At 41.8% G+C, this 72,089-nt stretch overlaps 1 protein-coding gene and 1 pseudogene across 1 annotated transcript; both read right to left on the reverse strand.

The window, feature by feature from the left end:
- Positions 1 to 4,166: 4,166 nt before the first annotated feature.
- On the reverse strand, positions 4,167 to 5,030 carry LOC145400503 (uncharacterized). The gene has a single exon (XM_080273027.1). The coding sequence runs from the start codon at positions 5,028 to 5,030 to the stop codon at positions 4,167 to 4,169; it is 864 nt and encodes a 287-aa protein (XP_080129153.1).
- Positions 5,031 to 52,695: 47,665 nt separating this feature from the next.
- LOC145400604 (5S ribosomal RNA) lies at positions 52,696 to 52,814 on the reverse strand (annotated as a pseudogene).
- Between the last annotated feature and the right edge of the window lie 19,275 nt (positions 52,815 to 72,089).

A 72,089-nucleotide genomic window follows, 5' to 3' on the forward strand; every position in this document is an offset into this window, starting at 1 on the left:
ACTGTCCCGTGTCTTAAACCATATTTATCGTACATATCCTTAAATTTGTGAATTATTTGGCACACACTATTTCATTCGGTAGTGCATTCCACTGATCAGTTGCCTTATTTGGGGAACTAAATTTCCTTACGTCTTTATCATCTCTCTTCTTATGCAGTTTTTTGCAGTGTCCTCTTGCTGATGCTTCCCCATACATTAAGTAATCATTTATGTCTATTCTCCTTCCCTGATATGCATTTATATAGCATAATCATGTAACCTCTTTTCCTTCTCTCCTGTAGTGTTGGTAGACTCAATTTATTTAGTCTTTCTTCGTAGCTTAGATCCTTTAAGCTTGGTGCCCATCTTGTAGCGGCCCTTTGAACTTTTTCAATCTTGTCTATGTGTTTTTTGAGATGAGGACTCCAGTCTACTGATACATACTCCAGGGTTGGTCTGATGAATGATGTTATTATCCTTTTTAGCATGTCTTCATTTATGTATGTGAATGCTATTCTCATATTTGCAAGCAGTGTATACATGTTCCGTACCTTCTCACTGATGTGGTTAGCCGGAGATAAGCTGTTATTGATAATCACATCTAGGTCCTTCTCTCTTTCTGATGTGTGTATTGTTTTATTTCCTAACGTATAATTCCAATCATGTCTTTTTCCACTTTTACCAAACTTGATTACATGACACTTGTGACACTGATTTCCATTTGTCATGTATTACTCCATTCATGAAGTTTATTTAATTCTTCTTGTAGCTCTTTACAAGAGTCTGTGTTAGTAATTCTCCTTTGTATTTTTTCATCATCTGCAAACATATTTAGATAGCTTTCATTTCCAGTGTTACTGTCTATATCATTTATATACACTAAAAATATGATTGGTGCCAGCAGTGAGCCCTGTGGTACTCCACTAGTCACTTCTTTCCATGATGAGTAATTTCCCCTTAGTACTTCTCATTTTTCTTTTCATGTGAAAATCTTGCATCCAACAATACAGTTTGCCTCGAATTCCTCCTTGATGGTACAGTTTCCATAAAAGTCTTTGGTGTGGTACTGTGTCAAATGCTTTCTTGAAATCTAAATAGATACTGTCCACCCATCCTTCTCTTTCCTGTAATGTGTCTGTTACTTTGTCATAGTAGCTCAACAGATTAGTAACACATGATTTTCCTTTTCTGAAACCAAACTGTCTTTCTGTTATCATACCGTGTTCTTCTAGGTAATTTACCCAAACTTTTCTTATAAGCTTTTCTAATACCTTGCTTACAACACTGGTTGGTGATATTGGTCGGTAGTTAAGTGGATTTTGTCTATTCCCTTACTTGAATAAGGGAACAATGTTTGCTTTCTTCCAAATATCAGGTAGTTCACCTTGACTGAAGGATTTCTTGAAAATTAAAAATAATGGTTTACTTAACTCCTTTGCACATTCACGTAGCACCCAACATGAAATTTCATCAGGACCATTTGCTTTTCCTTTGTTTAACTTACTTAGCTCCTCCTGTATTTCTTTTTCTGATGTTTGTATATCTGGTAGTATGTGTGGGCATGAATGTTCTACATAATCCCTCTCAATTTTTTTTTCCTTTGTAAAAACTGATTGGAAATTTTTGTTTAGTGCTTCACAAATATCCTTCTCTTGTGTATAGGTGATTCCATCGTCCGTAATGGATTGTATTTTATCTTTTACTTTGGTTTTGCTTCTGATGTAGCTGTAAAATAGCTTTGGTTGATCACTACTTTTATTTGTGATATCCTCCTCAAACTGTTTTTGGGCTTCCCTCCTTATTCATGTATAATCGTTCCTTGCCTGTTTGTAATTATTATATGCCCTTTCACTATTGTGTCTTCTGTATCTATTCCACAACAAATCTCTTTTTTCTTTTGATTTTTTACATTCAGTTTTGAACCATTTCTTTATCTTCATTTCTGCTTCTTTGTGCTGTGGGATGTATTTCTGGACTCCTATTTCATAAAGTTCACAGAATTTTTCATATATAGCATTTAAATCTTGTCCTCTAAGCTCCTTTTCCCAAGCAATTTCTAAGAAGTACCTCTTTAGGTCATGATACTTTCCCTTTTTATAGTTTAGGCTCTTTTTGTAACTTTCATTGCTGTTATCTATGTCATATGCAATCCTGAAATTGCAATTTAGTACTGCATGGTCGCTTTTTCTGAATGGAGGGTGATATATTAAACTGTCAATATCGTTTTCTTGCCTAGTAAATATGAGATCTAGCATTGAGGGCACATCGAGTCCTCTTTTTCTGGTGCTTTCCCTTACATGTTGCGTTAGGAAAAACTCTTGCACAAGGTCCAGAAGCTTTTGGTCACAACAGCTTTCTTGGCTTATTATATCTAGAGTATTCCGATTTATATTTGTATTAAAATCTCCAGTTAGTATAATTCTTTCCGATTTCTCTTCCATTTTATATAGCAATGCTCTTAAACTCTGAATTGTACTCTCCGCCAGGTCCTCATATTCGTCTCTTTCCCATGTGATTGATCTGGGTGGCATGTACAAATTGGCTACAGTTACTTTCCCTTCAGTTGTATTTATCTCTACAGCAATCAGTCTACTTGTGAGGGTATATCTAATTCTGTTTCTTTGACTTTTAGATTTTTCTTAGTTAATATAATTCCTCCTCCTTTTTTTAAGTTCCTATCTCTTCTCCATATATTATATACCTCTAAGTTTAGGATGTCATTCGGTATCCTTGGTGTTAATTTTGTTTCAGTTAGGCATATTATATGTGGTTCATTTTCTCTAACATAATCATTCATCTCTAATAATTGAGATACCATTACATCCACATTTGAGTACATCAACTTAATCATCCTGTTTATACACTTATCATGATTTGGTTCTACTACCTTCCTCATTTTTATTCCCTACTGTTTATGTACCACTTTCATACCTGCAATCCAATTACTTTGTAAAAAAATGTATTCTCCTCTGATCTTCCCTCATTTTTGTTTTTGCTTCCTCCCTCTTCTCTTTCAGTAATTCCAGTTCCTCTTGTGTTAGGCATCTTTTTATCCATACATTTTTTAACTCCTCTTTTTCCATAAGATTCTTTGCATTTTTTAGTATCTCCTCCACGGTGTTTACACTCTGGAAGGTTACCTTTAGGGGTCTTGACTTGCTTTTCTCGTATTTCCCTAACCATTTGTGTTCCTCTATGTCTTTACTACAGATTTCCTCTGATACTTCTTTCAATATGTCCATTGCGTTTGCCATCTCCTTTTTGTCTCTTGACATCTTGTTTTTTACTTGTTGCTCTTCTATACCAGTGATTACTATAGATTTGTTAATATCTACTGAATCTCTGACAAACTTAGGATTGTTTTGGATTATTCTTTTCATTTCCTTTTTAATGCTTTTATCTTCCACCCCTGTTTCCAAGTCTTTCTTTACTTTCACCGTTTCAGCATAAGTGATTTCCACATCATTTTTGCCATCCTATGGAGAATATGCCAGGTGCTAGGGCAGAGCTGGAATGTAATCTCAGACGATGAGCTGGCTGACCGTATAGCCGCATCTGCAAGTTCATTGCCTAAGATCTCGACATGCCTGGGGACCCAGTGAAAAGTCACCGAACCACCCTGCTGCTTGATGAGAGAAGCCACTGTGTATATACCGGTGAGTAAATATGCATGGCCTGCAAGGAAAAGCGTTTGCAGGCATTGAAGTGAGGAGAGGGAGTCAGTGTGGATAGCCACCTGCTGATGTTGCTGGCGATGGACATGGCACAATGCACCGAGAAGCGCCACCAGCTTTGCTTGAAAAGCAGAGACTCCCGGGGAGAGGCGCCAGGACTGTGTATGATTTCCAAAGACAAATGCTGCCCCCATGGAGCCATCAGAGCAGACCAATCGATCTGTGTAATACACCACAGAAACAATGGAATTTAAGGCAGCAACCCGACTGAACCCCTCCTGCCGGAGGATGGCAGGAATGGAGTGTCGAGGTTTCGCCACAGTAGAATGCAAAATGTCAAAAGGTGTCCAGGGAGACAGGGCAACATAATCTGGACAAGGCAAGTCGGGATCTTGACATACCCAATCTGTAGATAACAGCAGCCATGGCATGAGCCCATTCTCACTGGGGGAGTGGGTCAGGGGGCCTGCTTAACAGCCGTCACAGCAAATCAGAAATAGGTAGATGAGGCTGTCATTGCAACAGCCTGAGTGTCATTGCTGCCACACACAATACTATTCTGTGATCAAGGAAGGGAACACCACTCTCCACATATAAATTAAGCTGACGAGTCCAGCAGGGAGCACCCAGCATAACCCACAGTGCGTCATTTTGAAACACGTCCAGAGACCAAGTGGAAGGCAGGGCAAGATTGGTGAGGCAGACTGCACTGTAATCCACATGAGATCGAATAGCATTCATGTAGCAAGTTCTCAGGACAGCATAGGATGTCCCGAGACTGCGTTTAGAGAGGTAGCGGAGGGCAGCAGTGTGAGTGGCTGCCTGTTCACAGAGATATTTGACATGCCTAGCAAAGGTAAGCCCACTGTCACACCAGACCCTTAGGTATTGGTATAGGGTGACAAGTGACAGACCGTGGCCACAGAACATCAGTGGGAAGTCTGGATGGCAGAGACTGAATGGGAGATACCTGGTTTTCTCGAGGTTGACCTTCAGCCCCAGTTCACTGCACTTGGCGTGCAGCCAGGAATGAGCAGTAGAGGCTTGGGTGAAGCAGTCCCTCCTTGAGAAAACAAGTGCCAGATCATCTGCATAACAAAGCAGTGTGGTGCCTGGCCCATAACCCACAGCGAGCAAACCTTCCACTAGGACACTGAAAAGCTGGAGGCTTAACACATTCCCCTGGGAGGTATCATTATCATGTCTGTAAAAAGGAGAGAGCCGCCCCTGAAACCTGACCCCTGCAGTCTGATCATGAAAAAGGTCCCCCACCCATGACAAAAGCCTCCCTCCTACTCCCCGTGCCACAAGGACAGCCTGTATAGCCAGCAGGTTAGCCAATTCAAAGGCTTTTTCAAGGTCATGGAAGACAGCCATCCCCCACCCACCTCGAAACTCACAGAGGAAGGACACAAGGCAGTGGGTAGCACTTCTGCCTGTGTTATAGGCAAATATCCTTGGGTGAAGCAGTTCCAATCTCCAGGATAGTCGGGCGTGAATTACCTACTCAGCTGTCTTAGCAATGACACTGAGGAGGGAGACTGGGCACATGGTGGTTCCTATCGTGAGGTTTTGGAATCGGGTGAATAACAGCTGTCTTCCACGACCTCAGGAGCTGGCCCCACAGACCACGAGAGGTTGAGCAGGTTGAGAAGGTGCTCCCTACCACAACCTCCAGCTTGAGATAGGATAGAGTATGTGAGCCCATCAAGTCCCGGAACAGTGTCCTTTCTGTGGCGAAGCACTTTTTGAAGCTCCCAGCTGGTGATGGGGTAATCAGTGGGGTCAGGCCTTTCATAAGGCAGCCTGATTCGCTGCGACATGGAAGGCTGACAGCTGCACTTGTAGGACTTGTACAGGCTGCAGGAGATTGTGAGAGGCGGAACAGTCCGCAAAATGCTCTGCAAGCCAGCTGGCCTCAGCAGCAGGGTCAGGACGAGAGGGCTGTCGAGGAGGACGTGGGTCAGAAATGGACCGTACTCTCCTCCACCACTCACTGAGAGTGGAGTGAGAGTCCAAGGTATGACACCATCTGATCAAAGCCTCCTCCTAAATGCAATGCTTCTCAAAATTCACATGGCGCGTGATGGCAGCCGGGTACAGATGGTGTGGAGATGTGTGACGCTGCCGGTATTGCCTACGTGCCACATTAAGCCCGTAGTTCAGTTCTCTGACCCTGTCGCAATAGATCCAGCCATCCCAATAGCACTTCGTGGATCATCGCCTTGGTGGGATAGCTAGGGGCGCAAGGCTGTGTGAAAACACGGACAAGCTGATCTGCTTGGCCCTCGAGGTCTGGGACAGAAGGAGATGCTGCAAAAGCCGAGGCTAAAGTCTGGTCAAAATCCACCCAGTCTGCTCTGCGGAGATCCCATCATGGTGGTGAGAGAGGTGGAGGTGGAAGTGGAGCCACAGGCAGAGCGACCTCTATGGCAAAGTGGTCACTCACAAGGTAAGAGTGCAGTGACTGCCTTGCCAAGCCCTCAAGGGGAAAGGAGATGAAGGCTAAATCAAGCTGACCCCAAGCAATGTGTGTGGCATAGGTGGTGTTGTTTAACCCCTCAAGACCGATGCCGCACGATCGTGCTTTTGTGTAATTTGACATGCCAGCCTATCCTGCACAATCGATAAAGACACACAAAAAACTGGGGGAGGGTAAATCCACCTCTTTGCTGACATATATGGGATCAGACCAATAAGAGCTAGAGTGTCTGGGGTGGTATTGCGTGATTGGCCCCCTAAGGTGGGGGAGAAGGAACCCCCCCACCACTGTCACTTTACCTCCCTCAGCCCCACTGTGTCATCTCCACATTGTCCCCTCCCAACCAACCATACCCCAACATATCCCCTACAGCGGTGTGTGTGCATAGCAGCCCTTCTCCCCTCTCTCTCCTCCCCTATCCCTCCCTCCTCCTCCCCCCTCCAGCCAGACACACTGCACCTCCACTTTTCGCCTGGCTTGTTTTGTTGCTATGGGCGTATGCCACACTGACAGATTGTCCTACACATTGACGTTAGTTATGTGTATATAATTATTTACCATAAATAATGCATTTTCTGTACATTTTCTATTTTCGCTCATGGGGGATCGGTAACTTTTTTGCATTTATGATGGGCAATTGTGCGATAACTATTTGGTCAATCTGGCTAAGTCATACATTTTCAGGTGTGTAAATTCAGTCTCTTGAAATGTGGAAGAAAAATTTTTATCTTCGTGAAAATCGAGAAATCGACCCTATTTTGCGACTGGAGGGACAGACCTGCTGAGTGAATTGCGTACTGTAAGGGTTAAGAGGGAGACACCACCCATCTCCTCTAGAACTAAGGTGATGTGCCACCCTGCTTCATTAGACTGAAGGGGCAAGGAGAGAAGGGTGTGGTGGGCGTTGAAATTACCCCCAGTGTACACAGGGTCCGTTGTAGCCTGGGTGAACAGGTCTCCCACCTCCAGGGTGCCCCTGCAACTTCAGCATATGTTGTACACCATCAGGGACGACGTCGCCAGGTGGAGGACCACGCCCTGTACCTCCACATCAAACCCACAGAAAGGAGGGGGATCACAATCTGTGGTCGCAATGTGGTCCTGAACCAGGATGGCGCATCCCCGTGTGACGCCACAAACACATGGGAGGAGATGGGTGGTGTATCCAGGGAGATGGAAAGCCACCCACTGTGGCAGTAGTGTCTCCTGATGTAGGAAGACATGAGGAAGATCTCTCATAGCTGCCCCCTGTAAGAGCGGGAACTTACTCTTAGCTCCTAAACAGTTCCACTGGAGGATGCGGAGGTGGGTGGCGGTATCTTGCAGGGAGGTAGCATCAGCTGGAAGGCATCTTCCATCTGAAATGTGGCCATGTCCTCTGTCACGACCACTGCCAGGGTCAGCTTGGGCTCCAGGGGGGTAGGAAGGGGGTGAGACACCCGATTGGCTGGTGGCTGGCCAGAGGGAGGTCGAGACATGGCCTTCTGCGCTTGGTGTGGTGTCCTGCAAGGGAGAGGAGGGGCAATGGGATAGAGCTGCCGCTTCTCCTCAAGCACCTTGTCGAGGATCTACTTGACCACAGTTACAGCAGGTTCTATGATCACGGGCATCCCCATGACGGCTGCAATGGCCGGCACCACAGCCACTGCAATCGGTGTCCCCAGCATCTTGAGCTCATCCATGGAGAGAGGGCCAACTGGGTGAGAGCTGGGGGGAGTGGAGGTCTGACCTGGATGGGGGACCTTGGGACAACTGTTGTGCTGAGTGATGGAACTCAACAGACGTTTGGCCTTGGATGAAAGCTCAGGGCAGAGGTAGGAAGTCTGCCATGTTGAGGGGTGGTGGCAATGGTGCAACAGGGCGGCATTGTTGTCCCCAGAAGAAAGTGTCTGGAGGAGCGGGAGCTGGAGTTGCACTGGTGGCCTGCTGGTTCAGCACCCAGGCAACCTGCCTTTCCCGACCCTGAATCACCCTCTTCACCCTCGCAGAACAGCTGGGATGCCACACATGATGAGACCCTGCGCAGCTGGGGCATCAGGAGGTTACCGGCTCCTTCGCTTTGAACTGTGCCAGACACCACTCAATGTCGTGTGTGCCACTGCAGATCCCATACACCAAAGGGCAATTGCAGGTGGCGTGATGGTGACCATATCGCTGGCAGCAGTAACACCGTACCACCTCTGGCGTGTAAGGGCAGAGATAGTATACTCCCCAATTCCCCAGGTCAAGATGTGACACTAGTGGGCATCGGAGGGTCACACACACCTGCTGCGTCTCCTCCCACGTGCACCAGTTTTGGCGCCTCATGGCCTCCTCCACCAGATCATGTTGCAGCAGAATTGCCACCAGCATACACCGAGGGTACCCCATCACCGTGGTTTTTGTCAGTTGGCCTCCCCGAGTTAGCTCGATGACCTTCACTAGCAGGGCCTCGTCCTCTGTCAGCACCTTCAGTCTCTGATATGCCTCCTCCTCAGTCATACTAGCATGCAGCTCTCGTTGTGGCCAAAGCATTTGGTGACAGGAATCCCTGGCAGGTGCCGTTCTAGGGCTGTGACTGCGTCATAGCCGGTACTGAATCCCTCCTGAAGAGGTATGCGGAAGGCCGGGAAGGTGGAGTGGGGTAGTGGAGGTGCCCTGACTGAGACTGTGGGGCATGGAGCAGGTGGAGGCCCCCATGGAGCCACTGAGCATGAAGCCAGATGTGGGGCGTTTCCCTGTGTCACAACACAGGGGTCCAGCCAACATCATCAGGAGACGCAGTAAAGGCAGCAGGGGTGGCGATCTGTGTGGGAGGAGCAGCAGCTAGGGGCTCCCTGTCAGCTGGAACAGACGAGTCCGTGCCAGAACGGGGAGTAGAGCGGGGAGTAGAGGGAGACAGTTTGGAGGTGGCAGATGCCAGGCAGGGTGGCATTCTCTGCTGTGTGGCGGGGCGAGTAGCAGCATGGGTGGAATCTGTGGTGCTGGAGGTGGCGGAGGGAGAGGGTGGAGCAGGGGGGGGCCACCTCCTCCATCGCCTCATAGAGACGGGCTACCTTGGCAGAGCAGGTCGAAGCAGCACCATGCAGGCGAGCAACATCTCCCATAGGCCTAGGCAGGGGAAAAGAGACAGGGGAATTCCCATGCTCCTACAAGTGGGCGCTGGTGTCAGAGAGATGCCGCTCCTGCTTCGTGCCAGCAATATGAGTCGGGAGGGAGGGCCTTGACTAAGGGAGCGAGAGTCGGGTAGGCTCCTGGGGCCTAGGGATGCTGGATCCCTTCATCAATAGACAGGTAGACAGGTGGTCACAGACAACATACACAGACTTAACACACACAGACATTCAGACTTTCACTTAAAAAAAAAAAGGCCAAAGTCCCTACGATGACGGGCAGCCTATGCTGCCCTCCTGCTAAAGGGCGATGTAGGAGGCCCTGCCACTGCCCCATGAGGTCTTCCCTAATCTACCAAAGCCACCTGCAGCGTTTCCTATGACCAGGCCCTAATGGCCCCCCCTCATGGAAATGCCCTAACAGCACTCCTTCAGGGTTCGGCGTCATACCATGCTGAGGGACACTAACAGCAGGCCATTAAAAAAAAAAAAATCCCATACATGCTCACACCCACCCACCCACACTAACACACAGTCAGACAGATGTCTGTTAGCCGGAGACAGAGTCTCAGCAAACGTAGGCAAAACCACAGAAAATCCTCCATAATGTCAGAGGCAAAGTCACTTGACGAGAAAAAGCTAGAAAAACGCCAGAAATTCCTTCCTCATTAAATGAGACAGAATCCAAGGCAAGAGAGAGACTGGCTGGAGGTCTGCATTCCAAGGAAAGGCCAGCAGGTAGAGGAAGGCGCCCCGTGTATACGAACCGATAATCACGTGCGAAAATTGAAAAATGTGCAAATGACGGACTTTGCAATTGCAAAACGTATGGGTACATAGCGTGGGTACATGAGCATGACAAAACGTTGTAACGTACCCATATGTTACTGGGACGTGGCAGGTTAAATGATCAACATGAATTTGCATCTCTTAATTACCCTGTATGGGCCTTCAAATTTCAGTGATAGTTTATTGTCTCTAGTGTGCATGATGTCATAGACAATGTCTCCTATGCTGATAGTTGAAGCTTTTGCCTTTTTATTATATGACTCCATCATTTCTTCCATGGACATCGATAATTGTTTCTTCACCATTTTGTGTATCTCTTGGAATTCGCGCAAACGGACTTTATTATAATAGTCATAATTGTATACAGGCAAATTTTCACCTTCCAGTATCTAGTACGGTAACAGTTTGTCCCGTAGATAGTGAAATGGGGTGTCACCTACAGACTTGTTTATTGCACAGTTAATTGATGCTTCCACTCTGGGAATACAATCTTCACAGCTTGCATAATTTTCACTGAGAATGTATCGTAGCACATCCAACACTTTTTTTACTTTGTCTCTCTACCAGACCATTGGATGCTGAGTGGCAGGCTAAGATATTGACTTTTATGCTGTACTGTTTATATATTTCTTGTAAGATTTCCTAATTAAATTCACTCCATTATTGCTTATTAATACCTCTGGTGTGGTGAATCTACAGATAAGATGATCAATGACCTCCCTTGCCACTACTTCGGTCGTCTTATCCTTAACTGGGACAAAAATCACATATCTTGAGAAATGATCTGTAGCAAATAAAAGATATTGATTGTAACCTTATTTAGATGAGATGAGGTAAAGTTACCTGATAAGAGTGAATTGGTTAGTTAGGATGATGACTATTAATATTTACCAATTTCAATCAAGCACTCAGATATGTGCATAGCTGTGTTGGTTCTAATACAATATTTGTTAGTAAAAGAATGCACGTTATTTCATGAGATTCACAAAAGAACAAGAAAATATAAAACATCCTGAAGCACAATTTGACCCTTAGAGCTTTTCTTGCCGATAAAGCGCTTACAGACTTAAGGAAATGCCATGTACTTTATACTCATGATTACCAGTCTCTGACCAGATACACGTGGCTGGCAGAGTTATGACCACACACGGGCCACGCATTCGAACATAGCCTTTGCACTAATGGGCGGGGCAAAAAACCTTAACCAGGTGATCTGAACCAATCTACTCCTCATATCGTCCGATATAACCATATTTTTATGGTTTCTCTTCCATAACATAGTAATCTGCGTTTATTGACAGGGGCCGACATTTCTTCAATCAGTCTGCAATTGGGCAATTTCCAAGAAGTAAATAAACATGTGTCACTAAATGTGGGTATTTGCATTATATATACCGTTATAATCATTGATGAATTACCGGCATTAATTGGCTCACGTTTTGACCAGAGACTTAGACGTTGCGCCGGAATAGCGCAACCATTCCCACTGGATGGTAACGGGGCCTGTTATCACTAGAAAAAAAAAATCAGTTCAAAGTATATAATGGTAATTTTTTGTCAGTGGTATAAACATTAGAAAGCATACTTAGAATATGTCGTGTGTTTTCCGCCTGCTGTGGTAGTCGTGGATATTTCTCCGCTATCACCTATCAACAGCTCGTTTAAAGGCTCGCCTCAAGAAATAGATTAGTGAAAAAATTAACAGATTAATAAAAAACGGTATCAGTGTTGCACATCATCACACTCATTGCATACTAAAAATAAGAGCTATGACCAACTTACATGCGTATTTCTTAAAATGAATGTATATTACTTGAAAAAGAAATATAATAAGTGACGCAAAAATGTTTCAGTGATGCTAAGAAAATTGTTCAATGAAGCACTAAACCTTTCTGGAACGATGGCTGAGTATGTTGATTGTGTTACCTATGCGTGGCTACGACTTTGACAAGTTTCTGGTCAGAGATTAGTAAGCATGAGCGTACCATGCATATATAATACAGAAAAATAGTCATCACAACCCAGCGTGGTAAATGATTTTCTGAATTATACAAAAGTGTTTGGCTTGCACCTCAGTTAAGAGTCATTTGAAGGTAGCACTATAGTGAGTGCGTGGATGGTAGCCACCTTTACCTGTTGATATGAATATAAAGAAGCAAGGTAACGCATTGTTTCACGGCACGGAATTTCACAAAAACATTCAATATCCAGCATGTAATTGCATTGCAAATAAACTTTATGCTAGTAACACTTCTTCCCTAAACTTCCAAGGGAGAAAGTTATAATTACACGAGTATTTAGCGAAGAACGTGTGAGTGCTATTCTCTCTCTCTCTCTCTCTCTCTCTCTCTCTCTCTCTCTCTCTCTCTCTCTCTCTCTCTCTCTCATATCCCTTATCTGAACTTTCATCACATCCAGCATCATCCTGTTATCTGTGGTCATTGTGCTTCTAAAGTCATTATGAAACACATTTATTGGTCTTCACTATCCTCTTGTAACAGTAATCTTCCTCTGTCTCCTTATTAACAGTCATACAGCCTTCTTATCAGCCACTTTCAGTCCCTATACTCGTGTTGTCATCAGCTTCCACACACTACTCGTAACCCCTTCCCTACCGATGATTTTTTCCTAAACTGGATATAATCGTCCGAGACCAGGCAAATAAGTTACCAGTCATAGGAGACTTTCCAACTTTAGGGTACGAGTTTCATCAGAGCAGCCTTCACCAATATTTTACAACACCCACTGTCTTGTCATAAAATTACATCAGCTTAAACCATCACACAACTCCTCAAAAGGAAAACCCAGCATACTTCCATACAGACATATCGGTTACAGTGTCCTCTTATGACCACACACAACCATTTACCTTTTCAGCATACACAGCCTTTTCAGCATACACAGCCCTATTACCAGTACCGAAAACCGTGTTATCACCACACAAGAGAGAGAGAGAGAGAGAGAGAGAGAGAGAGAGGTGATGTTTGTAACCATCGTTCGCGTGTGTGTGAAAGGTAAGGCATTATTCAGTAGTTGTAACAAATAATAGTGCTGATTAAGAAAAAATAAAATATTCTACATTGCTGATCATGTTGTTCCTGATTACTCTGCTACTCACCAGGGCTCATAAAAAAAAATGCTAGGAACGTGTGTAATCAAGCTGAACCTAGCCAGTGTGATGAGAGTAGGCGTACTGTATGTGCGATTGGTATGCATACTGGCGATACTGGGCGTCCTTGGAGTTAACGTACTAACTTCATTTCGTTATTCCTCGGGTCATTTGAGACATTAATAATTCATTAACATGTCCTACTCGTAACGGTTATGAAGAAAAAGGGATATTAAATTTGAAAAGGGTTAAGGAAAAAATATCAATTTCCTCTCTATATTGCCATCCTCTACAATGTCTCTTTTTTTCCCACTAAGGATATCCTTACGAAAGGGACAATTAATACACAGTCAGTTGTCTAACCAGAAAAAAAAACGGGAAATAAAAAGATGAGAGGATAGCAGCAAGCGGTAGAAAAACATAATCACCATTCGAAATTAAGTGTCCTTTACACCATAACTGCTTCGAGTCGGACATGTATTCAATGAACATTTGTCTAAGAATGACCTCAGGAATGACCCCCTGAAGTACGTAGGTCATCTCCCTGGACAACTATATAAACGAACTAAACTACCGTACATAACGACTTATCTTGCTCTCGTGTTCCTGAACTTGATTCTTCTGAATTCTCTACTCTCTGGCTTCGGCTTTCCTGTCATTCTCTGACTGAATATATCTCTGCGGTTTACTTATCCCCTAATTCTACTGGCTATGAAAAATTCTTCAACTATCTTACTTCTACGATGGAACACATCCTTTTCATTTCTCTTCTCCTGAATCTCCATTCTAGATTTCAATATTCACCACCACCTTTGGCTCTCCTGTCCTTTCACTGATCCACCTGGTGAACAAGCCTACGTCATTTCTATCCTTAATGACCTAGTGCACTTGTACAACACCCTTCCCGTATCACTAACCGCCTTGGATAGTGCTCCAACATATTTGACCTCTTCCCTACAACTAATCCCTCTGCTTACACTGTTAATCTTTCCTCGCGGCTGGGCTCCTCCGATCACAACCCTATTACCTTAACATGTCCTATTGTTCCTGTACAGCCTGTGGACCTCCAAAGAAACGTCTACTGTGGCATTTTGGAGCTGCTGATTGGGAAGCCCTCAGGCAGTACTTCTTTGATTTTCCCTGGAATGATTATTGTTTCCATGGCCGGGAGCCATCTGAGTGTGCTTTGCACATTACGGAGGTTATTCTTTTATGCATGGAAACATACATTCCCTTCTCATATCCTTTGACTAATGCAAGAAAGCATTGGTTTAATCACGCTTGTTCTAGTGCTGTCCACAACAAGGAGATGGCCTTTAAACTCACCCCAATATCACATTTTGTTTATGTTTCTGCAAAGGAATCGAACTAAGTCTGTTCTTCACTTTGCTAAAAATAATTTCATCCATACTAAATGCTCTCAACTCTCCAACTTGAATTCTTCCCACTCCTTCTGGCACCTTGCCAAAAACCTTTCTAACAATTTTACCTCATCATCCTTCCCTCCTCTTTTCTACTCTGATAGCTCTGTAGCTATTTCTTCTACTGATAAAGCAAATCTCTTCACTCAGACTTTCTCCTCCAATTCAACTTTAGACGATTCCGGTGCTGTTCCTCCATCACTTCCCTTTCTGACTTCCTCATGGCTGACATTAAAATTTCTTCAGCTAATGTATTTTCTGCCATCACTGGCCTCAATATTAACAATGCATATGGGCCTGACAGGGTCCCTCCTGTTGTCCTCAAGAACTGTGCTTCTGTGCTTACGCCCTGCATAGGTAAACTCTTTCGCCTTTGTCCATCAACTTGTTTCTTGCTGGTAGTTTGCTCTCATTCAGCCAGTCCCAAAGAAGGGTGACCGTTCCCAACCCTCGAACTATCGCCCAATTGCTTTAACATCCTGTGTCTCAAATGTTTTCGAGTCTATTCTTAACAGAAAACTTTTAAAGCATCATCCATATCATAACCGTCTTTCTGATCGTCAGTATGGCTTCCATCAGGGACGCTCCACTGGAGATCTTCTCACATACCTTTCAGACTCCTAATCATCCTCCTTTCGGGACTTTGGCGAAAGCTAGCTTTGCCATTGCACTTGACATCTCAAAGGCTTTCGATTGAGTCAGGCATAAATCTTTAATTTCCAAATCGCCCTTTTACGGTTTCTGTCCTTCTATCTGTACCTTCATCTTTAGCTTCCTATCTGGTCGTTCTATAGCTACTGTTGTAGACGGCCATTGTTCTTCTCCTAGATCTATCAATAGTGGTGTTCCTCAGGGCTCTGTCCTATCACCAACTCTCTTCCTTTTATTCATCAATGACCTTCTAATCTGTACACTCGCACCAGAAAGTATTGGTGCACTGTGGGTCAGATGCCATCCGGAATGATTCGATCATGTGGCAGTGACAACCCTTTAATACCTGTATATATTATAACAATTACTGCCATTCCCTACTCATTATGAAGGACACAAGAGGTATATGAAATAGCATTCATCTGTCGTCTGGGATGCGTGCGTGTAGGAGGACAGACCCGCAATTTCCAGTTCCCACTGTTCCGTGTGTCATCATATATAATATATATTCTGCACTAATACTTTCTGGTGCGAGTGTACATCTCGCCCTATCCACTCACACTCTGATGATTCCACCCTGCACCCTTCCATTCGATTCTGGCAGCGTCCATCTCAGCAGTTACTTCAACAAAAAAGGGATGAGGCTATGGCACACCTAATGTCTAACTTGGCTAGTATCTCTGACTGGGGTAAAAATAATATTGTTTTTAATGCATCAAAGACTCAGTTCTTACACCTATCAACCCGACAAAATCTTCCACAAGAGTACCCACTAATGTTTAATAATATCGAGCTTAATTCTGCACCATCCTTAAACATACTTGGTGTTTCATTCCCTCGGGACTTATCTTGGAAAGGTCATAGTACATCTCATAAAATCTGCTTCCAAGAGATTAGGTGTGCTAAGCCGACTCCGTGCCTTCTTTACCCCTGCACAGCTGTTGACTTTATACACGGGTTTTATTCGCCCTTGTGTAGGGTACAACTCTCATGTGTGGGGAGGCTCCCCACATACACCTCTTCTCAATAGGGTGGAGTCAAAGGCTTTTCCTCTCATTAACTCTCCTCCTCTTACTGGCTCCCTACAACCTCTGACTCTTCGCTGCACTGTTGCATCTTTATTTCTTTTCTATTGCTACTTCAATGGTAACAGCTCTTCTGAACTGTTTGCTTGCATCCCTCCACCTTTACGATGGGCGCGTAGCACCCGTCTAGCAACAAACTCTCATCCCTTTTCTGTCCAGCTCTCTAATGCAAGAGTTAACTGTTGTTCCCAGTCCTTCATTTATGCAACAGGTCATCTCTGGTAACGTCTGTCTCTGTTTATATTTACACCTTCCTATGATTTCCAGTCTTTCAAACGCAATGTGTCCAGTCATCTCGAAATGAACGGATCTTGAATTTGGCTCTCTTTTCTTTTTTTTTCTTTTTTTTTTTTGAAGGAACGGTTTGCGTGCTTCTAGCCTTTGGTTCCTTCTTTCTTGCATTAAAAAAAAAACATAATTCCCCTCACCCATTCTCTCTTCGTTTCCTGTCCACCTGTCTTTTGAGAGAGCTAATCAATGATCGTAGCTCTTCATATTCACAAATGACTAACTCGATAATTTCTCTCAGAGAAAATGACAAGTTACGTTGGCGTTTTGACCTCTGATTACATGTTTTGGATTTTCAAGCACCCATCCCCCGTTAAAGTGTTTTTGTTAATTAAAGTGTTTCTGAAGACCAAAAATAATTCAACTGAGTCAGTAATGGTATGCCATTCTACAGTAAGTATTTTGTCTGCTCCAAGATTCATTCCATCCCATTGGTCATCTTCGAAAGCCCTTTGTCGATGAAAGCCTACTCAGCCAAACTGCCACTACTTCTGTATAATATTACAGTCGATAACATGCCTTCCTCACTCTGTGGTCGAATTAGACACAGAAGTGAGAACTTAAATGGAAAACTGTGGCATAGTCAGTGGAGGGAGCACTGTAAATATGCAAGCAGCCGTACGTTCAGCAGAAGCCACAGGTAAAGAACTTGGGCATTTTGTGCATGGGCCCACTCACTCACTTTTTTATGATTATACAAGGCACCCTATCATCTGGCGAATCATTTCCCTCATTGCTTTTCAATACTGTTTTTTTATGTCTGAGTAGGCGGTCAGAGCATTAATCCAGCGCAGGAAAGATGAATGCCCCTGCCCTCCGTAGTCCTCAGTCACCCTTGGGTGAAATGTGGTACTAGCCAGCCAACCAATAACTAGCAGATGGGAGATTACTATCATCCAGGGTGGCACTTCCATGGGAGTGATTTAGGGTTAATGCCTGGTAGTTAGCCTTGCGCAAAACTCCCAGGTGAGGAACTTATACACATTTACCAAATAGTCAAAGTCAGGGCTGAGACAACTTATCATACGTATCTCCTATATACAGTTCATCCACTTAGGAATTATGCCTCCTCCACAATCCCTCCCTCTCGTGGTGTGGAAAGATCCTATTTCAACACTGGCAAGACGCTGTCTGCCACAAGAAAGAGGTCGCATGGGTGTGGTCAATGTGCCTGCTGTGCCAGATATACCAGAGAAGAAGAACAACAACAACTGTTTTGTATATTAATCCATATCCCCACTAGGGACAAACTTTGCACTGATAACATACAAGAGGATAATGAAATGCAAGCAAGAAAAAATCAGTAAGGACCACATACTTCTAAGTCTCTCATGCCGACATGATTACAGCCCCCTTGCCTCCACGTGTTCATCTCTCATTTTATATCAACCTCAGCTTCTCTCAGTTACCTTAGGCTGTGGATGTTTGATGTAACCCGAGTCCGTGGTGCGGCAAATATAGACAAAAATATGGTGTTTTCACTAGCTGTTTTGACTCATACCTACCCATTCACCTATAAAATTTAGTTAAACAAAGGTCAATCTTTCCACTAACATTCCGAACAAACTGAAGGCCCGTAGGTGGTCTAGGGACGAAAGGAGAGCTATTTGAAATTAAGGTGTTTTTTGCGGTCAGAGAGTGTAAAACGCCCAGGAGGGCATAAGGAAATGTTGCAAGTGGCCTCTTCAAGTGGGGAAAATATGTATGGGAAATTTTTTACGTGCTTGATAACGCCGAAAACCAAATTATTCACGAATTTTCAGTGACAAAGACACATGTTGCATTGCCGTGTGACTACGGATGTAGCCTAGAAATGCAAATCACAAGCACTACATGCCACATGAGCGTAATTTAAATCGAGGAGATAACTGACAATACATCGATATTCCTTAGTTTTCTACCATTTATTACTAGTCCAACACCCCCAAGGTTATTATCGGCAGGGTAGGGAAGGGAAAGGCAAAGTATGGCAGGGAAGGCAGGGTGGGGCAAGGAGAGGCAAGGCATGGCAACCCTACACTTACCACTATATATGCCACGTGAGCATAATTGTAATCAAGGTGCCAACACATCATATGTCATCCAGTCAAGGATAGGAGTCAACCATTCACGCAGATGATCCAGCCAATCTTATAAAAAAGCCAGCCAATCAAATACAAAGAAATACAGAGGAAAGCAAATAGCAGCAGATCTGTTGGTTCTTTGGTAGCTTTTTGGTAAAGGGAAGGATATAACTAGCAAAACTATATCGTCAGCTAAAGACCAGGGCAGAAACGTTGGAAGGCTTGAAGTACGCTAGAACAAGCCAACCAGTCAGAGACAGGAGTCTGCCATTCACGTACAAGGGTTGGATAATCCCCTATCAGTGCCGGTGAATGACGGCATCTGTGAGAAGGGAATGTATAAACTATTTTCACTATCGTGTCTGGTGAGGGTAGCTGGTTCATGGCCTAAGTTCTGGTCCGTATTTTCCCGTCTGTAGGCCAATCCAGTGTTTTCAGTTGCGTTGCCTTGCCTCACACCGTTGTCATCTGTCGCGAGGATAAGGGCATGAGAGAGAGAGAGAGAGAGAGAGAGAGAGAGAGAGAGAGAGAGATGGGGGTAGGGAAGGAAGAAGCATAAGGAGAGAGGAAGAGGTTGAAAACAGTATCCTGGAAAGTAGGATACTACAGTATGGCGAGCAAATGGGAGCAACAGTAGATAAGGAGAGAATGCGATATAGGAAGTAAGAATATAGAGCAAAACGTGTAGAGAAGACTGGAGGATGTAAAATGGGGGTCAAGAGAATCAGAGAGTAAAATGATGAAGGGGAGGAAGGAACAAGAAGTTTATAGAAAAGGAGGATGAAAGTCTAAAAGAAGAGGGAGAGAGGATGATGACAAGCTGGAAATGAAAAATGTGAAGGAAAAATAAGGAGGTCGAATAAAAAATAACATAGGAAAATGGACACTAATTAGAAAGGAGCTGGGGGATGAAAATACCAATAAAAATAAACTATTGTAAATGTGAAAAAATATATATATATTACTAACAATAATCTGAGGGTTCAGGAGAAGGGGAAACTTTGTTGGGGGGGGGGGAGGAAAGACATGTAGCAAAAAATGAGAGACGGCAAGAGTTCATGTGAAAAGAAAAAAAAATAGAAGACTCGAACAAAGAACGCTGGAATAACGTAGACGAATGTAGCATACAGTGCATCAAAATGGGGAAGGTGAAAAAGGAAAATTAGGTAATTAGAATACGAGAGAGAAGAGGGTATAGTGACACCGTGTTTTGTAGTAGTAACGGGAATAGAAGATTATTAATGAATAAGAGGTTGACATTTATACCAGCATCATCAAGACTTTACTTTGTATTAGCTACTCTTTTTACGTTTTTAATTCCCAAGTGGCCTCGTACTGCATCCTACAATACGCCGTCCAACAAACGATGTGTTTAATAAACCATGAAGTTTCATGGAACTGTCACTTACCAGCCATGATCGCCCTTTTGCGGAGGAGAATCTCCCACAGACAGACAAACACAATCACGACCACCGCCACTAAACCCAGCACAGCTGTCATAACTTTCAGCACGTGATTTTCTTCTCTCAGCTCTAGAATTTCTTGCTCAAGGTCTAGAAAACCTGAAAGTAAAGGTGAATTAAACTGATGAGAGGACAGTGATGTAAGAATAAAAGCTGAATTAAGGAAAGCGAATGTGGAAAAGAACATAGGAGAAGATACATGGAGTAAAGGAGGAGGTAACTGAAGAGAAGAGCGTGGAAGGAGTCGGCATAAGAGAGAGAGAGAGAGGTGGGGGGGGGGGGCAGGGAAAGCAGAATAACGTGAATGTCAAGGTACGGTGAAGGAAGAATGGGAAATGACGAAAAGTGATGGTAGATGATATATAAATGAAATATGAGGATGCATATTCTTGTCCTATAATACTGTGATAATACTGCACGTGAATACAATAGCAACAATTTTATATCTACCGTCTGGGGATAGCAACGATTAAAGGAATTAGACATCGCGGTACTGAAGGGCTTGGTGAAGGTTGCTTGTAATCCCTCCACTATGACAAACTTCTTACGCTGAAAGAGTTTGTTTTTAGCACGACAGGAGCAAAAAATCATGCGCCACTTTCTCCCACATTAAACAATGGTTATCCAGTGTACCCTCTCCCTCTTTCCTTCCCGTCGTACAATCCTAAATGCACTCTTGGAAATGTGCAGACAGGTAAAGGTTGTCTTCATGATTCAACCATTTAGTACGTACGATTCTCTCAGCTGAATAATCTTTAAATGACAGAAACAAAAAATGACGTAATTTCCACCTTCGTAGTGAAAGTACAATTGAGATTATTTACATTTTTCATTATAGTGTCCTTTTTTCTTAAGTTATTGCTACTGCTACCGGACGGTTTATTCAACGTTGAAGAGGTTCCTGGTATTCAGGCCGTTATAGAAGGATATGTCTACATCCTTAGGTGAATGAATTTGGCAGAAGACGTCAAGGAAAATTATAATAAATATGACATACTTTGCCTGGAATAGGAACCGAATTATATTGTTTCATACTACAGAATACATTTGTTTAGATTCCGCATGAACCGAGAAGGAATGAGAGTGATGGAATCACTGGAGCGAAGGGGTTAATATACGGTTGGGTATAAATATAGCACACTATGCAGTATAAGTGCACGGAGCGAGTAGCATGACTTTCTAATTCAATTTTTACAACTTCTGAAATGTTTTATTCCGCTTACTAGATAACTCTAGCAGTGAAAGCGTTAAAAATGACCTCCCTCAACCCTTTTAGTACAACACTTTTTATTTCTACTACTTGCTACCAGAATACTACGCCACTCATCTTATAAATGTCATCTCGTGCTCAAGGTGCTAAGTTTTGTTATGTACACCAAGATCAGGGTAACTCACGCAATGGTCCAGGGTCAGTACAGCGGACCCACACCACAGGTTTGTTGCTGATCAATAGAACATGGCTGACTTTGTAGCCAGAGATCGGTGGGTCCGTGATTCCTCCGCCGGTCACACGTGTGTGTCTATGCTCCTGTGTGAATAAAATATGACTGAAGAAACCCAATATTATGCAGTTTCGTTTTGACAAAATTATAATGCCTTTAGTTGGTAACAATGTAACTCTCCCTCCCCCAAATTTTCCTCTCTCTCTCTCTCTCTCTCTCTTTCGCTCAGCAAGAGAACATAAAATGCATCAATTACACGAAACAACTGTTGTTTGACTAGGTATCTACTGTGCTGATGCTGAGGCAACATATAAGCCACAAGTAGCCAAATATATCATGTCATTCCTTTTCACCTATGGATCAGTATGTTGACCAGTTTCTGTAGCCTACGGCTTCTTCACCAGACCCACCATCCTAAGTGCAACACATTCCTAATCTACACAGTCTCGTAGCTGTCGCTGAGTCGCTTCCTAAAATGTTAAATTATAGGGTTGTAATTGGAAAGAATTTTCAAGTTGGCCTTCTAGTGGATGGCAGGATAAAGATAAAGATGAATCTGGGGTTTGACCGCAGTTTCATTCTCAAAAGTGAGTTATCTTGACAAGAGCAGTACTAAGGTGAGGGTGGTTTATGCTAGCTAATGCCGTGCCCTCTACTCCTGCCTTTCCACCATGCCCCTCCTGTTCCCCATCGCGTCCTAACTCCTTCTGACCAGTCGCTCCAATTTCCCTCATATATGACTGCTTGGGTCATGTGTGCGGGCAAGTGTATGAGTTGATGGCGATCTTCCATCAGGAGTGTTCTGTGATTTTCCATGACGTCATGTGCTGTGTGGATGTTGATATTGGTGACCAAGGTGTCATTCTTCTTAAAAGGAAAAGGGTATATTTGACAGACTGAACAGATTATCTGTTACGAGTGGTACGTGAACTGTGTTAGAGTCGCTTCTAAGTATGCTATAGATAATATAGCATGAAATTCCTGTTCTGAAACAAAGGCTTCAAACCACGTTTATGTTTGCCTTGACTGATTATTTGACATAGATCGTGAACTGAAAGTAAGTTAATGCTGATCTTGCCATTACCTGCATTTGTAATACCTTTCATCAAAGCTTGATAACGAGCCCGTGTGTTGTCTAACTGAAGTATTATTATGTCGATATGTTCCATAACTACTGAGAAGCTTTGAAAAAGTGTCATGTTTCCTTACATTGCATTTATTTTCTCCACACTCTGGTGAGTTATCCTTTATGCCTTTTTGAGATTTTTCACAATCGTCATCATTGCCGCGTTTTGATTGTCAGGTAGTTTCTGTCGATATGTTAATACCTAATCTAAATTATTAAATTTGTTGTTTACTTCTTGAAGATCTTTTTCCATAGCCAATCCAATAATAGTTCCTAGAATTGCACCACCCAGCTCGAACAAACGCTCCCCTCATTTTTTTTTTTTTTTTGCGATTTTGCTCATGTCCCTAAGTGTCTCAGTTCCACGAGATATCTTGGATCATGGTGAGCATGGTATTCTTTGCTTGTTCTAACTTCCATTTTGCTAACTTTATGATTTCAGTTACTTACTCTGTGTGATGAACTGAAACAGAACTTTTTATCATTACTTTCAATGTCCTCAGTGGCCTAGCAGTGTTCTCCAATAATTCTGGTAATTCATATAAGACATCCAAATTAATTTTAGTACTCATGATAGCTTTGACAATTCATGTCGAGGCAGTTGGGGCTATAAGGCATCCTTGCCTTATTATATGTTAAAGGTCTAAGTGAGCTGATCGTCTTGCCATATAGATGAGAATCCATGGTATAAGTCTTCTCATCATTACCTACCGAAAAAAAAAAAGCTAATCCAGTCATGCTGAGGTAGATGATAGTGATGAAGCGCATTATAAACTGGCTCTTGGAGAGCAATAACTTTGCTCGTCATTTCAATTATAGGAGTTTAAATCGATACCTAGATCATGTAAATGCTGTACTGTGGCACTTGCAGCAACAGTTGCACCTATTTTTGTTTGTTTGTTATGCGATCTTATTTTATTACTGTTTGTATCAGTTTTTTTTTTTTTCTAGTTTAGTGTCATCATTTATGTTCCGTTTTTCGGTTGTCCGAGATTACATAATTGCTAGCTAAATTCCTTGAGACCCTTTGTAAATGATCACTATGAATTTATTTTTCTTCGCTACTCGACAATGTCTTAATTAGTACCTTATTGGCTGCTCTCTTAATTACTCTGTATGGGCCTTTAAATTTCGGTGATAGTTTATTGTCCCTAGTGTGAATGATCCCATAGACAGTGTCACCTATGCCGATAGTTGATTCTCTTGCCTTTTTATTAAATGACTCCCTCATTTCTTCCTTGGACGTCAATAACTGTTTCTTCACTGTTTTGTGTATCTCTTGGAATTCATGCTAATGGAGTTTAGGATAATTGTCATAACTGTATACAGGCGAATTTTCACCTTCTAGTATCCCGTACGGTAACTGTCTGTCTGTATCGTAGATAATGAAATGGGGTGTGTCTCCTATAGACTTGTTTATTGCTCGACTAATTGATGCTTCGAACAAGTCATCCCAGCTTGCATAATTTTCACTGAGAATGTGTAGTAAGACATCCAAAACTTTTTTCTTTTGTCTCTCTACCAACCCACTGCATGCTGGGTGGTAGGATAAGACGTTGACCTTTTAATACTGTATTGTGAAAGGTGTAAGGCTGAGAGGAACACCACGAGTAGGATGGATGGACAGTGTGAAGAGAGCGTTAGCTGCGAGAGGGATGCCAGTTGAGCAAGGAAAAGTGGCACCGGGTGATATGAATTGTGAATGAATAAATGGTGACGCGGCCCTGGGGGGATATTCTCTCACATTAGGTCTGATCAGCTGATCAAGTCAGGTGTGGGTAAGGGGATGGGTCCTATATGATGGGGCAGGGGTAAACCAGTTCTGCTGTCGAGCCCTGCTGGGGATGTCACTGATTGCACTGCGCAGTTGACCCTCGTGGGGTGTGGTGCGGTGAGGATCAGTTCTTTCTCCCCTTGAGACTAAGATACAAATAGATATGTGTGTGTGAATGAGTAAATTGGGAGTGTGTCGCCCTGTCTCGGCTACCTCCCTCTCTTAGGGGGAAGCAGCCTAGGTATATAGTCAGATAGGTAGACTGTTCACATATTTCTTGTAAGATATAATTAAATTTACCTTCATTATCACTTACTAATATCTTTGGCGTGGTGAATCTAAAGATAATATGATCTGTGATTACCCTTGCCACTGTTTCTGCTGTCGTATCCTTAATTGGGACCAAAATCACATTATGAGAAATAATTTGTAGCAATGAAGTGATGTTGATAATTATTGTAAGATAAGGGTAACTTAAGTAAGTCAACCGCGACAATGTCCCACGGTTGATTAGGTACGGGATATATCCCTATAGGTGCAGGCGTTAATGTGTAACCTTTGTATCTTGCACATGACTCGCATCTGTCGATGTGATTGTGTATGTCTTTGCATAACGATGGCCAGTAATATAACATCTAGGCTTGTCTGTCCGTCCTATCTTTGCCAGAATGTCCTGCCTGTGGACTGTCGTGTATTATCCTTAATATCTGAGGTATCAGGTCAGGTGTGGGTAAGGAGATGGGTCTGTCATGATGTGGCAGGGGTAAACCAGCTCTGATGTCGGGCCCTGCTGCGGATGTCACTGATCGCATTACGCAGTTGACCCTTGTGCGGTGTGGTGCGGTGAGGATCTGTCCGTTCTCCCCTTGGGGCTAAGATGCGAATGAATGTGTCTGAATGGATGAGTAAATGGGGAGTGTGTCGTCCTGTCTCGGCTACTTCCCTTTCCTTGGGGGAAGCAGCCTAGGTATATAGATAGATAGATATAGATCATTTAGGTACCACTAGTTGTCTGTTATTTTTTCTATGATTTGGTTGTCCTGGTTTGATCCCATTTAAGGCCTACTATTGTGAATTGTTTGAGTGGTATAGGTCCTCACCACTCTTCAGCTGGCATATAGCTTTAGACCACGCTGGATCAAGTCCCTGTGTATTTTGTCATCGTTGGGGATTTTTTTTCCCTTAGACGTAATATTGCGACATGAGTTGTTGTTGCGTTCCTTGATAATGTGTCCGTAGCTAAATTCATTCTTAGAGAATATGTACATTATAATTTTCAACCGTACATTTCCATCTTGCTCTCCTAGAGAGAGGAGTTTCTCATGGAACATGCTCACGAGTGGTTTATGGTCAGTGAACAGGTGAATTTCGTAAGAACTTATCAAATGTCGAAACTTTTGTAATGCAAAGACCACTTCAAGTGCCTCTAGGTCTGTAGTGCAATCATTTTTCTCTGCACCTTTTATTTGTCTGCTAGTGAATGCAACTGGTTGATGTTTTCCACGCTTATCTTCTTTCATCTCTGTGCAAATTATAAATGGTTTTGTGAGAATAGGATAGGCCAAGCAAGGTGCACATGTAAGTTTATTTTTTTATTAATTGAATGATATTATTTGTTCTCTGCACACTGAAATACAGCTTGTTTCAGAAGGCGGAGTAATGGTTCTGTTATGCCAGAGAATTATTGCATGAATAATATGTAATATCCTGCTAGTCCTAAAAATTGTCTTGCTTCATCTACTTTGTGGATTCAGGTTATTCCCTTAGGCCAACTGTTTGATTTTTTTTTTTTTTTTTGTCTGAGGCGATTATGTTTTCGTCATCAAGCCTGTGGCCTAATAATTTTATTTCCTTAAAGCAAAATTTGCATTCAAACAGCTTGATTTTTAAAGCAGCATTGGCTAACTTGTATGACGTCATGTTGTGCTGTGTGCGACATTCCCTAGCTAGAAATTCCACTGCTTTTTGTTCCCCAGCTTTCTCGAATTTAGGCAGAACTTTCCTCAAACCTCTGTAGTACATATTGACAGAATATTAATGTCTCTAACTGTTATGTGGTGTGTTATGTTATTTTCGTGCTTCTACAACAGTACCTAACTAATCTATCCTTTAACATTACCACCCAACCTTCTTTCCCTTGCCATCCTCTAACATTACCACCCAACCTTCTTTCCCTTGCCATTACCAGCCAACCTTCTTTCCCTTGCTAAATTACCTAACTGGGCCTGGCGGATCTTGGTATCAAAGTTTTTGCAGTGCCAAACTGGCCCTGTCATTACAATTGTACGGAGTCTGAAAGTCTCTCAGTGCCAACCAGGCTTTTGCATTGTCAAGGATCAATGCCTTCAACATGGTGACCTCTCTCTTTATTCTTTTTGCCACGGCCTAGCTGTCATACAATTTCAAGAAGACCCTATCATAATGAAGGGCTTAGTGACGATCGTGTTTCCCATTTATGGAACGAGATTTTGCACAAGGTAAGTAGAAATAACCTAGGTGCAATAGGTGTAAAATTAAACTAATCATCATCGAACTGAATTGGTTAAGTCAAAATTCTCCATATGCGGGGCAGTTTGGTAGACTGGGCAAAGGCATGGTGGGCAAATAAGAGTGTGCAGACTGGCTTTGATGGTGCTAGAGTACGGCGAGGGTAGGATATTCTGCCAGTATGTCATATGTTTTGAGATGACACAGATTTAAACCCAAACTTATGTTTTAGCACAAGGACAATAACTGCCATGCGCTTGTCTCACGTGGAATGTGAGAGGAGTAAATGATAAAGTGTAAGAGAGAGAGAGAGATTGTTCAGGTGCTTGAGGATGCAAGAGTGGATGTATGTGGGCTGACTGAAACCAAATAAAAAGTTGAACGGGTGAGAGAATGGGAGTAATGTTTAGGAATATGTGTGAGAGTTAATGAGAATGAGAGGGCAATAGAGGGAGTATGTGTGATGATAAGCAAAATGTGGAAGGAGAATATAAGAAAGTATGGAACAGCGGGTGCAAGGATTGAATGGCTGAAGATGAAAGTAGGTATACAAGCGTGGGCGATTGTGTGTGTATGCGCCGACAGAGGACCGAGTGGCAAGAATGAAATATGAGTTTTGGGCGAGTGTAGAAGCATGTATGGATAAGTTTGCGGGGTGCGAGAGTGTTTTTGATTGGAGACATGAATGGCAAAATTGGAAAGGAATGTACGAGTGGATGGTGTAATTAGTCAGTGGGGTGAGCCAGCTGAAGTAGATGGGAACGGTAGTGCTTTGGTGAACATCTGTGCAAGTAAGAAGCTGGCAATAGGCAACATCTTCTTCCCCCATAAGATAATCCACAGGTATACATGAAGAGTCATGAGAAGGATGGACGATGAACTTGTTGAACGAAAGGCAATGATAGATTACATGTGAGAAGACTAAGTGTTGGATGCAAGAGTATGGAGAAGGTGGGGGAATGGAATCTCGGACCATCACTTAATGATGGCCAAGGTAAGGTTGCAAAGAAAATGGGTGAAGAGACGAAGAGGAAGACAGGAGGAGACAGCTACTGTGAGAAGAGTGGAGAAGTTGCAAGAGAGTGAGCAAATGGCAGAGTATAAGAGCATAGTGGAAAAGAGATTGGGAAGGTATGAGTTAGAGCAGATGGAAGGGGTGGAAGAAGAATGCAATATATTTAGGAAAGAGATAGGTGCAGCGTGCGAGGTGGTCTGTGGAGTGAGGAGGAGATGCAGGGATGTGCAAGGGACAGCATGGTGGAATGCTGAGGTGAAACGAGCTGTGGAACAAAAGAAGGCATACAGTGACTGGCTAGCGAGTATAGGTAGGGAAGAAGATGAGAGTGAGAAGAGAGAGGTATATGTGAGCAAGGGAAGGGAGGCGAAGAGATTGATGAAGGAGAGTAAGAAGAGAGTGGATGAAGACTTAGGGAGGAATCTGAGTGTGAAATGGAGGGAGAGTAAGAAATTATTTTGGAAGGAAATAAAGAAAGTAACACAGTGTGAAAGTGGAAATAGTAGGGGAGTGAAAGATGGGAATAATAGATTGTTGGTGGAGAAGAGAGAAAAAATGAGATGGAAGGAGCACTTTGAGGATTTGTTGAATGCAGAGAGTGAGAGCAGTGTCGGGAAATGGCTGGGAGAAGAAGAGATGAGAGGAGGGAGGAAGAGATCAGTAGGGCAGAAGTAGTTGAAGCTGAAGAAGATCAAGATGGGAAAGGCCCCAATAATTGCTGGAGTGTGTGGTGAAATGCTGACGTATGGGGGTGAGATTGGTGTGGAGTGGATATGGAAGTTGTGTAGATTGGCTTGGGAAGAGGGAAGGGTTCCAGAGGACGGGAAATCAGGTGTAGTTGTTCCTTTATAAAAAGCAAAAAGGGAGAGAGAAGTATGTGGTAATCATAGTGGTATTTGCCTTCTTAGCGTGATTGGGAAAATAAAATACTTATTGATAGGGTTAGGCATACAACAGAGCAGCTAGTTGGAGAAGAACAAGGGGGATATAGGAAGGGAAAAGAGCGTGTATATCAGATATTTGTTCTAAGATGTTTAGTGAAGAAGTATTTAGAGAAGGGAAAGAAAGTGTATGCTGTCCTCATGGACTTGGAGAAAGCATAATTATGACAGAGTAGATAGGTATGTGGAAGGTATTAAGAATGTTTGGAGTGGATGGGAGATTGTTGAGTGCTGTGAAGAGTATGTACAAGGGAGCTAGGGCTACGGTGTGAGTGGATGATGAGCTGAATGGGTTCTTTGATCTAAATGTGGGACTGAAACAGGGATGTGTGATGTCTCCATGGCTGTTTAATATATTCATGGTTGGGGTTGTAAAGGGTGCAAGGTAGAGAAGTGGATGTGGGGGTGGCTCTAATGAATGAGGATGAGGTGTGGAAGATTCCGGTGATGCTGTTTGCTGATGTTACAGTATTGTTCAGTGAAGATAAATGGGAGTTGCAAAGTATAGTGAATGAATTTGGGAATCTGAAAGTTAATGGAAATATGAGTAAAGTTATGGTGTTTGAAAGGAATGAAGTCACAGAATGCGCAGTGAGGTTGGATGGTGAGGATACAGAGAATGTGAGTGCATTCAAGTAATTGGGTAGTGTGATGTGTAAGGATGAAAGTTTTGGGGATGAAGTGCTTGAAAGGGTACAGCAGGAAAGGAAGGTTGTTGGTTCATTGAAAGCGGTGATGAGAAATAGGGAGGTGAGTATGGAAGTTAAGAAGTCACTGCATGAGAGTATTGTGATTCCTACCCTGACCTATGGAAGCGAGGCGTGGACGTTGCTAGAGGGGAACAAGTCAAGAGTGAGAGCAGTGGAAATGAGTTACCTGAGAGGAGCATGTGGAGTGACATGGAGGGACAGGTTGACGAATGAAGAAGCGAAAGAACGTTGTTAGATGGATGTGGATATGGTTGAGAAAATTAGGATAAGTACACTGAGGTGGTTTGGACATGTGGAGAGAATGGAGAATGAAAGACTAAGAGGGTGTATGTAGGTGAAGTGGAGGGAGGGAAAGGGAGGGAGAGACCGAGGATAAGGTGGAGGGATGGAGTTGAGAGGTATATGAGGGAGGGGGGATTGAGTTGGGGGAAGGGCAGGCAAATGGTGGGTGACAGAGCGACTTGGAGGCGTTTTGTCTGCGGCCACCCTTTGCGGGATTAGGGCGTAGGGCTATAGATAGATCGTCTCACTTGCATAAAAGGGTATGACATACATGCACACTGACATACCAGCGCATCAAATACACACATAAAGAAGATATATATTTATACAGTTATTCAAATACACACCTGCATATAGGCACACCCTTTCATATACATATGCACACATAAGCTGAACACACAGTCACACACTGTCAACACACATCAGAGCACCAGTACACTTGTTCACAACACACACAAGCAAACAAATGTCCATGAAGTAGTAGGTCTACTGTGTTCACGCATTCACACACATACTCATTCACAGACATACACATATATGCACACATATAATTCTACACAAGGGTAGCACGCATAGTAATACGTATACCGGTACTCACAACACATGCATATGTACTGTGTCTACATAACCACATATATATTCACATACCATACCTACAAAATATACACAATAATTACACCAAGGAAAATATCCTGCACATTATAATTACATAATAATCATACGCACAGAAGAGAGATTCTAAGCTGGCAAGTGTCGGGTATAAGGATATACTTAAAACTAACAAAACCAACTGGAAGGATGCGGAATAAAATATGGGTGAAGAGAGATGGGAGTATTTCTGACTGTTTACGCGCATATTCTCCAGTTTTATTTGAAAAAGAAAGTTTGGACAAAACTGAGTTAATATAAAACTTACCTTGGTTCACCTTTTCTTCCCTCCACTTCCTTCCCTCCCAGATCTAACAGAGTGTCTTTGCAGACTAATACCTTTGAATATGTGATGTTGCTCCTACGGAATTCTTCTGTGTTTGAAGAAACAAATTGAATCGGCTTCTTCCAGGTACTGGAGGAGTCCGATAGGCTCTCGATTCTGAGTTCAGTCATGATTGTGGTGTTGGGCAGTTGGGTCCTATACCAGAGGTAGAGATCGCCGCTATCCGGCACCAAGAATAAGACCCCCCGGTCCTCCTGGGTTGTACTAGGCGAACCACACATACCTGTGTAGCCATAGGGAAACATAACTGAGACAACGTTCTAGGCAAATACTCGGACGCGTTACTCTCTCTCTCTCTCTCTCTCTCTCTCTCTCTCTAATTCCCTGAAGTTTCACATTTTGAAAGGCCACTGTGACTCAATTTTGGTCTGCATATGCTTAACAGTACATAACACTCTTTGAGAATTATCCTCATACACTTGTATATGGAATTCCACTTATATCCCTCCTTCACTATGAAGAGTTTCTTTGTATTATGTCGCCTCAGCGACCATCTTATTCAGCTAAAGGAATACTTCTTGTAGTAAAGGTGTTACAAACCATCGGACTAAAGTCACTAATTAATAATACATCTTAAAATTCACTTCTGTAAAGGTTAGACGATTTAATGCAGCACTTTGGAGGCCGATTATAGAGACAATTTTAATGAGGAGCTCATGTATTTTTATGAGACTTGAACCTTGAAAAATAGATAACGATTCTTAGAAGATATAAAGATGGAGGGGGGGGGGAACGAAGACGTGGGAGAGCAGTAGAACAGTGCGCGGGGAGGATTAGAAAGGGAACACTAAGAGGATATCGGAAGAAATAAATTAAAGGAGAACGGAGAGGAGGGAAAAGTAGTATGGGAGGCCTAGAATGGAAGAGAGAGAGAGAGAGAGAGAAGAGGGAAATTCAGAGGTGATTCATCAGATACTCTGCTCTACAAACTGTTCTCTTATCTCTTCCTACCGCTCTGCACCGACGACTCCCCTCTTCCCAAATCTAATATACTATAGCACTAGCCCTGCGTGTGTGTGTGTGTGTGTGTGTGTGTGTGTGTGTGTGTGTGTGTGTGTGTGTGTGTGTGTGTGTGTGTGTGTGTGTGTGTGTGTGTATCCTTTAAGCCTTGCCAGGGTATTATTTTATAAGATAGTTTCCCTGCCCTGAGCTCATGTTTTTCAACCAATGTAAAAACTCATTACTTATGAGGTCTGCTGCTTGAAAAAGGTTAATATCTCTATGTTCCTCTGTTCTTCAACTTTTGTTACTCTCGTAATTATTCTCTCTCTCCTCTCCACCAATTCTCCTTGCATGTTCTCTCAGTTCCCATGGTCTTTCTCACATCCCATTTTACACTCTCCTCATTCTCTTTTACTTCTCGAATTCTACCTCCCGTTACTTGTTATTCTTCCTTCCCTCGTTCTCTCACTCTCCCTCCTCCTGTTACAACTCCTCCGTCCGTTCTCTCTTCCTTCCTTTCTTTTCATTTTCCTCTGTTATCTGTCTCCCTTTCCCTTTTCTCTCTCCTTCCTCCCGTTATCTCTCACGCCACTTAGTGGTTTCCTTTTCTTTGTTCCTCTGTCTTCAATTGCTCCCTCTACTTTCACTTGATCCTCTCCCTCCATCTGCCTTCTCTCCCTTCCCCTGTTCCCCTCCATCCTGTCTCTCTCTCTCTCTCTCTCTCTCTCTCTCTCTCTCTCTGCCTCACCATGTATCGTGGCAGTAACTCACCTGCACCAGCAGCGGCAGGGCACATCATTATAATCATCACCGCCAGTGCATAAAGTGGTGTCACTGGCTTCACTCTCAACGTCCATCTCCCTAATCGAAGCTCCCACTCTCTCACCCTCATGGTACCCTCAGTGCCCTAACTCACTAACACATCTGGCTCACACTGCCACTGTCCTGTCCATAACACGGATGGCTCTTCACTAAGTAGTAAAATACACTAGCACCTCTCTCAAGTGACGCTTGCGTTATACCAAGTTGTCACGCCACCGGATATCCTGCTGAGTATCCCGCTGACGCACTAACAGTTGCGCTGCTAGCCTCAGAACCACCTATCCTCGGCCCAGTACTCATATAGGCTACAGTATCTGAAATTTTCAGACCAGAATGCAATAAGCTCTCCTCTTTTTCTCTGCAACACTTTTGTCATTCCACACTCACTCCTCTGCCTTATTGACCATACATGTCATGTAAATTTGGGCATTGACAAGAGTAAGCAGTTATCCGTTTTCCTGTTGGAGTAAAACAGGCGAGATCAGCCCTCTGTGTGCGTGTCACAATGTGTTTTGCTAGGCCTTTTTAAATGCAGACCGTTATGACTGAAGTAAACATTTGTCGTCTCTTTTACAGTAATAGAAATAAGGGTATGATGATGGAAACGATGAAGATGGTAACAATAAAGATGATAATAGCAGTGGCTAAGATTATGAGAAGATAATGACGGCAATAATGATGAAGGTAATTTGTATAACATACTCGGAGTCACATGCGGCAGTGTTCTAAGGCTGCCAGAAATGAAAACGTGTGGAAAACATCTATGTTGCAGTAAATCCTTTTGACTCACAATTACTGTGTTTGGATGTAATAATTTACTGATATCAGCCCTATGTTTGGGTTATTTATCAGTCCCTGTGCACTCAACACTGAACCTCTTCTTTTTTTCTTTTTTCTTTTTTTTTCGTCCTTTCATACCGAAGTGGATATGGAAGTACATATGGTAAGCTGAAAAAAAAAGATCACTGCTAAATTACATTCAGCCTCTCTTTGACTGTTGTATCTTTTAAAATCTAACTGAAGGTCGTAGAGAAGTCTTTGTGCTGTAGAAACAGGGTGTTTGCCAACATGAAATGTGGTATTACGAAGTGTTATAGCATGAAGCACGATAATCCAAGGTGTGTGTGTGTGTGTGTGTGTGTGTGTGTGTGTGTGTGTGTGTGTGTGTGTGTGTGTGTGTGTGTGTGTGTGTGTATGCGTGAGCTGTGGCAGTATAGGCTGTGGTAGCATGTGGTGTCTGGGTTTGACAGAGTAAACACACACACACACACACACACACACACACACACACACACACACACACACACACACACACACACACACACACACACACACACACACAGGTATCTCCTTCCAAGCTTTGCTTTTACTGTTAGTTTCACATAATTATTTGTATACATTCTTTGTTGCCACGTATTATATGTTTTCCCCTCCCCACTGCAGTTGTGGGAGGGGCATGTATGGTGTTAATGGATGAGAGTGAAGTGGCACTGCCTATCAGCAATAAAGCAGCATTATCATCCATAGTGATACTTGTGTAATATTAATGGCAAAATCTCTTGGTTATAGTTACACAGCATTGGAGGTAGAAATTGCCATATCTACAACATTAGTACATCCTTTCCTCTACTGGAACTCCACTTTCTTTAATCGAAGTATAAGGTACTATGTTCTTTGCTTCTATTTGGAATGACTTCTCTTTTCGGTCTAAAGTTATATTGTCCATTTTTATTATTATTTTCAAAGTAAACGTTGTTATACGGAAATAACACTATGAAATCGGTAATGAAGGTATTCTCTGGTTGTTATGATTTTGTTGTGAGAATGCAAACTAGATTTATATCCAAAGGAGAAATTTAGCTGAATCTGGAAAATCTGTTTATTCCTAGGTGCCTGATTCTGGAATCTTCTAGTAGTTATTGGAGCTTCATATTAACTCCGATTTTTTAATCCTTCAGTCGAACACAACTTCCGTCATGTACTTTGCCACCTTCATCACATTTCTTGTTTCAGTTTTTCCACTCTCCTTTGCCACATCTCACCCTCCCACCAATCCAAGCCACCTTACCTCAGGTAACCTCCAGACTCGTGTTTGTTCCTTCGCTTCTCATTCTCCATTCAATTTCGATTATGTTAGCCTCTCATTCTCCTTATTTATGTCCAAAAACGACTCTAACTTCAGGGTCTGATAATGATTCTAACCATTCTGCGAAATAAATGAAGAGACTGAAATTGTGCACCTGCCTGTATTAATGTAAAATATTATCTCTTTGCTCCGTGTTCGCCTTCTCTCAGCATATGCACTTTTTCATTACAGATTCATTTCTTTCTTCCAGATGTGTTTATGGTAGAGAGTTCAACTGAAAGCAGTCAGGAGGGAGTGTCAAGGGGGCTGTATAGCTACTGGAAACTCTTAGCATGTAAACTTAATCTCGTTCCACTCTTATGATCCCTGGCTGTTATGATCATAGTCACTCGCTGTTTGCTACCTTGACTGTATTCCTGTTATAAGTTAACTGCTTCCTGAATATATATATATATATATATATATATATATATATATATATATATATATATATATATATATATATATATATATATGTGTGTATGTATGTATACTCCATGACAGTATTGTCATACTAACACTAACGTATGGAAGTGAAGCTTGGAACTTGTTGGAAGGACACAAGTCAAGAATGAGAGCAGTGGAAATGAGGTATTTGAGAGGGGCATGTGGAGTTAAGTTGAGAGATAGACGGACAAATGAGTGTGGATGTGGATGTGATAGATAGCATTAAGAGAAATGCATTGAGTTGGTCTGACCATGTGAAGGCGATGGAGAGCGAGAGACTACCGAATAGAGTCTATGCGAGTGAGGTGGAGGGGAGGGAGAGGGAGGGGGCGGTGGAGGATGAGATTGAGAGATGGAGTGGAGAGGTATTTGAGAAAAGGGGATGTGAGCTGGGATCAGGGCAATGAAATGGCATTGGACAAGGTGACATGGAGGTGATTTGTTTCTGGCCACTCCTTACGGGATAGAGGCGTCTGGCAAAAGAGGAATAGATAGATACACAGTATATATATATATATATATATATATATATATATTACACACATGTGTAATCGAACCCCAGACCTTTAGATAGAAGTCTGGCACTGATACCACTACACCACGACGTGATAAAAGCTGAGACACTGAATTTTTTGACGAACCAGGTAAAACCATTGTGGGAGGATATATTTCAGTCACAACACATTAGGATTACTCGTATTTCTCAGCCCCACGCAACTCGGCAAGTGACAGAGCAGTTTTAATCTATCCCAGACGCAACACGAGCGTCTTTATATGTTGGAGAGACACGCATTACACGTGTGTGCATAAATGTTTTTTACGCTTCTGACCGGGAATCGAACCCTAGAGCCTTAGATGGGAATCAGGCACTGATGCCTCTACACCATGACTTGATAAAAGCTGAGGTACATGAATTATTCGATGAATCAGGTATATCTATTATGGGAGGATATACTTCAATCACAATACATTAGGATTATTCCTCAGCCCCACACAACTCGGTAACTGACAGAGCAGTTTTAATCTATCTGACACAACACGAGCATCTTTGTATGTTGGAGAGGCACACATTACAATTGTGTGTACAAATGTTTTTTACCCTCCTGACCAGGAATCGAACCCCAGCCCTCTCGATAGAAGTCAGGCACTGGTGCCACTACACCATGACGTGATAAAAGCTGAAGCACTTGAATTTTTTTACTAACTAGGTAAATCTATTACGGAAGGATATATTTCAGTCACAACACATCAGGATTATATATATATATATATATATATATATATATATATATATATATAGATATATATATATATAAGAGGTGCCACCCAAAATTGCCAGTAATTTGAATATTGTAGGAAAATAAGTTACCCTACCTCCTAGTTCTCACTGTTGCCTTTGAAGTAATCCCCTTGGTCATTTATACAGTGGTCCCAGCGTTTTTTCCACGAGTCCACGCATCCCTGGAAGGCTTCAGGCGTCATGGTCTTGAGCACCACTTGAGATTCTGTCTGGAGCTCCTTAATCGAGTCAGATCGACGCCTTTTCAGTCGTAATTTCAGCTTGGGAAACAGGAAAAAGTCTCAGGGGGCAAGGTCAGGTGAACAGGGTGGGTGGGGAATGACCACCGAGTTAGTGGACACCAGGAACTGCCGGACAACAATTGATGTGTGGGTGGGGGGGTTTTCATGAAGCAGGACCCAGTCCTTGTTCTTCCACTGTTCTGGACGTTTAAGGTGGATGTTCTCCCTCAGACGCTGCAAAACTTCACAGTAAAACTTCCCGCTGAGAGATTGACCGGGTGAGACGAATTCCTTGTGAACAATCCCTTGGATAGCAAAGAAAACGATCAACATCGACTTGACATTGCTGCACCATTGGTCTCCCATTGCAAAACCTCCAAACCACCTACACACCACGTTACAATAGTAAGCGTAACTCAACGACACGTCCGCTCACAGACGTGGCCGGGGTCATAATGACTCACAAGGGGTGCTGCTGACTCCTCCTAGCGGCAAAAAGCAAAACTGCGAACGGTTGGCTCCCTCTCTTCAAATTACTGGAACTTTTGGGTAGCACCTCGTGTATACCTATATATATATATATATATATATATATATATATATATATATATATATATATATATATATATGTATATATGTATATATATATATATATATATATATATATATATATATATATATATATATATATATATATATATATATATATATTAGGGGGATCGTTTTTACACTTTTTTTGATATGCAAAATCCATAAGTGCTCAAAAGTTGTGTGCTCACAAGAAAAAAAATCACAGTGATATATAATTATTCTGCAACAATATCTTCTGCCTCCCCAATGAGCTCAAAAATGAAAAAGTTAAACAAAAAACATGATATTTGGAGGATTTTTTTAGCACTACAAACAAGGTATAAATCATGTACCAATAGTTATATATGTCTTCTAATTTGCATCCTAAACACACACAAAAATTAAGCTTCATATTAGATAATATGGTCTGCTTCCCCAACTTAGATTTTTTTTTTAATTCAATTTTCATAAAATTTTACCATTTTTTTTAACATATTCCTAAAAATCACAAAAGTTACAAAGATGTTTCTAGTAGCTGAAAATGTTATGCATGGCAGCATAAATGACTGTGTGTAAAGCCTCTGTCCTCTTGTATAACATCTTCTACCTCCCTCAATTAGCAGAAGGTCATGTAGTTCATACCCTCTACACTCCTATGCACCCCTTTTTTTCTCATATCACATGTGTCCTCTTTTTCTTTTACTTTCAGTCAGTCTTCACTTATCTCTTATTGAAGTTGCACTTCACAAGTTTGCCTCCTACAGGCATCTCTGATTGGAAGGATGCTTAGTAAGGATGACGTCCCATGAAGCAAGGCTTTCGACTCTCTGTCCAATTTTGGGGACACCAGACAGTTTAAATATGAAGTCTTCTAACTATAATGATGTAATGAGATTCTATCTATATGTATGACAGAATTTGAAGACATCGAAAAAGGAGCCAACATTTTCTGAGACTAGCGTCTCCACTATCTCAAAGGTAAAGGCTGTGTGTCAGAGAGCTTGTATTCTAATAGTTTCTGATGAGCGTGTTTTGCAGATGCTGAAGAGCTGTCACAACAAATACAAAATACTACAGAAACCAGCAAAAGGAAGAAAGAACTTTCGAACCAATCAAGAGAAAGTTCAAGCTTTTCGAACAGATTCTCAGGACAGACTATTTCATGTTCCAGCTTGCAAATGTAAGGACTCCAAGAACTGCAAGTGTGGGAAGGAGAGAAGAGTGCCACAAATGGAGCGAGAATTTTTAATGGACCAGAGAACAAAAAGAACAATGGTTTTTGGATCTTTGGATGCTAACACAACTAAGAGAACTGTAAAGCAGCTGAGTAGAAAACAAACAACACTTTTACCCAGTACAAGCAATGACTTTTATTATACGAACTGTACTGCAGTACAAGTTCATCAAATGAAGACAGTGAAGATGATTCTTTTCAACAACTTCCAGCTACAGCAAAACGAGAAGTGCAAGGAAAGAGCATGAAAAGAAGCCTGCGACCTCTTGCTACTGCGTGTGCTCGTGGTGTATTATCTGACAGAGTTGATGCTTCTGTGGCAAGTGCTGTTGTAGATGACCTTGGTATGATAGACCAGACAGGAGGAGTTACTGACAGAATTTAAAAAAAAAAAAAAAAAAAGAGCAAGTGCAACAACAAGAACTGAAATTCAAATTCAAGAAAAGGCAGTTCATCCACTCATTACCATCTACTTTGATGACCACGAAGATAAAACACTAATAACTGAAGGAACAGGAAGAACTCTGCATAAAAGGACAATGAACGAAGGACACATCACTACGGTATTTTGCAAGAGTCTTCTTCAAAGCACTTAGGACATGTCTGCCCTTCCTCAGGAACTGCCGAAAATATCTGTACTGAAATGTTAGACTTCCTACACTCGAATAAAGTTGACACATCAAAGATAAAGGCAATAGGTTGTGATGGAACAGTGGTAAATACAGGACAAAAGGGTGGTGTGGTAGTTAGTATGGAGAGTGAACTGAAAAAAAAAAAAAAATCAATGGGTCATTTGCCTACTCCTGGAGGATTCGCAGGACTAACTGGAAAGCTGGTTTTATGCTGTGAAAAACTTCCTGTAATGAATTTCAAGATTGTTGAAGCAGAAGACATTTACAATGATTCTGCAGATCTGAGCAATGATCTGAGTTATTTGTTGGATATTTACAATGCTGTGTCTAGAGGTCACTGTGGCGAGTCACTGGCTCAAAGAAGTCCAGGCAAATAGCTCATTTTTTATGGTTAACAACGGCAAATACCGTTCTACGACCGTACATTGCAAGAGAAGAACCATCAAAGACCCCTGAAAAGATCATACATTTCAATATGAAAGTTTATGCACCATTGAGGTTCAAGATCAAGAACAATAAATTCTTCTCTGAAGTTTGGACCGAGACACCTTCATGAAACCATCTCTTGTGCAAAATCTCTCCCTCCTGATGTGTTTAAGATTGTAAGACCAGTGATTCAGTGGAACACTTATTATACTCACCCTGAGAATCTTTTGATAAATATGTTCTTTGATGATGATAAACACATTAGGAAGTTGGGTTGGCAAAGGATTTTAAATGCAAGGAAATGATCACAAGACAAGAGCAGAGCATTCAAAATTCCACCATTGAATTTTGAATGTGAAACTTACCATCCATCCATCCATCCATCATCCAATCCTACATTGCCCCAGGAGGAGCGTAGGAGCCCGGGGCTAGGCAGTTGGTCTCGACTTTTAAGATGAGTGACCAGCCTCACTCATCCCTGAGTGGCATTACATAAGCAATCAACCCCAACCACCCCTTGGATATAAACCTTCACCAGCTCAATCCGACTGGAGCACAATAATTACCCACTAAACCACCAGGTGACAAAATTTGGTTATATGGTTACCATCCAGCGTAGTAAATGGTTTCCTGGTGTACAGGAAACCATTTGGCTTGTCACTCAGTGTACTGTAGAGTAACCCACAGGCAGCAGGAAGTGGAACAAATGAAGGAAAGACAGAAGAGGGAGTGTAAAGTCACCTGTAGGCAGAAGGACAAGAAAAGAATGAAGGATAGAAAGACTGAAGACGATGGAAGGAAAGAAGGATGGAGGAGAGGAAAGGGCAGACACCCGAGAGCAGCAATACATCGAGTGAGTGGATGGTGAGCCACCAGATGATAAACTGGCATGATGGCAGCGTCCAAGTGACAGAACCACCTCCCACTACAGATTTGCCAACGGATGATATCAACAGCATGGTAAGAAGTGGTGTATTTCCTGTTGATGTTGTTCCAGAGGCTGACATTCCATGTCATACCCAGGCTGTGCAACATCACATGAAGCTGGTGACAGAAGCCTCACCATTATTGGTCTGGGCACTGAAAAGAGATGGTTTCATCAGAACTACTCTTCAGTCTCGCAAACAAATCTTGACACAAAGTCACAATTGAAGTCCCTTTATGATAAGTAGATAAATTCCAGTAAGGTTGGGTGGATGGGCTGGGTTAGGGTGGAACCCAAAATAAAGCCATCTCCATGTGGTGAGTTCTGGGATATTTTGCTAATATTTTGTTAGCAATTAAGTGAAGAGTTGTATACACTTGACGTACGGTACAACGTATTCCTTAAATATCTCATCATGGTTATCTACAACTTTTAACTTTACAATAAGCAGGAAAGATGAATAAAAATAGAGCATCTGGGGAGGCAGGCGGCTAAGCTACACCACTTAGATTTTTAACAGTAACTCATGATCTCTAACATTATATTGTTAACTACAGTATTTGAAACCTTTTTGACACTTGAGATAATACGGAATATTTCGAAAAATGCTTAAAACTTATGAAAACTTAATTATAAATTCCTGAGTCGGGGAGGCACAAGATTTTATTTCATTGCAAGCATATTTTTCCTAAGGATGACAATGAAAAGATATTTATAACTAATGCTATATGATTTATGCATGGCTTGTAATTTTTTTTAAAATCAGAAAATGCTGCAGTTTTGCTAGATTTTTAAATTTTTTGAGCTCGTTGGGGAGGCAGCAGATATTGTTGCAGAAACGTTGCATTTCATGTAATTTTTTTCTCATGAGTATACCAATTTTGAGCAGTATTGGATTTTGAATGTAAAAAGAAAGTTTAGGCTCTAACCAATCCACCCAGATCTATCTATCTATCTATATCTATCTATCTATCTGTCTGTCTATCTATATACTACACCCAACAATTACAGGTAATCCAAAGTAACAAGAGTGATAAAACAAGAGAGAAAAAACAAAGAGTCTGACTTACAATTTCCCATAGAAAACGGGCACTCAGACAAGCTCTCTCTCATTTCACCAAGACTCTCTTAGCCAAGGTCACGTCTCGCACCCACTCAGCCACAACTCAACCAGGACTCATTCACTTGCCCGGCTAGCATTAGCAATGGCATATACATACCAGCAAGAATATTCATGAAAGTGATGCTAATGAGTAAACTGAAGAATTGTAATGTTTTTCTATTAGAAGAGACCTGTAAAGTGCAAGGCTTATCAATTGAGAATGCTTTATGTTGGATAAATAACAAAGAAGATACCAGTGTACGTGTTCCTAATTAACGTGATGAATGGTGATGTAGAGATCAATAAAAGAACTTGTATATGTAATTTAGAGACTTTTCCAGCTCCAGTTCATGAAGTGACAATGGCTGGATCATCAAGCAAAGTAAAATTGTCAGACAGTGCTTAAAGAGCATTTGATTCACTCAGAAAATTTTAATGTAGAAAATGGTCCACTGGATTTACTATAGAAACATCAACAGACAGTCGTATTACCTGGTGGAAAATTAGGCCGTACCAGTTTAATACAAAACCAGCTAATGCTGGTAACGGTAAGATCACCATTAACTTACTTCGATTTCACAATCTCCATCAAATAATCAGTAAGGTATAATTTAGAATGGTCTGAGGCCTTTGTCTAAGGAAAGGAATCTGATGTTATATTATCCAGCATCAGTGGTAGTTCATGTACCATTCATAACAAATTATTTTTTTACAGTTTATCAAATATACCCTCTTCCTTGTGAAAAAGATGACTCATTAGTCATTTTCAGCACCAAAATAGAAGTCACCATGGTCTCCAAGAAACAGGACACTGTCGCCTTCGCTAGTGAAACAACAATGGAACATAAATGTCACACATCATTGCATGTATTTCACCTTTGTCCTGAGATATCTTCACGTTTCAGCCAGCTGAGACAGTTCCTTGTGAAATGGCTATCATAACAAATCGCAACACCCATCATCATTGCAAATTCATATTTGCTCCAGATAAACTCATACATCATCAACTCATTGGACATTCAGTTTTTCTGTTTCACTCAAAATACATGAGTTTTTTTGACTTGGCAAGATACACCCCTAGCCCATACATCAAAATCTGATTTATACATATCACCGAATTACTATGCAGTCCTAACACTTCCACTGTCCACCTTACCTACTAAAAACCACTATGGTATTCTCAACCATACAGTACTCACAAGTAATTCAAACCGTTACCGAAAATTAATTTAAATATGAGTGCACACATTAAGTTGACCTCACCCACTTCTGAAACCATGCAACTGATAAAGAATGCTGCCTTGGGAGAATATAATAGGATTATGTTCAAGCCATTTATGATGTTTATAGCCCAGCACCAATTATTCTTATAATTTTCTCCATCATATTTGCTATATTACTATTGTCTATGCACAAAATGCAAGCAAGAATTGCGAACTTGAAATCATTTTTCCTAGGCCATGCCTTACAAATGAGACCAGCTGAGGTAATATTGTAAATATTGTATAAATATTTTATGTAAAATAATTTATGGGAGTTACATATAGTATTACGTTACTTATAAACTCTACAACTTAATTCAGCCAAAATACAAAATCAATTTTTCTATCGTAACTATTTCTGATATATATATATATATATATATATATATATATATATATATATATATGTATATATATATGTATATATATATATGTATATATATATGTATATATATATATGTATATATATATGTATATGTATATATATATGTATGTATATATATATATATATTGTTACATAGCCTATGATTTCATCATCCTTTGTGTAATTTTAACGCACAGTTGCTGCATGTTTGATCAGGAGCGTGTTCTGCCTCAGTCCCCCCCTTCTACCGTTATAGTAGAGTAAGTCGTTCTCTCTATTATTCAGAGCGGGATTTTCAGCTTTTTGTCCCCATGGCTTCATTTGCGCGTCCTTCTTACAAGTTGTATCAAGCTCTCCTGGCCCCTATATAATGAGCTCAGTCTCTGCACCATTGCCACTTAGATCTGCTCCTCATTTTGTTCACATCTCTGTCCTCCCCTGTACAGATATTATTATTGTGAGTGCTCAAGAAATCTCCAAACATCTAGCAGCTGTGTGTAATTTGAGTATAAGTGTATTTGCATTTTTTCTTGTACTGTGTAGCATAAGGTTAATTCTTGGGCCTAGTGAGGTTTTTGATTGATGTTGGGTTTTATGTCAGTCATTTTTGATAATAGTTTGTATCTGTAATAATTTATCTGGCATTCACTGAGTATTATCTGGTATCTCATTTTATCAGGGCTGACTTAGATAAATTTACTCTTGCTAATTTCGTGTCAATAGAGGCTATTGCAGTTAACTATATATTTAACCTGTTTATTTGCCATTACATTATCCTTATGAGTCCTGAATGTTTTGTTGTTAGTTTGAGCATTAAACTTTAACTTGTAATTTTACCTAACTCTTTTGTTTTGAACCTGGAACTTTACGGGACAGTAGTGACTCTTAGTATTCTCACTTAAAGTGTACGTTATCTTTCTCTGTTCCGTAACATAAATTTGGCGACCTCATATCAGGATATTCAGGATATTATCATAAGCTTATTGCTTGATATTTTGTGACTGTTACTTATTAATTATGTCTACTATTACTACACTTGATGAAGCCAAAGATTTTTTGTCAAATGTGCAAACAGTGTGTGATATAGAAAACAGAACAAAGAATGAACTTAAGCTTGTTGCTCAACAATTGGGAATTGCTGTTCGCTTTCATCATTCTAAAGATCAAATTGTTGACATGATTAATGAAAGCTTGTTTAATGTAACTCCTCCAAATGAGCAAACGCAGATTGAATTAGCTAAGTTACAGCTAGCCCTGCAGGAGGCTAAGGCTAAGGAGGCGGAGGCCCGTTCTAAAGAGGCTGAGGCACAAGTTGAAATTGCTAGGATTCAGGCAGACCATGAGTATCGCATGAAACAAGGTGGAACTGGATCATCTAGCTCTGATGATTTTGATGTGGCTAAAAATGTTAAACTTGTCCCTCCTTTTAATGAATCTGATTTAACAAAGTATTTTCAGTTGTTTGAGAGGGTAGCTACAGGTTTTAGTTGGCCCAAGGAGTATTGGCCAGTACTCCTTCAAACTGTTCTCACCGGTAAAGCTCAAGTAACTTATGCATCTTTGCCTCAGGATCAATCTGATAATTATGATGTAGTTAAGAGCTTGATTCTTAAGGCCTCTGAGCTTGTTCCTGAAGCCTATACAGTAAAATTTAGGACAACTTACAAGCAAGATAAGCAATCCCATGTTGAGTATGAAAAAATCAAAGAAGATCTGTTAGAGCAGTGGTTAAATTCTAAGAATGAGGATTCTGATTTTGACAAATTTAAGCAGATGATTTTGCTGGAGGACTTCAAAAGGTGTATTAGTAAAGATGTGAGCCTATATATTGATGAGAAAAGAATAGATAATTTGTCTGATGCTGCAGTTTTAGCTGATGAGTATGTTCTCACTCACAAGAGATATTCTAGAGAAAAAGGGAAAGCTGAGAGTAAGTACGTTGCCTCTACTCAGAGTACAGGTAACAGGAAAGAGAATAAAGATGATGTTTCTCCGGAAGTAAATACCAGCTTCACCTCTAGATTTCAGAAAAGTAAATGTACTTATTGTAGTAAGCTTGGTCATACTACGGAGAGATGTTTCAGGAGACAGCGTGATGTGAACAAAAAGGAGTCTTTAAATATTCAGTCAATTGGTCTAGTGTCCACTCTTGAGAGTTCCCAGAATTCTTTAACTGAGTTAACTGAACCTGCTTTGAGGGGTAACTTAAATTCTCATGATGGAGCTCCTCTTTTGAGCAGTAACGTGGGTGACACTCTCAAGAGTTCATGTGCTAATTTCCTGTCTGATGGTTTTGTCAGTCCTCTGGACAGTAATGACAGGAAATCAGTTAAAATATATCGTGATACAGGTGCTTGCCAATCCCTTATGCTGACCAGTGTTCTAGGTCTAATGTTAATTCCTCTGATGAAACTGTAATCTTACAAGGTGTAGGGAATAATTACTTCTCTGTCCCTCTGTGCAGAGTGAATTTAGAGTCTGGTTTTGTTAATGGTTCCGTTATGGTTGGGTTGATTGAGACACTCCCAATGTCAGGTGTAGCTTTCTTACTTGGAAATGATATTGATGGAAGTCAAGTGTGTCCAGCTCCTCAGTTGTCTAGTGAGCCAGTGGCTGTGTCCCAGGATCGTGATGTCCCTGAGGTGTTCCCTGCATGTGCTGTCACTAGGGCTAAGTCTAAAGTTACTGGTGATTTAGAGGATAATGATGATGATGATGTTATCCTAGCTGACACTTTTCTTTCTAATTTGGACCACTCACCAGATGAGGCAGTACCCCGTAGAGTTGATAATTTGTCTCGTCAAGAGTTGGTTGAGTTGCAGGTTGCTGACCCTGAGTTGAAAGGTCTAGCTAACTCTGCTTACAGTGAAGAAGAGTCAGCCGGTGCTTCTACTTGTTATTATGTAAAGTCAGGAGTACTTATGAGGAAGTGGAGACCCCCAACAGCATCAGCCGACTGTGAATGGGAGGTTGTACATCAAGTTGTCATCCCTCGTGTTTGTAGGCAGGATATCATTAGAGTGGCTCATGATTCCAGTTTGGCAGGACACCTTGGAGTGAGGAAGACTGTGGCACGCATTTTGAAACACTTGTACTGGCCAGGTATCTTCAGGGATGTTTCCTGGTATTGTAAGTCTTGTCACACCTGTCAAATTGTGGGGAAGTGTAATCAGACCGAAAAGGTTGCACCTCTAGTTCCCATTCCTCCTTTTGGGGCGCCTTTCACCCGTGTGTTGGTGGATATTGTGGGCCCTCTTCCTAAGACTTCTTCAGGATTTTCTTATGTGTTGACCCTGATTGATATGGCTACTCGTTATCCTGAAGCCATTCCACTTAGAAATATCTCAGCAAAGAACGTGGTTAAGGAAATGCTAGGGTTCTTCACAAAGTTTGGTCTGCCCAAGGAGGTACAGTCAGACCGGGGAAGTAATTTCATGTCGAATGTTTTCAAGCAGTCTCTGAAAGAGTTGGGCATCACCCAGATCACGTCTTCAGCTTATCATCCCCAGACCCAAGGAGCGTTGGAGAGATATCATCAAACACACAAATCGATGCTCAAGAAATACTGTTTGGAACATCAGAAAGACTGGGATAAAGGTCTTCCATTCGTTGTGTTTGCTGCAAGAGAATCTCCAAATGAATCACTGGGCTTCTCACCTTTTGAACTACTGTTTGGCCATGAAGTAAGAGGACCCCTTAAGTTACTCAAGGAATGCTGGCTGTCGGAGGAAGATGACGTCAACCTGCTGGAGTATGTGATGAAGTTCAAAGAACGGCTGTCCACTGCTTTACAGCTGGCGAGAGAGAATTTAGGAGCTGCTCAGGAGAAGTTGAAGACTTGGTATGATAAGAAGTCCAGGTTACGCCACTTTCAGCCAGGAGATCAGGTTTTGATTCTGCTACCAGTTCATGGGCAACCTCTTCAAGCCAAGTTTATTGGCCCTTATTTCGTGGAGAAGAAACTCAGTGATGTCAACTATGTCATCGCCACACCAGATCGTAGAAAGAGCAAGCAATTATGTCACATCAACATGCTAAAGTTATATCACAGGCGGGACGAAAATAATCCAGTCTGCACTGTAGCTGTTCCACCCGAGTCTGCAAGTGAAGCTCTCCCATGCAGTATGAGCCTGAGTGATAGTTTGGGGAAGAATCCTGATATCATGAATGATCTCCAGACTAAGCTTTCTCATCTACCTCCCGAGGAAAGGCAGGAGTTTTCGGCATTACTGCAGGAGTACCCGCAAGTGTTCCGTGCCACTCCAGGAAGAACTACTGTGTTGATGCATGATGCCGAGGTTGGAGATGCAAAGCCAATTAAACTGCCTCCTTACCGTGTGAACCCAGTGAAAGTTCCTCTCATCCAGAAGGAGCTTGGCTACCTGTTGGACCACAAGATGATTGAGCCCTGTCGGAGCGAGTGGAGTTCTCCTGTCACTCTAGTCCCTAAGCCAGGTGGGTCACAGCGGCTTTGCATCGACTACAGACGTGTTAATCAGATAACCAAAACAGACACTTACCCTCTCCCTCGCGTGGAAGATTGCATAGTCAAGATCGGAAAGGCTAGGTACATAAGTAAGTTTGATTTGTTAAAGGGATACTGGCAAGTACCTATGACTGAACGTGCTAGGGAGATCTTATGTTTTGTAACACTAGGAAAGGCTTTTGCATGTTCTGTAATGCCATATACAGATTGTTTTAGAGTAATAAGAAATTTCCTTTGTAAATTTCTTTTTTCTTTGTGAGGAGGTGTTACATAGCCTATGATTTCATCATCCTTTGTGTAATTTTAACGCACAGTTGCTGCATGTTTGATCACGAGCGTGTTCTGCCTCAGTCCCCCCCTTCTACCGTTATAGTAGAGTAAGTCGTTCTCTCTGTTATTCAGAGCGGGATTTTCAGCTTTTTGTCCCCATGGCTTCATTTGCGCATCCTTCTTGCAAGTTGTATCAAGCTCTCCTGGCCCCTATATAATGAGCTCAGTCTCTGCACCATTGCCACTTAGATCTGCTCCTCATTTTGTTCACATCTCTGTCCTCCCCTGTACAGATATTATTATTGTGAGTGCTCAAGAAATCTCCAAACATCTAGCAGCTGTGTGTAATTTGAGTATAAGTGTTATTGCATTTTTTCTTGTACTGTGTAGCATAAGGTTAATTCTTGGGCCTAGTGAGGTTTTTGATTGATGTTGGGTTTTATGTCAGTCATTTTTGATAATAGTTTGTATCTGTAATAATTTATCTGGCATTCACTGAGTATTATCTGGTATCTCATTTTATCAGGGCTGACTTAGATAAATTTACTCTTGCTAATTTCGTGTCAATAGAGGCTATTGCAGTTAACCATAAATTTAACCTGTTTATTTGCCATTACATTATCCTTATGAGTCCTGAATGTTTTGTTGTTAGTTTGAGCATTAAACTTTAACTTGTAATTTTACCTAACTCTTTTGTTTTGAAACTGGAACTTTACGGGACAGTAGTGACTCTTAGTATTCTCACTTAAAGTGTACGTTATCTTTCTCTGTTCCGTAACAATATATATATAGCCTATGATTTCATCATCCTTTGTATAATTCTAACGTACAGTATGCTGCATGTTTGATCACGATTCGCCTCGTGTCTTCCATAGTGCGTGTTCTACCTCACTCCCCCCCCCCTCTACTCCCTTATAGTAGAGTAAGTCGTTCTTTCTGTTGTTCAGAGCAGGAGTGTCAACTCTTTGTCCCCTATGGCTTCATTTGTGCGTCCTTCTTACAAGTTGTATCAAGCTCTGCCGGCCCCTATATAATGAGCTCAGTCTCTGCATCAATTGCCACTTAGATCTACTCGTCATTTTGTTCACATCTCTGTCCTCCCCTGTACAGTTGTTATTTTTGTGAGTGCTCAGGAAGTCTCCAACCATCTAGCTGCTGTGTAATTTGAGTATAAGTGTTATTACATTTTTTTCTTGTACTGTATAGCATAAGGTGTTAATTCGTAGGCCTGGTAAGGTTTTTGTGATTCATGTAAAGTTCATATTGTCAGCCATTATTAATGATATTTTGTATCTGTAATAATATATCTTGCATTAGCTGAGCATTATCCGGTTTTCTCATTTTATCAGGGCTGACATAGATAAATTTACTCTTGCTAATTTCGTGTTAATAGCGGCTATTGCAGTTAACCATATATTTAACCTGTTTTTGCCATTACATTATCCTTATGAGTCCTGAATGTTTAGTTGTTAGTTTGAGCATTAAACTTTAACTTGTAATTTTACCTAACTCTTTTGTTTTGAACCTGGAACTTTGCGGGACAGTTTTCTCCGTTCCGTAACAATATATATATATATATATATATATATATATATATATATATATATATATATATATATATATATATGTATATATACATATATATATATATATATATATATATATATATATATATATATATATATATATATATATATATATATATTAATAATAATCCAAAACAAAATTGCCCCATGAGGAGCATAGCAGCCCGGGCCTAGCCAAGTTGGTCCTGACATTTAAGATGAGAGAGACCAGCCTCACTCATCTCTAAGTGGCATTACATGAGCAATCAACCCCAACCACTCCTTGGATATAAACCTTCACCGGCTCAATCCGATTGGAGCGCAATAATTACCCACTAAACCACCAGGCGCCAAAATTTGGTTATATGATTACCACCCAGCGTAGTAAATGGTTTCCTGGTGTACAGAAACCATTTGGCTTGTCACTCAGTGTACTGTAGAGTCACCCACAGGTAGCAGGAAGAGGAACAAATGAAGGAAAGAAAGACAGAAGAGGGAGTGTAAAGTCACCCGTAGGCAGAAGGACAAGGAAAGAATGAAGGAAAGAAAGACAGAAGAGGATGGAAGGAATGAAGGATGGAGGAGAGGAAAGGGCAGACACCCGGCAGCAGTACTACATCGAGTGAGTGGATGGTGACCGTCCCCACCTACCACAATATATAGATAGATAAATAGATAGCATGTCCATCACATATACTATTGACTATTGTAGACTTCCCATTGTGTTGATATTATATTAATATTGCTATTATATAAATATTTACACACACACACACACACACACACACACACACACACACATATATATATATATATATATATATATATATATATATATATATATATATATATATATATATATATATATATATATATATATATATGTATATATATATAAATGAGGAGTAGATCTAAGTGGCAATTAATGCAGAGACAGCTCATTATATAGGGGCCGGCAGAGCTTGATACAACTTGTAAGAAGGACGCGCAAATGAAGCCATAGGGGACAAAGAGTTGACACACACACACACACACACACACACACACACACATATATATATATATATATATATATATATATATATATATATATATATATATATATATATATATATATATATATGTGTGTGTGTGTGTGTGTGTGTGTGTGTGTATGTGTGTGTGGAATGTTGCCTTCCTTGCATTATTTTACAGATATTTTTTTGGCAAATGCTCAGACGAAGTTGCGTCCATGGTGCCAGCTCTCCATGCCTTCCCTCGTGCTACACGGGCATCTGGTAGCACTCATGACTGGAATGTCACTCAGCCATATTGCAGAACTTCTGCCTATCAGAATTCTTTCATTCCCCGAACTGCATCTCTCTGGAACTCGCTTCCCCAGAGTTGTTTCCCTCCAAATTTCAACTCACAACTGTTCAAGTCTAACTGTTGCAGATATTTTATGAACAGAGGACACCAATAATCTGGTGTATGGATTATTATTATTTTTTTAAATCATTAGTTTTTCCCCTCTCCGTTCTGTTATTTATAAAAGAAAAAAAAAAAGGTCGTATGTACGACAGTTTGGCGTGACTGAGCGGTATATATGCATTAATATGACATAACATAATACGTATCAGGATGTATGGTTGTAGGCATTATTATATATCATCGCACAATATGTACCACTTGCACAACTTGCAATGTCTCAGGTTCAGGTGGACATGTACACCTCCTCTGACCAGAATGGAAAACACATAACATTTTCCAGACTCCCTTTATGCAGCAAACACGTGGAGTAACTGCCAAAAGCTGGTCAACGCATGTGGCAGAAAAGTACCAGACATCACGCACCGAGCAGTATATATTCCCAGAAATCGGAGGGGATATTCAGAGAGCCAGAGGATACCAGAGAAGACAAATGGAAGCATAGGAGATCGTGTAGGAGGTTCTCTGGCACGCCTAGCCGCTGACAATACATGGGTCACATCAACCACTATATGGATGATATAACTGTCACACAAAAAATACCGTAACCCAAGAGTGTCTATATCTCACCTCCACTTATGATACAAAATAGACATAGGGACAAGGAAGACAGAGCAGGACCTACCTCAAGATAAAACCCCACAACGAGCTAACCAATGCCTCACGACTTTATATAGGTAGCAACGATTCTCCCCATTATCCACATCATCGACACTGGTTTTCACCTATCTGGCTAGCTGCCTACATACCTCCCTATCAGTCCTATTAACACAGTTGTGCCTAGGCTTCGGTCGTCTGGTTTATGTTTTCGAACTAGGTTGAGGGATTCAGTTCGCTCCAGCCTTTCTACAGTAAAACATCGATGATCATAATACAGTAACTCTGTTCTCATGTGTTGAATACTACAGTAAATATGGTTTTACATCACTGTTAAATAATGTCAGTACAAGGTCTAATTATCAATTTGATTAGCTAATTTACAGTTAACAAAGATGGAGAACTGACCTGAACACTTGTTTAGCTAACTGAATTGTAAAGAGGCGGGCATGGTAATAAAATGAAAAGCATGAGAAACGTTTCATATAGACTAGATAAAAATAAAAACAGCAGTCAGAAAGACTTAATATGTAGATTAGTTTCGTTTAGTTACAAAAAATATGATAGCATCCACAGGCCGATCATCTGAAGCAGATGACAGCTCAAGTCAGTGCTACCAACCGTCCATTCAACAGAAAGCAAGCCACACCAAAACTGAAGTATTTTAGCAGATAATCTCACCAATTTCATGACACGACTTTTGTCTTTGGCTGTACAGAAACATAGGTGTGATTATGTACTGTGACTAGCTCTACTCGTGTCTTGCACAATCAAACCAAACTCCATATGTGTACAGAAACATAAACACTGGTATAAATAGGATCCTGGTATAGTGATTATTGTGCTTATGTGTGTAAGGCTTTTATTTCTTTTACAATGACGTTAAGGTAGGTTTAAGACTTCATTTATGGTTTAGGATTCTGTGGTTCAGATATATATTTACAGTTTTTTTCATTCATTCATTCATTGCCAGACGCCATGTATCCCAAACAGGGTGGCCAAGGGCTTAGAGTTAATTGTTTTACAGGGAGGGGCACTAATCCTCCACCAACCCCACTTGACACGTAGGGATGCCAACAGCATCTGGTGTTCCCAGGCGGTCACCCATCCAAGTACTAACCAGACCCAACGTTGCTTAACTTCGCTGATCGGACGGGAAGCGGTGTACTCAACGTGGTACAGCACCAATTTTCCGGCATCTAATGGTCGGGCACCACCGTTGATCTGGAGAAAATTACGCGAAGGTGCTTGGAATTCCCGTGCCCACCAGACTAGTTTACCAGGCAGCGACAGATAGTGTTCGTTGAATCGTGTTATCACTTGGGTTGCATACACTGCATGTCTTTCTGGTGATCCCTGTCTTTTGTCGATTTTAATCTCATTTTACTTACATATAAACCTAGCTGTGGCTTCTAAGGAAGATGCAAGGATCGTTGGCAGTGTCAAGTGTAAACACCAGTGTGCTCCAATACTGTGATACCTCCTTGACTGTGGTTATTTTGTCCACCAAACCACCACACTGACGAATCCTCTCATTAAAAAATAAAGCAATAAATAGGAATAAATATTAATTGGTTCTTGCCCACAAGTTTTAACACTCAATTTTTTGGCCATGCTCTAATAATGACCGCTAAAAAGGCTGTAGGCTGTAGGAACCGGATCAGCAGTGCTTGCAACAATTTTTATACTCTGGATCTTGAAACAGATGACCCTTTTTCTCCTCCACATTTCTCCTAACCAGTTTGCAAGCCAGCATTTTTATCAATGTACTTAGTATGTAGGAAATTCTCAATTAACCATTCCAAATCATAAGTTTCTGTTCTTGTGAATACGGCAATGCTCAACAATTTTCTCGTTCGTTTGGTTAAGGTTACCCTTACATACTATATCAGCTTCAGTTTATTCCTAATAACTACCACAGTCAAATCAATCGGTTATATTTATCACTGGTAACTACATAGACACTTCATACACGAGTGTGGAGTGCATAAAGCTTTGCTACATTTTGGGGTTGTTTGCCTGTGGAAGCCAGTTGCAATGAGGCGAGCCATCACTATGGTAACCAAAACCTGTCGCGCTGGCCTGCACCACTGGCCATCATATCTTCACGTACACTTTCACCCACCTGTTTTGTCACAATAGAGTACTTTTGTCTGGGGAGATTTAATGCAGTAAAATTGTCATTAAGCTAAAAACGAAAACAATAAACAGGATATGGTAGGACTGTAAAAAAAAATGGACAGTAGTGTTCCCGTGTGGAATTTGTGACATTGTTTTTAATGTAAGGAAGAAGGAACCAAAGGCTGGGAACCTGCAAGATTGTTCCCATTAAAAAAAAAAAAAAAAAAAAAAAAAGGCCGAATTCAAGACTCCTTCATTTTGAGATGCCTCAACACATCATCCATGAAAGACTGGACGTCATAGGAGGCAGGAAATACGGACACAGGAAGACAGTTTCAGAGGTGACCTATTGCATACATGAAGGATTGTTAGTATTGGTTAACTCTTGCATTGCAGAGTTGGACAGAAAAAGGATGAGAATTTGCCGCTAAACGGATGTTATGTGCTCAGTGTAGTGGTGGAGGAATGCAAGCAGGGAGTTCAGAGGAGCAGTGACCATTGAAGCAGCAATAGGTATGAGATAAAGATGCAACACTGTGGCAAAAAGACAGAGGATTAACGGAGCCAGAACGAAGGGGAGAGTTAACGAGACAAAATTTTATTCCACCATGTTCAGAAAAGATGTATATCGGGGAGCCTCCCCGCACATGAGACTTGCATTCTACACAGGAGTGAATAAGACTCCTGTTAGTCAACAACTGTGCAAAGATAAAGAAAGGGAGAAGTCAGCTTGATTTGCCTAATTATTTGGAAGCAGATTTTACAAGACAGGAAATAATGTCTTTCCAAGAGAAATCCCGAGAGAATAAAACCGCAAATATGTTCAAAGATGATGTAAGACTGAGCAAGATATTGTTAAAAATTAGAGGATACTTCTGTGAAAGATTCAGACCGGTTGAGAGATGTAAGAATTGAATTTTTTTAAGCATTAAAAACAAGATTACTTTTACCCCAAACATAAATATGAGCCAAGTCAGACATTATGTGTGCCATAGCCTCTCCTTTGTTTCTTGAAATAATTTCTGAGATGGACGCTGCAGAAAGAGGATGGAAAGATGAAATAAGGAGTAGATAGGGTTACATGTACACATTAGAAGGTCACTGATGAATAGAAGGAAGAGAGTTGGTGATAGGACAAAACCCAGAGGAACACAAGTATTGGTAGCTCTGGGAGAAGAATGGTGGCCGCCTACGACAGCAGCTATAGAACAAGCAGAAAGGAAGTGAGAGATGAAGACAAAGATAGAAGGACAGAAACCGTAAGGGGGCAGTGGAAATCAAAGATTTATGCCAGACTCCATTGAAAGCTTTAAAGATGTCAGGTACAAAGGCAAAGCACTCAAAAAAGTCCCGAAAGAAGGATGACCAGGACTCTGAAATGAAGGTGGGAAGCTTGCCAGAGAAGTGTCCCTGACGGAAGCCGTACTGATGATCGGAATGAATGTTGTAATAGAAAAGGTGCTTTTTTTTTTTTTTTTTTTTTTTAGAAATCATTCAAAGACTTTAGAAATACAAGATGTTAATACAGGTGGGCGAGAGTTCGAGGGCTGGGAATGGTCACCCTTCTTTGGGACAAAATGAATGAGAACAAATATCCAGCAAGAAGGTATGGTACAAGTTCAAACACAAAGGCATAAGAATTTACCTTTGCAGCATGTGAGCACAGTGACAGTTCTTCAAGACAAAAGGACAAACCCCATCGGGTCCATATGCCTTGTTAGTACTGAGGTCCGTAATGGCAAAAAACACATCCGTTGAAGAAACTTTTGTCGGCCATGAGGAAGTCAGAGGGAGGAAGTGTTGGAGAAAAAGCATCGGAATCATCTAAAGTGAAATTGGAAGAGAGAGTCTGACCGAAGAGTTCTGCTTCATCAATATAAGAAACAGGTACAGAGGCATCAGAGCAAAACGAGAGGGAAGGTTGATGAAGTAAAGGTTTATAAATGTTTCTGACTGGTGTCAGATGGAGCAGGAAGATTCGAGTTAGAGATTTCAGAGTATTTAGTATGAATAAAGTTATTTTTAGTACAGGCATTAGAGAGACGAGATTCAAGGATGGGCTGGTCCCAGTACCTTTTGTAGACTTTCTCTTTGTTGTGGACACCATTAGAACAAGTGTGATTAAATTTTTTTTTTTTTTTTTTTTTTTGCACCAGTCACAGGATAAGAGAAAGGAATGTATGCTTCCATGCCCAAGAGAATAACATATTTAATACTCGAGGCACACTCAGATGGCTCTCAGCCATGGAAGCAATAACCATTCCAGGGAAAGTCGAAGTACTGCCTGAGGGCCTCCCAGTCAGCAAATCCAAAATGCCACAGCCACTGCTTCTTAGGAGGGTCCACAGGCCTATCCTGGAGTGATAGAACAGGTTAAGTTGTGATCGGATAAGGACAGTAGGGAGAAAAGATTCACAGTATAAGGAGAATGTTGTTGTAAGGAAAAGGTCAGGTATGTCGGAACTCTTTCCAAGATGGTCAGGGATATGGGTGGGGAACTATACAACGTGCTCTAAGTCATTAAGAATAGAAATGATGTAGGCTTGTTCACCAGGTGGCTCACTGAAGTGAGAGGAGGGCCAAAGGTGGTGGTGAACATTGAAATCACATAGAAGGGAGTTTTCAGAGGAGAAATTGAAACAATGTTTCCATCTTAGAAGTAAGATAGTCAAAGAATCATTCATAGTCATGAAAATTAGGGGATAAGTACACAGCACAGATATATTTAGTCACAGCATGACAGGATAGTCAAAGCCAGAAGTAGAGAATTCAGGAGATTCAAGTCCAGGAAGACAGGAGTGAGATGTGTTGTTGTGTACCTACACAGAACAGCCACCTCTGGCAATGAAGTGAGTATAAAGTAGGACAAAACTTGGCTCGCACATTGCTTATGATACCAAGAAGCTTAGGGAAAAAGTCTATGCAGACACTGATACGAATGAGCTTATGATCACTGGAAAAAACTATGAAAAATTATAAGAATACAGAGGATCATAGGGTGATGATGCAATGGTTTTGACAGCATCAGTTGTAAGTGGGCTTGTCAGATAGCATCACAATGAACCAGGCTCAGTTGTTCCAAAAAGAACTTTAAGTAGAACATGAGTGTGAATACACTGAAGGATAGTGGGTCAGAAGTGAACTGCTGAATAAGTTTAGGTTACCTCCACTGGTCCCTTTCGAATTTTAATATGTGACATATGTGGGCTCGGTTAGTCCAGCAAAACAGATCTTCCGGCAAGGCTCTGGTGTACATGTGTGTGTGTGTGTGTGTGTGTGTGTGTGTGTGTGTATGTGTATATATATATATATATATATATATATATATATATATATATATATATATATATATATATTAAAATGCAGCATAGTGCCCCCTGGAACACCCAGTCACCCCCACAAGGAACACAGCATAGTGCCCCCATGAACTCCCGGACACCCCCACAAGGAGCCCACGGAGGAGCAGCAGCAGCGCACCGGGACTTGGTGCGACAATGGCCCAAGTCAGCTAGGGCCACGCGCCCCTATGACCCAGAGCCCGCCCGTCGTCACCATAGCAGGAATACTGCACTACCTTCCGAGCGAGCCTTCACCAACCAGCTAAGGGGTGGAGCTGCCTATCCAGCTCCTGCCAGCACCCCAAAGGAGACAGCCAGTAACCGTTCCCGCCTTCATCAGGAGACTGCCAGTAGCCCCTCTGAAGGTGTCTTCCTCCTTGAGACGGCCAGTAGCTGCTCGCCCCTCACTAAGGAAATGGCCTGTAGCCGTCCTGAGGGTATTCAGGAGACAGCCGGTAGCCGCTCCCACCTTCATCAGGAGACGACCTGTGGTCGCTCTGAAGGTGTCCTTCCAGAGATGGCCGGTAGCCGCTCCAAACCTCTCCTGAAGGAGACGGCCTGTAGCCGCTCCCATCCTCATCAGACGGCCTGTAGCCACTCCGAAGGCGTTCCCCCTGAGATGGCTGGTATCTGCTCGCCTCTCGCTAAGGAGACGGCCGGTAGCCGCTCTGAGGGTAATGAGGAGACGGCCAGTAGCCGCTCCCTCCTTTATCAGACGGCCTGTAGCCACTCCGAAGGTGTTCCCCCTGAGACGACCGGTAGCCGCTCCGAAGGTGTTCCCCCTGAGACGACCGGTAGCTGCTCCACATCCCTCCCGAAGAAGTCAGCCTGTAGCCGCTCCCGCCTTCGTCAGAGGGCCTGTAGCCGCTCCGAAGGCGTCCCACCTGAGACAGCCGGTAGCCGCTCGCCCCTCGCTAAGGAGACTGCTGGTAGCCTCTCGCCCCTCGCTAAAGAGACGGCCAGTAGCCGCTCTGAGGGTAACAAGGAGACGGCCACAAGCCACTCTCACCTTCACCAGACGGCCAGTAGCCGCTCCGAAGGTGTTCCCCCTGAGTCAGCCTGTAGCCGCTCTACACCCCTCCTGCAGAAGTCGGCCTGTAGCCGCTCCCACCTTCGTCAGAGGGCCTGTAGCCACTCTGAAGGTGCCCCTGGGTTTGCTGGCAGTCACTCATCCTCTCAGGCCACGGCCAACAGCCGGGCCTTGGCGGCCTGTAGCCGCACCCCCAGGAAGCCACGGCCAGTAGTTGGGCCCTACAGCAGGAAGCGGCTGATAGCCACCCCACCGCCTAAACTCGACGCCTGTTCCCTAACCCCCAACGCAGAGGGCGTAGAGGAGTATTGGAGAGGCCCTGCAGTCTCCCCCGGCCTCTGCTCCATACGACTGGCTCTGGAGGAGACCCACCTGATGGACCCCGATGAGACCAGTGCCACAGCCCCTTCCTGTCGGCGCCGCCCAGCCCTGGGGACAGCAGTCCTGGGAACCACAGACCATCCCCAGAATGCTCGGGCGGGAACTCCCTACACCTCGTCAGCAGAGGACCTCATCCTCCGTCAGGAGCCTGAACAACCAGTTCAGGCAATTGTTCGGCCCCAGCCCTGAGGGCTGCACTCCTGTCCCCAGCCCTGAGAGCACGGGACCCTTCTCCACCCACAGTCCCGGACGAGAGCGGACGCCCCTGCGCGTAATCCCGTGCCCCCTGAGCACGGAGTCTCCTGGTGGTGCCCAGCCCCGTCAGTAGCAGAGCTACGTTGCCCCTCAGCCGCACCCCTGGCGCCAGATTCAACCATAGTGACTATAGTGCAATTATAGTGGTCGAGCAGTGACAAGGCGGAATAGTGAATTGACAGTGGTAGTACCAAAGTATTGGAAAGAAGAGTAGTCACAATGAGCTACCATACAGTAATATGATAAACACCAAAGCAGTGGAGTAAGTGATAATAATTGATCAAAAGCAATCTACGAGTAGAAAATAACAAAGTGAACACGCTACCATCAGTCCCTACCTCATAATACCATAATCATAATTAGACCCCAGTGCCTTACGCACACACCCCGTTGTGAGAAATAGCTCTAGCATCTCCACTCGCTTAGAGACCCTCGACAATACCTATTTAGAGTATTGTTCTCACTGCATTCCCAAACAGAATCCTCCGACAAGAGTTTATAATCGCTGAGTATATCGTGTCTGCAACATCTGCTGATTCCTCTGTCTGACTAAGTAATACACATGTAACGTTGTTCCCTGGAGTTTTTGTGTCCTGCCTCTCTCTTATTTGTCTATGCCTCGGTCTCGAAAAGACAGCCCTGCTATGTGTTAGGCGTTTAAGGAACGGGAAGCCGAGCCTAAACCACTTAGCATTACATATATATATATATATATATATATATATATATATATATATATATATATATATATATATATATATATGTGTGTGTGTGTGAGTGTGTGTGTGTGTGTTTCTGTGTGTGTCTGTGTATATATATATATATATATATATTGTTACATAGCCTATGATTTCATCACCCTTTGTATAATTTTAATGTACAGTATGCTGCATGTTTCATCACGATCCGCCTCATGGCTTCCATAGTGACCAAGCTTCCGTGTTCTACATCACTTCCCCCTTCTCCTCCCTTATACTAGAGTAAGTCGTTCTTTCTATTGTTCAGAGCAGGAATGTCAACTCTTTCTCCCCTATGGCTTCATTTGCGCATCCTTCTTACAAGTTGTATCAAGCTCTGCCAGCCCCTATATAATGAGCTCAGTCTCAGCATTAATTTCCACTTAGATCTACTCCTCATTTTGTTCACATCTCTGTCCTCCCCTGTACAGTTGTTATTATTTTTGTGAGTGCTCAGGAAGTCTTCAACCATCTGGCTGCTGTATAATTTGAGTTTGTGTTGCTACATTTTTTTTCTTGTACTGTATAGCATAAGGTGTTAATTCGTAGGCCTGGTAAGGTTTTTGTGATTCATGTGGAGTTTTTGATGTCAGCCATTGTTAATAATATTTTGTATCTGTAATAATACATCTTGCATCAACTGAGCATTATCCGGTTTTCTCATTTTATCAGGGCTGACTTAGATAAATTTACCTTTCCTAATTTCGTGTTAATAGAGGCTATTGCAGTTAACCATATATTTAACCTGTTTTTTGCCATTACATTATCCTTATGAATCCTGAATGTTTAGTTGTTAGTTTGAGCATTAAACTTTAACTTGTAATTTTACCTAACTCTTTTGTTTTGAACCTGGAATTTTGCGGGACAGTAGTGATTTTAGTATTCTCACTTGAAGTGTTCATTATCTCTCTCTGTTCCGTAACATAAATTTGGCTACCTCTTATCAGGATATTCAGGATAGTATCATAAGGATATTGCTTGATATTTTGTGACTGTGATTTATTCATGATGTCTACTATTACTACGCTTGATGAAGCCAAAGATTTTTTGTCAAATGTGGAAACAGTGTGTGATGTAGAAAACAGAACAAAGAATGAACTTAAGCTTGTTGCTCAACAATTGGGAATTGCTGTTCGCTCTCATCATTCTAAAGATCAAATTGTTGACATGATTAATGAAAGCTTGTTTAATGTAACTCCTCCAGATGACCAAACGCAGATTGAAATAGCTAAGTTACAGCTAGTCCTGCAAGAGGCTCGTGCTAAGGAGGTTGAGTTTCAGGCCCGTGCTAAGGAGGCTGAGTTTCAGGCTCATGCTAAGGAGGCTGAGTTTCAGGCAAATGCTAAGGAGGCTGAGCCTCAGGCTCGTATTCAGGAGGCACAGGCACAGGCTCAGGCACAAATTGAACTTGCTAGGATTCAGGCAGACCATGAGTATCGCATGAAACAAGGTGGAACTGGATCATCTAGCTCTGATGATTTTGATGTGGCTAAAAATGTTAAACTTGTCCCTCCTTTTAATGAATCTGATTTAACAAAGTATTTTCATTTGTTTGAGACGGTAGCTACAGGTTTTAATTGGCCCAAAAAGTATTGGCCAGTACTCCTTCAAACTGTTCTCACCGGTAAAGCTCAAGTAACTTATGCATCTTTGCCTCAGGATCAATCTGATAATTATGGTGTAGTTAAGAGCTTGATTCTTAAGGCCTATGAGCTTGTTCCTGAAGCCTATGGAGTAAAATTTAGGACAACTTATAAGCAAGATAAGCAATCCCATGTTGAGTATGCAAAAATTAAAGAAGATCTGTTAGAGCAGTGGTTAAATTCTAAGAATGTAAATTCTGATTTTGGTAAATTTAAGCAGATGATTTTGCTGCAGGACTTCAAAAGGTGTATTAATAAAGATGTAAGCCTATATCTTGATGAGAAAAGAATAGATAATTTGTCTGATGCTGCAGTTTTAGCTGATGAATATGTTCTCACTCACAAGAGATATTCTAAAGAAAAAAGGAAAGATGAGAGTAAGTACATTGCCTCTACTCAGAGTACAGGTAACAGGAAAGAGAATAAACATGATGTTTCTCCGGAAGTAAATACCAGCTCCACCTCTAGATTTCAAAAAAGTAAATGTACTTATTGTAGTAAGCTTGGTCATACTACGGAGAAATGTTTCAGGAGACAGCGTGATGTGAACAAAAAGGAGTCTTTAAATATTCAGTCAATTGGTCTAGTGTCCACCCTTGAGAGTTCCCAGAATTCTTTAACCGAGTTAACTGAACCTGCTTTGAGGGGTAAATTAAATTCTCATGATGGAGCTCCTCTTTTGAGCAGTAACGTGGGTGACACTCTCAAGAGTTCATGTGCTAATTTCCTGTCTGATGGTTTTGTCAGTCCTCTGGACAGTAATAACAGGAAATCAGTTAAAATATATCGTGATACAGGTGCTTGCCAATCCCTTGTGCTGACCAGTGTTCTAGGCTCTAATGTTAATTACTCTGATGAAACTGTAATCTTACAAGGTATAGGGAATAATTACTTCTCTGTCCCTCTGTGCAGAGTGAATTTAGAGTCTGGTTTTGTTAATGGTTCCGTTATGGTTGGGTTGGTTGAGACACTCCCAATGTCAGGTGTAACTTTCTTACTTGGAAATGATATTGGTGGAAGTCAAGTGTGTCCAGCTCCTCAGTTGTCTAGTGAACCAGTGACTGCGACCCAGGATTGTGATGTCCCTGAGGTGTTCTCTGCATGTGCTGTAACTAGAGCTAAGTCTAAAGTTACTGGTGACTTAGAGGATAATGATGATGATGATGTTATCCTAGCTGACACTTTTCTTGCTAATTTGGACCACTTACCAGATGAGGCAGTACCCCGTAGTGTTGATAATTTGTCTCGTCAAGAGTTGGTTGAGTTGCAGGTTGCTGACCCTGAGTTGAAAGGTCTAGCTAACTCTGCTTGCAGTGAGGAAGAGTCAGCTGGTGCTTCTACTTGTTATTATATAAAGTCAGGAGTACTTATGAGAAAGTGGAGACCACAAACAGCATCAGCCGACTGGGAATGGGAGGTTGTACATCAAGTTGTCATCCCTCGTGTTTCTCGGCAGGATATCATTAGAGTGGCTCATGATTCCAGTTTGGCAGGACACCTTGGAGTGAGGAAGACTGTGGCACGCATTTTGAAACACTTCTACTGGCCAGGTAACTTCAGAGATGTTTCCTGGTATTGTAAGTCTTGTCACACCTGTCAAGTTGTGGGGAAGTGTAATCAGACCGAAAAGGTTGCACCTCTAGTTCTCATTCCTCCCTTTGAGGCGCCATTCACTTATGTGTTGACCCTGATTGATATGGCTACTCGTTATCCTGAAGCCATTCCACTTAGAAATATCTCAGCAAAGAACGTGGTTAAGGAAATGCTAGGGTTCTTCACAAAGTTTGGTCTGCCCAAGAAGGTACAGTCAGACCGGGGAAGTAATTTCATGTCAAATGTTTTCAAGCAGTCTCTGAAAGAGTTGGGCATCACCCAGATCACGTCTTCAGCTTACCATCCCCAGACCCAAAGAGCGTTGGAGAGATATCATCAAACTCTCAAATCAATGCTCAAGAAATACTGTTTGGAACATCAGAAAGACTGGGATAAAGGTCTTCCATTCGTTGTATTAGCCGCAAGAGAATCTCCAAATGAATCACTGGGCTTCTCACCCTTTGAACTACTGTTTGGCCATGAAGTAAGAGGACCCCTTAAGCGACTCAAGGAATGCTGGCTGTCGGAGGAAGATGACGCCAACCTGCTGGAGTATGTGAAGAAGTTCAAAGAATGGCTGTCCACTGCTTTACAGCTGGCGAGAGAGAATTTAGGAGCTGCTCAGGAGAAGATGAAGACTTGGTATGATAAGAAGTCCAGGTTACGCCACTTTCAGCCAGGAGATCAGGTTTTGATTCTGCTACCGGTGCATGGGCAACCTCTTCAAGTCAAGTTTAGTGGTCCTTATTTCGTGGAGAAGAAACTCAGTGATGTCAACTATGTCATCGCCACACCAGATCGTAGAAAGAACAAGCAACTTTGTCACATCAGCATGCCAAAGTTATATCACAGGCGAGACAAAAATGACCCAGTCTGCACTGTAGCTGTTCCACCCGAGTCTGTAAGTGAAGTTCTCCCATGCAGCATGAGCCTGAGTGATAGTTTGGGGAAGAATCCTGATATCATGAATGATCTCCAGACTAAGCTTTCTCATCTAGCTCCCGAGGAAAGGCAGGAATTTTCGGCATTACTGCAGGAGTACCCGCAAGGTTTCCGTGCCACTCCAGGAAGAACCACTGTGTTGATGCATGATGCCGATGTTGTAGACGCAAAGCCAATTAAACTGCCTCCTTACTGTGTGAACCCAGTGAAAGTTCCTCTCATCCAGAAGGAGCTTGGCTACCTGTTGGACCACAAGATGATTGAGCCCTGTCAGAGCGAGTGGAGTTCTCCTTTCACTCTAGTCCCTAAGCCAGGTGGGTCACAGCGGCTTTGCATCGACTACAGACATGTTAATCAGATAACCAAAACAGACACTTACCCTCTCCCTCGCGTGGAAGATGGCATAGACAAGATCGGAAAGGCTAGGTACATAAGTAAGTTTGATTTGTTAAAGGGATACTGGCAAGTACCTATGGCTGAACGTGCTAGGGAGATCTCATGTTTTGAAACACTAGGAAAGACATTTGCATGTTCTCTAATGCCATATGGTATGAACAATGCACCAGACACTTTTCAGAAGCTCATGAATGTCGTAACAGAGGGTTTGGCAGGGTGTGTTGTTTATATTGATGATGTATTAATCTTCAGTGACAACTGGAAAGATCACCTACGCCATGTCAGTAAATTTCTTGAGTGTTTGGTTCAGGCTAATCTTGTAGCTAATTTATCAAAGTGTGAGTTTGGTCAAGCTAAAGTTCAGTACCTTGGGTACATAATTGGTGATGGACACATTGCACCACCAGGAGCTAAGGTTCAGGTTATAAGTGATCTTCCCAGACCTAAAAGTAGGAAAGAGCTACAAAGATTTTTGGGAATGGTAGGTAATTACAGGAGATTTGTTCTTACCTTTTCAATTCTTGTATCACCACTTACAGACCTACTGAAAAAGGGAGTTGAATTTGTCTAGACTGATAACTGTGAATCCTCTTTCAGCAAACTTAAACCTATCCTATTAAGTCAGCCAGTGCTCATTACTCCAAATTTTGCCAAGCCTTTTAAGATGGCTGTTAACGCAGGTGATACAGGAGCTGGGACTGTTTTCCTGCAAGAGGATGATCAGGGTATTGAACACTATGTATATTATTACAGTAAGAAGTTCACTCCACCTCAAAAGAACTACTCAACTATTGAGAAAGAGCTTTTGGCCTTGATTTTGGGTTTACAGCATTTTTCATTTTATTTGTGTTCTAGTTTTGACCCCATAGTCATTTATACCGATCATAACCCACTGAAATTCCTTAGTAAGTTTAAAGATAAAAATCAGAGATATACAAGATGGAGTCTACTTCTTCAGGAGTATTCATTAGACATACAACATGTCAAGGGGAAAGAAAACGTTCTTGCAGATTGCTTATCTAGACTTTAGACAGATTGTTTTAGAGTAATATGAAATTTCCTTTGTAAATTTCTTTTTTTTTTTTTGTGGGGAGGTGTTACATAGCCTATGATTTCATCATCCTTTGTATAATACTAACGTACAGTATGCTGCATGTTTGATCACGGTTGGCCTCGTGGCTTCCATAGTGACCAAGCTTCCTTGTTCTACCTCACTTCCCCCTTCTCCTCCCTTATAGTAGAGTAAGTAGTTCTTGCTGTTGTTCAGAGCAGGATTGTCAACTCTTTGTCCCCTACGGCTTGATTTCCGCGTCCTTCTAACAAGTTGTATCAAGCTCTGCCGGCCCCTATATAATGAGCTCAGTCTCTGCATTAATTGCCACTTAGATCTACTCCTCATTTTGTTCACATCTCTGTACTCCCCTGTACAGTTGTTATTAATTTTGTGAGTGCTCAGGAAGTCTCCAACCATCTGGCTGCTGTATAATTTGAGTATAAGTGTTGTTGCATTTTTTTTCTTGTACTGTATAGCATAAGGTGTTAATTCGTGGGCCTGGTGAGGTTTTTGTGATTCATGTGGAGTTTTTGATGTCAGCCATTATCAATAATATTTTGTATCTGTAATAATATATCTTGCATTAACTGAGCATTATCCGGTTTTCTCATTTTATCAGGGCTGACTTAGATAAATTTACTCTTCCTAATTTCGTGTTAATAGAGGCTATTGCAGTTAACCATATATTTAACCTGTTTTTTGCCATTACATTATCCTTATGAGTCCTGAATGTTTAGTTGTTAGTTTGAGCATTAAACTTTAACTTGTAATTTTACCTAAGTTTTTTGTTTTGAACCTGGAACTTTGCGGGACAGTAGTGATTTTAGTATTCTCACTTGAAGTGTTCATTATCTCTCTCTGTTCCGTAACATAAATTTGGCTACCTCTTATCAGGATATTCAGGATATTATCATAAGGATATTGCTTGATATTTTGTGACTGTGATTTATTCATGATGTCTACTATTACTACGCTTGATGAAGCCAAAGATTTTTTGTCAAATGTGGAAACAGTGTGTGATGTAGAAAACAGAACAAAGAATGAACTTAAGCTTCTTGCTCAACAATTGGGAATTGCTGTTCGCTCTCATCATTCTAAAGATCAAATTGTTGACATGATTAATGAAAGCTCGATTAATGTAACTCCTCCAGATGAGCAAACGCAGATTAAAATAGCTAAGTTACAGCTAGCCCTTCAGAAGGCTCGTGCTAATGAGGCTGAGTTTCAGGCCCGTGCTAAGGAGGCTGAGTTTCAGGCTCATGGTAAGGAGGCTGAGTTTCAGGCAAATGCTAAGGAGGCTGAGTCTCAGGCTCGTATTCAGGAGGCACAGGCACAGGCTCAGGCACAAATTGAACTTGCTAGGATTTAGGCAGACCATGAGTATCGCATGAAACAAGGTGGAACTGGATCATCTAGCTCTGATGATTTTGATGTGGCTAAAAATGTTAAACTTGTCCCTCCTTTTAATGAATCTGATTTAACAAAGTATTTTCAGTTGTTTGAGAGGGTAGCTACAGGTTTTAATTGGCCCAAAAGGTATTGGCCAGTACTCCTTCAAACTGTTCTCACCGGTAAAGCTCAAGTAACTTATGCATCTTTGCCTCAGGATCAATCTGATAATTATGATGTAGTTAAGAGCTTGATTCTTAAGGCCTATGAGCTTGTTCCTGAAGCCTATAGAGTAAAATTTAGGACAACTTATAAGCAAGATAATCAATCCCATGTTGAGTATGCAAAAATCAAAGAAGATCTGTTAGAGCAGTGGTTAAATTCTAAGAATGTAAATTCTGATTTTGGTAAATTTAAGCAGATGATTTTGCTGCAGGACTTCAAAAGGTGTATTAATAAAGATGTAAGCCTATATCTTGATGAGAAAAGAATAGATAATTTGTCTGATGCTGCAGTTTTAGCTGATGAATATGTTCTCACTCACAAGAGATATTCTAAAGAAAAAAGAAAAGCTGAGAGTAAGTACATTACCTCTACTCAGAGTACAGGTAACAGAAAAGAGAATAAAGATGATGTTTCTCCGGAAGTAAATACCAGCTCCACCTCTAGATTTCAAAAAAGTAAATGTACTTATTGTAGTAAGCTTGGTCATACTACGGAGAAATGTTTCAGGAGACAGCGTGATGTGAACAAAAAGGAGTCTTTAAATATTCAGTCAATTGGTCTAGTGTCCACCCTTGAGAGTTCCCAGAATTCTTTAACCGAGTTAACTGAACCTACTTTGAGGGGTAAATTAAATTCTCATGATGGAGCTCCTCTTTTGAGCAGTAACGTGGGTGACACTCTCAAGAGTTCATGTGCTAATTATCTGTCTGATGGTTTTGTCAGTCCTCTGGACAGTAATAACAGGAAATCAGTTAAAATATATCGTGATACAGGTGCTTGCCAATCCCTTATGCTGACCAGTGTTCTAGGCTCTAATGTTAATTCCTCTGATGAAACTGTAATCTTACAAGGTATAGGGAATAATTACTTCTCTGTCCCTCTGTGCAGAGTGAATTTAGAGTCTGGTTTTGTTAATGGTTCCGTTATGGTTGGGTTGGTTGAGACACTCCCAATGTCAGGTGTAACTTTCTTACTTGGAAATGATATTGGTGGAAGTTAAGTGTGTCCAGCTCCTCAGTTGTCTAGTGAACCAGTGACTGCGACCCAGGATTGTGATGTCCCTGAGGTGTTCTCTGCATGTGCTGTAACTAGGGCTAAGTCTAAAGTTACTGGTGACTTAGAGGATAATGATGATGATGATGTTATCCTAGCTGACACTTTTCTTGCTAATTTGGACCACTTACCAGATGAGGCAGTACCCCGTAGTGTTGATAATTTGTCTCGTCAAGAGTTGGTTGAGTTGCAGGTTGCTGACCCTGAGTTGAAAGGTCTAGCTAACTCTGCTTGCAGTGAGGAAGAGTCAGCTGGTGCTTCTACTTGTTATTATATAAAGTCAGAAGTACTTATGAGAAAGTGGAGACCCCAAACAGCATCAGCCGACTGGGAATGGGAGGTTGTACATCAAGTTGTCATCCCTCGTGTTTCTCGGCAGGATATCATTAGAGTGGCTCATGATTCCAGTTTGGCAGGACACCTTGGAGTGAGGAAGACTGTGGCACGCATTTTGAAACACTTCTACTGGCCAGGTAACTTCAGAGATGTTTCCTGGTATTGTAAGTCTTGTCACACCTGTCAATTTGTGGGGAAGTGTAATCAGACCGAAAAGGTTGCACCTCTAGTTCTCATTCCTCCTTTTGAGGCGCCATTTACTTATGTGTTGACCCTGATTGATATGGCTACTCGTTATCCTGAAGCCATTCCACTTAAAAATATCTCAGCAAAGAACGTGGTTAAGGAAATGCTAGGGTTCTTCACAAAGTTTGGTCTGCCCAAGAAGGTACAGTCAGACCGGGGAAGTAATTTCATGTCAAATGTTTTCAAGCAGTCTCTGAAAGAGTTGGGCATCACCCAGATCACGTCTTCAGCTTACCATCCCCAGACCCAAAGAGCGTTGGAGAGATATCATCAAACACTCAAATCAATGCTCAAGAAATACTGTTTGGAACATCAGAAAGACTGGGATAAAGGTCTTCCATTCGTTGTATTTGCCGCAAGAGAATCTCCAAATGAATCACTGGGCTTCTCACCCTTTGAACTACTGTTTGGCCATGAAGTAAGAGGACCCCTTAAGCGACTCAAGGAATGCTGGCTGTCGGAGGAAGATGACGCCAACCTGCTGGAGTATGTGAAGAAGTTCAAAGAATGGCTGTCCACTGCTTTACAGCTGGCGAGAGAGAATTTAGGAGCTGCTCAGGAGAAGATGAAGACTTGGTATGATAAGAAGTCCAGGTTACGCCACTTTCAGCCAGGAGATCAGGTTTTGATTCTGCTACCGGTGCATGGGCAACCTCTTCAAGTCAAGTTTAGTGGTCCTTATTTCGTGGAGAAGAAACTCAGTGATGTCAACTATGTCATCGCCACACCAGATCGTAGAAAGAACAAGCAACTTTGTCTCATCAGCATGCTAAAGTTATATCACAGGCGGGACAAAAATGACCCAGTCTGCACTGTAGCTGTTCCACCCGAGTCTGCAAGTGAAGTTCTCCCATGCAGCATGAGCCTGAGTGATAGTTTGGGGAAGAATCCTGATATCATGAATGATCTCCAGACTAAGCTTTCTCATCTAGCTCCCGAGGAAAGGCAGGAATTTTCGGCATTACTGCAGGAGTACCCGCAAGGGTTCCGTGCCACTCCAGGAAGAACCACTGTGTTGATGTATGATGCCGATGTTGGAGACGCAAAGCCAATTAAACTGCCTCCTTACTGTGTGAACCCAGTGAAAGTTCCTCTCATCCAGAAGGAGCTTGGCTACCTGTTGGACCACAAGATGATTGAGCCCTGTCAGAGCGAGTGGAGTTCTCCTGTCACTCTAGTCCCTAAGCCAGGTGGGTCACAGCGGCTTTGCATCGACTACAGACGTGTTAATCAGATAACCAAAACAGACACTTACCCTCTCCCTCGCGTGGAAGATTGCATAGACAAGATCGGAAAGGCTAGGTACATAAGTAAGTTTGATTTGTTAAAGGGATACTGGCAAGTACCTATGGCTGAACGTGCTAGGGAGATCTCATGTTTTGAAACACTAGGAAAGACATTTGCATGTTCTCTAATGCCATATGGTATGAACAATGCACCAGACACTTTTCAGAAGCTCATGAATGTCGTAACAGAGGGTTTGGCAGGGTGTGTTGTTTATATTGATGATGTATTAATCTTCAGTGACAACTGGAAAGATCACCTATGCCATGTCAGTAAATTTCTTGAGTGTTTGGTTCAGGCTAATCTTGTAGCTAATTTATCAAAGTGTGAGTTTGGTCAAGCTAAAGTTCAGTACCTTGGGTACATAATTGGTGATGGACACATTGTACCACCAGGAGCTAAGGTTCAGGTTATAAGTGATCTTCCCAGACCTAAAAGTAGGAAAGAGCTACAAAGATTTTTGGGAATGGTAGGTAATTACAGGAGATTTCTTCTTACCTTTTCAATTCTTGTATCACCACTTACAGACCTACTGAAAAAGGGAGTTAAATTTGTCTGGACCGATAACTGTGAATCCTCTTTCAGCAAACTTAAACCTATCCTATTAAGTCAGCCAGTGCTCACGACTCCAAATTTTGCTAAGCCTTTTAAGATGGCTGTTAACGCAAGTGATACAGGAGCTGGGGCTGTTTTCCTGCAAGAGGATGATCAGGGTATTGAACACTCTGTATATTATTATAGTAAGAAGTTCACTCCACCTCAAAAGAACTACTCAACTTTTGAGAAAGAGCTTTTGGCCTTGATTTTGGGTTTACAACATTTTTCATTTTATTTGTGTTCTAGTTTTGACCCCATAGTCATTGATACCGATCATAACCCACTGAAATTCCTTAGTAAGTTTAAAGATAAAAATCAGAGATATACAAGATGGAGTCTACTTCTTCAGGAGTATTCATTAGACATACAACATGTCAAGGGGAAAGAAAACGTTCTTGCAGATTGCTTATCTAGACTTTAGACGATTGTTTTAGAGTAATATGAAATTTCCTTTGTAAATTTCTTTTTTTTTTTTTTGTGGGGAGGTGTTACATAGCCTATGATTTCATCATCCTTTGTATAATACTAACGTACAGTATGCTGCATGTTTGATCACGGTTGGCCTCGTGGCTTCCATAGTGACCAAGCTTCCTTGTTCTACCTCACTTCCCCCTTCTCCTCCCTTATAGTAGAGTAAGTCGTTCTTGCTGTTGTTCAGAGCAGGATTGTCAACTCTTTGTCCCCTACGGCTTCATTTGCGCGTCCATCTTACAAGTTGTATCAAGCTCTGCCGTGCCCTATATAATGAGCTCAGTCTCTGCATTAATTGCCACTTAGATCTACTCCTCATTTTGTTCACATCTCTGTACTCCCCTGTACAGTTGTTATTAATTTTGTGAGTGCTCAGGAAGTCTCCAACCATCTGGCTGCTGTATAATTTGAGTATAAGTGTTGTTGCATTTTTTTTCTTGTACTGTATAGCATAAGGTGTTAATTCGTGGGCCTGGTGAGGTTTTTGTGATTCATGTGGAGTTTTTGATGTCAGCCATTGTTAATAATATTTTGTATCTGTAATAATATATCTTGCATTAACTGAGCATTATCCGGTTTTCTCATTTTATCAGGGCTGACTTAGATAAATTTACTCTTCCTAATTTCGTGTTAATAGAGGCTATTGCAGTTAACCATATATTTAACCTGTTTTTTGCCATTACATTATCCTTATGAGTCCTGAATGTTTAGTTGTTAGTTTCAGCATTAAACTTTAACTTGTAATTTTACCTAAGTCTTTTGTTTTGAACCTGGAACTTTGCGGGACAGTAGTGATTTTAGTATTCTCACTTGAAGTGTTCATTATCTCTCTCTGTTCCGTAACATAAATTTGGCTACCTCTTATCAGGATATTCAGGATATTATCATAAGGATATTGCTTGATATTTTGTGACTGTGATTTATTCATGATGTCTACTATTACTACGCTTGATGAAGCCAAAGATTTTTTGTCAAATGTGGAAACAGTGTGTGATGTAGAAAACAGAACAAAGAATGAACTTAAGCTTGTTGCTCAACAATTGGGAATTGCTGTTCGCTCTCATCATTCTAAAGATCAAATTGTTGACATGATTAATGAAAGCTTGTTTAATGTAACTCCTCCAGATGAGCAAACGCAGATTAAAATAGCTAAGTTACAGCTAGCCCTGCAGAAGGCTCGTGCTAGTGAGGCTGAGTTTCAGGCCCGTACTAAGGAGACTGAGTTTCAGGCTCATGCTAAGGAGGCTGAGTTTCAGGCAAATGCTAAGGAGGCTGAGTCTCAGGCTCGTATTCAGGAGGCACAGGCACAGGCTCAGGCACAAATTGAACTTGCTAGGATTTAGGCAGACCATGAGTATCGCATGAAACAAGGTG

The sequence above is a fragment of the Coenobita brevimanus genome, chromosome 52 (genome assembly GCF_032717465.1).
Source record: "Coenobita brevimanus isolate Jiangsu-jjx chromosome 52, ASM3271746v2, whole genome shotgun sequence".
Taxonomy (NCBI): domain Eukaryota; kingdom Metazoa; phylum Arthropoda; class Malacostraca; order Decapoda; family Coenobitidae; genus Coenobita; species Coenobita brevimanus.

What these genes read in the sequence shown, in the direction of transcription:
- LOC145400503 (XM_080273027.1), bottom strand. Translation starts at nt 5,030, where the DNA reads ATGGCTGTCTTCCATGACCTTGAAAAAGCCTTTGAATTGGCTAACCTG.